General features: G+C 37.7%; 1 long non-coding RNA gene across 1 annotated transcript; it reads left to right on the top strand.

Annotated features, from left to right (window-relative positions):
• Nucleotides 1-20,430: 20,430 nt before the first annotated feature.
• LOC114029929 lies at nt 20,431-49,789 on the top strand. Its single transcript, XR_003567538.1, has 4 exons — nt 20,431-20,582; nt 45,091-45,145; nt 46,204-46,389; nt 49,614-49,789. It is a non-coding gene; the product is annotated as an uncharacterized LOC114029929 (long non-coding RNA).
• Nucleotides 49,790-72,089: the final 22,300 nt, after the last annotated feature.

The following is a 72,089-nucleotide window of genomic DNA, read 5'->3' as shown; positions in this document are numbered from 1 at the left end:
GATAGTTCTTTTTATTCCCAAAACACACACCTTTGAGAAGAAAAGGGGGAAACATCTAGCTAAGTGATTATACAGTAATATAATTGGAATGTCAAAAACATGGCAGCCATCAGAATGTTTAAAATAGTAAATTTGAAATAATATGCTGATGAATAAATACATACTGTTCAGACAATGGCATGTAGTTATATTAATAACCTATAGAGTTTGTCCATCAGTTGGCACAGACAGTGGACATAGACAATTACCAGGTCAAAAATTAAATGAGATAAATGATGGACTAGGAATTGCAGTTACTTTAATGATTCCAAAATTCTCCCAGACATAAGGGACCATCTTTTTAACATCCATATTCTTCTGACACTGATACATGGCTTCAAGTCACACAGCCTCCGAAGAACTGAATCATCCTAAGGACAATGGAGAGGTTCAAGATGGATGGAAGCAGGCTACTATACATTACAAATGCAGAATTACACAGAGGAGTGGTAGAAAGCAGTGGTGTCAAAATTTCAAAAAGAAATAGATCCCTGTGGGCCACGTATTGACTTAGAAAGCCACAAATTAGCATTATCTATGTTGCATTGTATTTTTATTTATTTTGTTAAACACTTCCCAATTACATTTTAATCTGGTTCAGGATCATTGCTGAATTTTGTAGGCCACATATTTGATGCTCATGGATTGTAAAAGATATCACCAGAGAAACCTATAACTTGAAAAAAAGATGAGACGGTCATGAAGTAAGAGTGAGGGACATACAATGAACAGCCTAGATGCTCCATTGCTACTCACACTGTGTCAGAACTTAGAGCAGATTGAGTAGACTAGACTCCTTGTGATTAACATCTGAGTAGATATGGGGAAAGGCTACACAGAATGGACAGTTATAAATTAATTAGGATCAGCATTGGTGGCAGGGATACCCATATTGGATCCAATAGAATGTGAATATTGGAACATAAACTGATGAATAAACTCAGTCCAAATTACCCAAGTGGGTAAATTCTAATTTGACAGAGGGGATGGTTCTGGATGAAAGGAGCCATTTTTTTTTTAAAGATAGCACCACACCATTGTATGGCCCCAAAGCATGCTGAGAATGTGGCAGGTAGGTGACCTCAGTGGATAGAGTACCAGGCATGGAGCCAGGAAGACTCATCTTCCTGAGTTCAAATTCAGCCTCAGACATTATTAGCTGTGTGATCCTGGGCAAGCCACTTTACCCTATTTGCTCCAATTTCCCCATCTGTAAAATTATCTGGAGAAGAAAACGACAAACAAGTCCAGTATCTCTGTTAAGAAAACCCCAAATGGGGTCATAAAGAGTCAGACATAACTGAAAATGACTAAAACAAAACAGGCTAAGAATGGAATTGCTGTAACAATGATGAAGGCAGGGCCACTGAGCTGTGAGAGCAGGAAAGCAAAGTCTTCCTGTAGGCAGCTTACAAAATTAGACATTGCTCAGAACTTTGGGTTTCTAATCCTCTAAATTGGGCCTCTAAATGTCTGTAGGTGTTAGTAGGCATTTATAGGTGTTACATTTATAGGTGTTAGTAAGAGTTACTAGCTGTTAGTAAGAAGGAACAGAACTAGGTGAGACCTTGTTACATAGCTTTGGAGAATCTAATCACCTGTGTAGCCTTCCTTATAAGCTTGTGTTTCTGTTCCTCCCTGTTTTGTGTATATAGAGGCAAATGGAGTCTTGGGCATAGAATAGGCCAAGGAGCTACATATTGATAACTCTGCATCTCAGGTTCAGCAGTTACATCCCAGACAGCCCTCAACCTCTCTTCTTCTCTAGGACTTACCCCCAGAAAAATTCTAGGTTCTTTTGAGGGCAGGAACTATTTTCATGTTTGCCTTTGTATACCCAGCACTGTCTAACACAGTGCCTGGAACTTAATGGATGGTTAACAAATGTTTCCTTAATTGAACTGAGTTTAGAGGACCCTGGCAGTGTATTGCAGAAGGATCCTGACAGAAATCATGCCATCTGAGGACCTGGTCACCTGAATGTCAGGCAGATAGATCAACTAACAATCTAAAAGTCACCCTTTGGGGTAAAATTATTTTATGTACAATTTCCATTAACTGTAAGCCTTTTCTTGACATTTTCTTATACTGCTCTTTTTCCTCAGAAATAAGTACTAGAAGAATTATTCTGCTATCCTAGAAAATATAGCAACAAATGTGAGAAGGGGAAGAGTGGGTACTTGGGTGGCAGCAGAAACAGCAGAAGGGATGGGGGACAGGGAGGAGAAGGGGTGAGAGAACAACAAAAGATAATTTTAAAAATATTATTTAGCAAACATTTGAATACAGAAAGCCAAGCAAACTCAGGAACCAAGAAGGTCAAAAAGCAAACTTGAGTTGGGGAATAGAGATCAGTGAAGGTTTAGAAATAAATGAAATTTAGGCCAAAGATAAGTTCACTACATCCAAGAAAGACCTGATGTCCCAGGAACCTGGAAAGGCAGGGTCTTTAGTTAAGGCCCAGAGAAGAATCTTTTTCAGACTATCAACCTGAAACATGGGCTAGAAGAGCATTACTGGGGTCTTAACTGGTCAAACTGAATTCAGCTACTTTTCTTTTTCATCTGAGTAGCCCTCATAGGTTAACTCCAGCATGACTGGGTAACATGTTTCACTCAAGGATCTGGACAAAATCCCTTCTTAGAGTATGCCAACCATCTTGCTAAACTCAGTAATGACCCTGAAGTAGCAATGCCAAATAATAATATAATAATCTAATTTTGGATTTATCCAGTACCTTTCTTCTTTTAACCTCAAAGGCTCTTTTCATTTCAGTTTCAAAAAAAAACAAGGTCTAGCCTTTTCAGGCTTCAGATGGATAGAAGCTGTCCTGATTGGGTTTCAGTTTGGGGGGATAGGAAGGGGAGTGGCAAAAGCAGCCACCTGGAACTCTGCAGATATAGAAGAAAAGATTTTAAGTTCCCAGTTTATCTTTCACTTACAAAGCACTTTTCCTGAAATTTTTCATTAGGTTTTACAAATGCTATTAAAAGATTTTGACAAAGTACACATGAAAGAATGCTTTGGCCAGCTTCTGAAATGCAGCCCCTCTGGGATGAATCACAGCAGGGACTTAATAGCCTACAGGTCTATGAACAAGGTTTTAGGTTAGAAAGTGAGGATAATTACATTCTATCTAAATTCCCTTTTACCTAATGGAAATGCCCAAAGAAAATGCTATACAAATGGTCTTTTAAAACCTGGATTGAAATGCATATTAGTATTCCCAGAAGACTAAGGTATAAAGAGTAGAGCCCTTGGTTTGTTTGGTTTTTTTTAATTTTTTTTTTTTGTTGGTTTTGTGTTTTGTTTTGTTTTGTTTTGTTTTTAGTATCAGACTTGCCTGAAGGTAGGATGACGGACCACTTTACCTCTTGAGGGATGCTTAGGTGCTTTGCTTCTAGGAGATAGTGTAATCCTGTAAGTACTAGCAGGAATCTCCTCATTGCTACTGTGGGATATTATTTCTTTTTCTTTTTTTTGTAAGGCAATCAGGGTTAAGTGACTTGCCCAGGGTCACACAGCTAGTAAGTGTCAAATGTCTGAGGTCACATTTGAACTCAGGTCCTCCTTACTCCAAGGCCAGAGCTCTGTCCACTGTGCCACCTACCTGCCCCATGGCATATTATTTCTTAAGAAATATCACAGAGGTGCTGAGTAAATGGTTTTGGTTCATTTTACGATGAACTGGTCTATCTCACACAAATTCAGAGATTGGCAAATGTTGGGATAATGACAAGAGAAGTGGGTCCTGTCCAGCTCTAACCTTCTTTGTCTCTGTGATAGGAAGCCTATCATTCAGTAATAAACAGGCCACCACATAATCTCCTACAGAGACAAGGTTCAGAGGTTCAACTTATATATTTCAACCTTATAAGCAAATATTTTATTAAAAGAGGACAAAAGGAAGTCGTTTCCAAATATTGCAACTAATTAGGCCTTTGATAGAGGCAGCATGGCCACTTCCTTTCAATAGTTCTACCTGATGCCAGAGAAGCTGCTGACCTTAAGAGGGAATAAGTGTAGTGCCTAAAGTCAGGCCCAAATTCCAGTCCTTCAAACAATGGGCCAAATTTAATAGCATTAGCTACTACAGTAACTCATCTTCTCAAGCAAGCCAACAAGGAGTATTTGATAGGAAACACTGTGAGAAGCAGGAATTCAGCAGTGGTTTGAATATCAGAAAACTCAAACAGATGAATACTCCAATAAAGATGATATTCAAATCATGCTGAAGGATCTTGACTCATATATTGTGGATAAAGTCTACCTTATAAGTATACTTTTATTTTAGCAAGAACTTTATTATACTACAGACTTCATAATGAAACCTATGACTCCACAGGTTACTTCTTGACCTTGACCACAGCAGTCCCCTCATCCTGGTGATACCTCCATCTCTCTAACTGTCTGCTGTTCCAGCTGGTGGGTTTGTTCCAGAATCTCCATTTGAGCAAGTGCCCACACTAGTCATGCTCACTTCAAATCCAGTTCATCCAATGACTCTCTTCTTGACCTCTGCTCAGCACCTTCTGCCCCTCCTCCAGCTTTTCAGCTCTCTTTCATGTCTTATCTACTCCATTAGAGTTTAAAACTCCTTGGGAGAAGGTACTGTTTTTCTTTTTGCTTGTATTTTTATCCACATGCTTAGAACAGTGCCTGGCATATAGTAAGTACTTAATAAATGCTTTCTCTCTCTCTTTCTCTCTCTCTCTCTCTCTCTCTCTGCCTTTCCTTCTCCATCTATCTACTCTATCTATCTATCTATCTACCTACTTACCTACTGATCTATCTATCTATCTTTCAGATAGATAGCCAATCTTGGAATCAAGAAGATATTTTAAGTCCCATCTCTGTGTCTCTGGAAATGGAGTTAAGTGACTTGTCCAGGATCACACAACTAGTAAGTGTCTGAAATCATATTTGAACTCAAGTCCTTATGACTCTATCCATTGGGCCACCTAGCTATGCTATCTAATATACTTATAATGTGATATTGTGACTTATTATAAATTTCATAACAATTACAGCTGTCCAAAAAGGAATGGGCTCCTTCAGGAGATAATGTTTCCCTTACTGGTGGAAAGCAATGGCTGGAAGACCACCAGTCAACTATGTTGTAAAAAAAGATCCTTGTTCAGTTTGAACTAGAAGGCCTCTTAATTCCCTTCCAATGCTGAGATTTTTTTGTTTCTGTGTTAGTATATTTACTTATTAAACAGTAAATTCTGTCAGAAAATATCATGTCTTCTCTGAACTTTATATCTACTTCAGTGCCTAGCATAGTATTCCGTACACAGTAGGTACCTAATATATATTTGTTACAGTTGTATTCGTTTTGTATGACCTAGATCTTTGAATTTATGAAATTAACTAATTAGAATAAATCATGTGTCAGATGGTAACAGCTACTAATGAAGGCTGATAGCCTGACATTGCACTCTAACTCTTTTGTTGTGGTTCAGTTGTCTCAGTCGTGCCCAAGTCTTTATGACTCCATTTTGGGTTTTCTTGGCAAAGATGCTAGAGTGATTTGTCATTTCTTTCTCCAACTCATTTTTACAACTGAGGCAAACAGGATTAAATTACTTGCCCAGGGTCACACAGCTAGTAAGTGGCTAAGGCCAGATTTTAACTCAGGAAGATGTCTTCCTAATTCCAAGCACAATGCCCCATCCACTGCCACACCTACTTGCCCACAGACTAATTCTACAAGACACTAAATGCCTAGACTAAAAAGGCCTTAAGTCCCAGAAAGTCCCAGAAAGGTGACATGACTTCATCAAGTCTTGCTGTTAAGTCCACACCTAGGCATGGACAGACATAGAATACAAGTTTCTTTCTGGAAGAGGATTTTAAGAGGGAAGAAGATGAGGAGAAAATAGGAGGCAAGGGGAGAAAAAAACTGAGGAGAGAAGAGGAAAAGAGAGTAAAGAAGAAAAGGATAAGGAGAAGAAGAAGAAAGAGAAAAAAGGGTAGAGGAGAGGAGGGAAAAGGAGTAGAGGGGAGGAGAAAAGGAAAACAAAGAATAAATCCAAAAGGAGAACATTTTTATGTTTTGTAATGTAATTCTGACATGCATATATGTGTGTATGTATGTACATATATGATACATCTATATTATATATAACTTATATAATAATGTATGTACATATATGTATGCATATATGTGTGTGTATATATACACATATATGTACATGCATACACATATATATACATATATATGAAGGTTAAATGACTATTAGGAATCTTATATCCTCAGAAAGATGAGTTATCTAATCTACAGATTATCTTTGAAAAATTTAAAACTCATCACTGGCATCTCTCATCCACCTGAAATATTCCTAAGATAATCTCTTATAATGTTTTTCATTCATTCATTTTTCTAGTCCAGGAGTTATTAACCTTTTTGTTGTTGTTGTTGTTCTTATAGACCTTTTGGTAGTCTAGTGATGCCTATGAACCTCTTCTCAGAATAATGTTTTGAAATACATAAAAGACATAGGCTTACAAAAGAAGCCAATTATATTGAAATAAACATGAAATAAACTGACTTTTTGTCCCATCCAAGTTCACAAACCCCCTGAAATCTAAGAACTCTGTTGTAGAGGAAAACAATAATTTCATTCATACAATTTTATATGTAGTTGAAAACTCTACCATAATCATTTCTACCTAAAATCATAGAACTAGAAGTGAAAGAGGCTTTAGAGACCATCTAGTCCAAACCCCTCATTTTACAATTGAGGACACTGATGCCCAGGGAAATTAATTAACCTGCCCAAGGTCTCATAGGTACTAAGTATCATCAGCAAGCCTTGAAACCCAGGTCCGATACCACCAGAGGTAGAGCTTTATCTCCTGTGCCATGCTGATTTCAATAGCTCAAACAGGTGTCATGTAATGTATTCTTAATATCTGGACACTCACCCAACTTTCATACTAGTCTGCACACCTTTAGCATTTGGTTCATCTCAAGAATCAGATTTATTGTGAAAGTTCTTATTATAGGGTCTCAAATACAGCAGTCATTACTTGTAGCCAGGTATAGCACCTCCCATCTCACAACCACTACCCTGCCCACCTTTTGTACACTCATGTTTCTAATCTGAACTGAAGGGTATATATTATCCTCATCAATGAAAGAGGGTAAAGATTTGGGTTTCTTCCCCAGACCAAAGAATGTACCCTAGCTGACTTGAATTACAGCCTGACTGAGTCCTGGAAAGATTATCAGTATTCCTAATTTAAATGAATTACTAGTTTCTAAGAAGAGTAGTTTTGTCTACTTACATAAAGCAGTGGAGATGTTTCCATTTTTTTTTATAGAAAAACAGTGATTGGAGTATATCAAGATGAGAGAAAATGTCACCCCATTTCTTTTTTCTTCTATCCATGAGCATTAAGGACTATTGATGGAAAGGAGAAGCAAAACATCACTAGGTTTTATGCATTCTTCAGTGTCCTTGATCCTAAAATGAGAGTTTTTTGTCTCTTTGAATAAGGTCATAGAATATCAAGCCCACGTGGGCACTCACAAAATACTTGTTGACTAGCCATTATTATGCCCAATCTCCTCTATACAAAATCACCCAACTATTATTTAAGCAGCTTCTAGAGATGCCTGAATAACAGCTCTGGCTTATTGAGTATTTCCCAAAGCACTTTCTTCACAGCAACTCTACGAAACAGGTAGTCTTATTATCATAATTTTACAAATGAGTAAACTGAGGCTAAAAAATCTTGCCCAATTACACCTAGCTAGGAAATGGATGTGGCAATCAAATGCGCTTACTTTTGGGGAACTTGGAGATTTCCATGAAAAAAAAAAGAAATCGGCCAATGATGATGCTAAAAACAATAGCCTTTATTTGGCACATTTTAACTTTTATGAGGAGGAAAATATTAAAGATACTGATGGTAGAAACTGTGTGTAGGAAGAGAGCAAAACTACATCAGGATCACAAAGAATGACAAAATATAACCCTCTTGAGGGTAGGGACTGTCATTTCTGTCTTTGTACCCCCAATACTTGGCACAGTGCCTAGCACACAGTTGCTGCTTAATGATTGCTTGTAGAATGATTGATGACAGGAACAAAAAAGATTACAAGATACAAACAGATCTCTGGAAAAGCAGGATACAGCTATGATCTAGTCAATGTGCAGGCAAGGCCTTGGGTGAGTTGATCTCAAAGCAATGGCAAGAGGAAGAAGGGAGTCAATGATCCTGTACCCAACAGCCAGGTAATGCCAGGTTCCCACAGTTCCTCCCAGTCTGGGGTCAGCATAAATGAGTTTCATTTCATATAGCATAGTAGCTCAGCCATGGGGAAGAGGGCTGGGTATTTTGTAAAGAGGGACAAGGGTCCCTCTCTGGCATGGGTCTAAGTGGTTTTCTACCCTCGCTATTTCAGTCAGTGAATGTCAATTAACTAGAAAATTAGAAGTTTCCAACAAGGAAAATTTTTAATATGAGAGGTTTCAGAGAAGGGCCAAGTCAACAGAGTGAAGAAGGAGGAGAGGTCACATCTCCTCAAAGCAAAGACACCCTGGGACACTAGGCTAGGTTTGAAAAACATCTTTGGACTAGCCTAGTAGCAAAGCTCAAAACTCAAACGCAAATACTCTGACTTCAAATCCATCACTCTTTCCACTGTTTATTATGGACATTTATTGTGACCTTTAATTCCATTCAGAATCAGACTGAAAAACTGTCATACTATAACTTGAATCACTCCCAGCTCTATCAGTGCCTTTTCTAATATATTCCCTGCATCAATCATTTCAAACTGTTCTTTTATTGAGCAGTTTATCGAAGGGGTGACTTTGAGGTAAAGGGTGCAGAAAAATCCAAAGGGTTTTGAGAAATGTCACTGATTGATGGGCTTTTATAAAACTGAATGGTTTTATTTACCATCATTCTTTAGATTTCTATTTAGAGAAGTGGTGCAGTTTAATGCATAGAATTCTGAGTTTTAAGTCAGTAAAAAAATGGGTTCAAATTCTGCTTCTGACAAATTTCCTAGCTATGTACCCCGTGGACAAATCACTTCATCTCTTTGAGACTCAAGAAAATTCCTTTTAAGAGTATGAGTTAGGAAAAAACTGGAAACAAAGAAAGGGTTCTATGCTTGGAGAAGGGTTAAGCAAATTATGTTACATGAATGGAATATTGTTATACTATAAGAAATGATGAATACAAAGAATTCAGAGAAACATGGGAAGAGTTATATGATCTGATGCAGTCAAGTAAACAGCCAAGAAAACAATTTAAATTATTCCCACAGGGTAAGTCTAATAAATGATAAAACAAAACTGAAAATTTCAGTGCTTACCATAGTTTCTGGCACATACTTGGCACTGAGTAAATGCAGGTAGCCTGACTAACTGACATTGTGTAATTATACTGTCCAAGCTTGGCTCCATAGAAGAGCTGATAAAATGTGCCTCCCTCCCTCCACTGTAGAATTGGAAGATTCTTGGTATGAATATTGTATATAATGTCAAAGAGAGTTGATGCAATTGTCTGATTTCACTGAACTGTTTTTTTTTTCTTTTTTTAATCTTTGTTACAAGTGAAGGGGAAGGTTATATTGGGAAGTGAATGTAATATAAAAATCAAAGGTATTGGGAAGGAGGGAAGGAAGAAAGAAGACTATAAATCACTGTAAGTGGTGATTTGGATTGGTAGAGAAGAGTTCCCTTATCAATGAAATCTTTAATCACAAATCTTTAATAGGAGCAACAATAATAGATAATATCTGACATCAGTGGAGAACTTAATTTTTACAAAATATTTGGCATATACAATTGAATTTGATCCTGACAATCATCCTGTAAGACAGATAGTGCAAGTGTGATTATCTGCATAATAGCCAATAGGAAGACTGAGAAGTGAACTGACTTTATATTTAAATGGAAAATCTGGAACTTAAACCCAGGTCTTTTGACTTTAAATGTAGTGTTCTTTCCACTATAACATATGCAAAAATAGATAAAAAGAGTATCAAACAAGAATGATTCATCATTGAAAAAGATACCCAGAGTTTAGGATATTAATGCACACTTCATTGAAAGGCAATTCTCAGAGAAATTATTGTTGTTGTTCTTGTTTCTCCTTTGTTTTAGAAGACGACCAATGACATCACAGGATGATGTCTTGGCTAATGTGTAAATTGGATTTAAGTGAGACAGAGTTACACAGTCATCAGCCTCAATATCTGTTCCAGAGTCATTGAAGTCCAATGGCAAGACAAAAGTCAGGATGACTGGCAGTGGCTTAGGATGCAGTGGATGACCCTGGCATCTTCAATGTCTACCCAAGCTCTAAGCACTCCACAGTACCAGCTTCAGCCACCTTCATGGCCATTGGAACAAATTGTTCTCATCCACCTATTCCTCTATCCACTACACCAGAGGTATCAAACACAGGGGCCTGTGCAGCCAGAACCAGATTAAAATGTAATCGAGAAATATTTAACAAAATAAATGGTCACTGAAGTATTAGTTTTAAAAAATAAAAAAAGAAAAACAGATTATTTTAAACCACACTACTCACCATTCTCTAAACACATTTTATGCTTCCTTTCCTTTTTGTGACTGCTCATACATACCCTAGATGGGGAAACTCCTTCACCCATGTTGTTGCTAATTAAAACCTAGTAGGTAGAATTTCAACAGAAGAGATATGAGTCAAATATTCAAGGAACATGAAATAATGTGACAAAAGTGGGAAAACTCAGGAATTGTTTGAGCAACAGTTGGTAGTGCCAGTAAATATATATAGGCCAGTGTGTATGCATACACACTTTAACTCAAAATAGTCATTAAATGACTTCAATTAACATTCCTTCTATTCTAGGCATTGCAAGGGAGAAAATATATAAAATAGTGTCTGACTTCAAGTATCTCATACACTCTTTTCCATGTAAAAATGACATATCTACATGTGTGTATTTCCATTCAGATGGTCTCAAAAATATGAGATTTGGAATACGTATCACTGAGTCACAGGATCACAGATTCAATTAGCACACTGGACAGTGGCCTCCAGCTTCCTCAGCTTGATCCATACCTCTAGAACTTAGGATCATAGATTTAGATTTAAGAACTAGAAGTCATCTAATTTAGACCTCACACTTGACAGATGAGGAAACTAAGTCCCCACAAGGTTGAGGGACTTGCTCAAGATCACACAGATAGAAAGTAACAGCCAGGATTTTGAATTCAGTTCCTTTGACTCCCAATCCAGTAATCTTTTCTTAGTACTACACTGTCTCAAAATGTTTTATGCCATAAATGAGAACTAATGTGGTTAGATGAAATGATCTTAAGCATCTCTACCAATTCCAAAATGCTACGTTACTAAATAAGTTAGCTTCTCTGGTTCTCAGTTTACTCATTTAAAATCGGGGTAAATAGGATCCTGCCATTGTGAAGTGATTACCACAGGCAGGACTGTAGCTATAGGGAGGAGCTCTCTCTTTGACTTTCTTCACTATCCTGAGACCACTCAACATCTTTACAAAAACTTGAGGGCAAGCTTTGAAACCCCAAGAAATCAGACCAGATCCCAAGCCTATGTTTCTTAAGAGCCATACCAATACTACATATCTGCTTTGTAGCCTTTTGTATTACTAAAATAAGATGCCTCTGGGTTGGACTTCTTTTTTTAATAAAGGCATTTTTCTTAGTTTTTCTAGCATGCTTTTACTTGCTAAGGTGAGTTTAATAAAGAAGATTCAACAGGGTAAGTACAACAGATCTTTAAACAAATATTTTTGAAGTGTAATTTAACCTCATCATTTCTTTCTGCCATGTTTGTGCATAATAGTATAATAAGATCATGATCTATATTACCTTCCCCTTAACGATAGAGCCAATGAGTTGATTCACTATTTAAAAAGCACTTTATGATTCACTATTTAAAAAGCAGCTTTGAGGCCAACCAATTAAAACTTGAATTTTAGAATAAACAGTAGTGCTTCAGTAGGGAGTTTCATTCACTTTCTCATTGAGTCAATTCTTTGAGTGGCCTTAGTTGACCGGGAAAATAACATAAAAAAGACCACTGACAAGGCTACAAAGGCAGATGGGAAGAGGAAGTGTGAGAGGCTACAACCTGTAAGGTCTTTAAGGGCAGACACTGTCCTAATGACCTTTGGATCACCTAAAGTTCTTTGTAAATAATAAAAACTCAAGGAAGGAAGAAAAGAAGGATGAAAACATTAATACGTTTATATTTCAAAGGTCCCTGCAGAACACCCTCTGGAATACCTTTCCTTTGTCTTATTCCTTGTTCTGAAACTTTCATTTGTAAAAATTATTGGTCTGTGAGATTACGGTTTTTCTAAATAGGAAGGTACAAGGTCTTGAGTTATCTTAACAAGAAAATAAAAGTATCTTATGGTCAACCTAATCAATTGTATCAGAAGTTATTAACCTAAATTTAGGTTTTGTTTTAGTTGATGCTGCTGTTATTTTGAGACTGGATTTCCCTATCTTTTCCAAGCTGGCAGTACATTTGACAGTCACAGGCCAATCCTACTGCCTCCAGGCCATAATCTCAGGGCCTCACCATACTGGTGACCTTTAGTGCCAACACCCAATTAGCTTTAGCCCCACTGCAAGTCAGAACTTCTAAAGTCAGATGATTCACCAGCCTTAACGTCTCCTAGAACAATTAACTGCATGTGCTGACACACCTAACATGACCTTGTTTAAATAAATATGTAGATATATAAATGCATACATACATGTAAGGATAGATAAATAGATAACATTTCAATGTAATTATTTTTTGTGGTGTGTGGGTGTGTGTCTGTGTGTGGGTGTGTGTGTGTATGTGTGTGTGTGTGTATGAATGAATGGATATAGATATATATTTAATTTTATGCATTTAAAACAATAATTCATGTGTTTCACCAAAATTCCCAAAAGGTCTATGACCACTAAAAAGTTTGGTTTTTTTGTTTTTAAACCTCAATTATAGAGTAGTCATTAAGTATGATTGAAAATGTGAAAGCAACAAAAAAAGATACATGAGTTTTCTGGAATTGTACACACATACACACACACTTCTACTAAAGTCCCTTTCCTATCTGAGTATGGAAGGGACCATGGGTTCTTGAAGGGAGTACTAGTGACATAAAAGTCCTGTCAGATTCTGACAAACTGGAAAGACTTCTATCATGTCTTGGCAATGAAATACATGGCTATTGTCAGAGGCTATTGTCAAGCCCAGTTAAGTTCAGAGAGACTCAAAGACAGAGCTGATCACCAAGTGAAGACGATTTTTTTTGACCACAGAAGGTGGCTTTTGATCTGTACTCATGAAGAAAGTAGAGTACCCACATCAGTGAAATCATAGATCTGGTGAATTATCTGGGGTAGTAACAATAGAAATACTAATCTCACACTTCCATAGTGTTTTATAAGAAGAGAGAACATGAACGAAATAAGAAAAGAGAAACCTACTTAGAAACACAAGAAATGTTCCCTTGCAGGAGAAGGAGTGTTTAAAATTTACATATAAGATCCTAAAGGCAAAGAATCTAATGCAATATCACAGGAAAGGAAAAGCAAATGGTAAATACCAAAGAAGTCATTACTATTGCTATTTAAATTCTAAGCTAAACAGAAATAATGTGAAGAGAATATGAATACACATAAATAAACCTGGGGGAAAATGATAACATCAAAGAATGCATTTGAAAATCCTTAGGACATTTGAATCTTAAAAATGTGAAATCACATTTGAGTTGAAGATGCAATAGAGTTTATCCTGGAATATTCAAGATTAAAACAAAAGACTCAATAATTATTTAATTTTCTAAAGAAAATATGCATTTTTTTCAGAAAAAAAAAGTTTTAGAGGATATTCAAAGACCATTATAGAAAAACTAAGCCAATAGTTCTATACAGAACAGTTAATCAGTCTAGTGATTAGGGTTTTTTTTCCCCTGGATCTAATTTTTTTTTCTTTTCTTTGTTTTTAACGTTGATTTTTTTTATTTTGACTTCCAAATCTTTCCTGCCCTTCCTCGATCCAATAAGGAGGAAAGCAATATGATGCAATTATACACACGAGGTTATGCAAAACATATTTATGTATTTGATATATAGAAAAAAGGAAAAAATTAAAAATATAATGAAAGTGAAAAAAGTATGCTTCCACCTGCATTCAGAGATCATCAGTTCTCTCTCTGAAGGTGGATAGCATTTTTCATCATAAATTCTTTGACATTGTCCTGAATCACTGTCTTGATCAGAGTAGCTAAGGCTTTGACGTTTGATCATTGTTATATTATTGCTATTAACTGTGTACAATGTTCTCCTGATTCTGCTCACTTCATTTACATCAGTTCAGAAAAGTCTTCCCAGGTTTTTCTGAAAGCATTTCACTCATTTTTTCTTATAGCATAATATTATTCCATCATAATGATATATCATAACTTGCTCAACAATTCCCTAATTGATGGGCATCCCCTCAATTTCCAATTCTCTGCCACCACAAAAAGAGCTGCTATAAGTAGTTTGTACATATAGGTCGTTTTCCCTTTTCTTTGAGCTGTTTGAGATACAGACCTAGTAGTAGTGGTCATCTTCCACAATACTTGAGTAGCTGATTTCTAGCTGCTTGTAATATTTTTGGGGGGGCTAGGCAATGGTGTTAAGCAACTTGCCCAGGGTCACACAGCTAGTAAGTGTTACGTGACTGAGGCCACATTTGAACTCAGGTCCCCCTGAATCCAGGGCCGGTGCTCTATCGACTGTGCCACCTAGCTGCCCCTGCTTGCAATGTTTTCTCCTTGACCTTGGGGCTCTGGAATTTGGCTACAATATTTTTGGAAGTTTTAACGTGGGGATCTCTTTCAGGAGATAATCAGTGAATTCTTTCCATTTCTATTTTATCCTCTGGTTCTAGGATCTCAGGGCAATTTTATAATGTCTAGGATCCTTTTTTGATCATGGCTTTCAGGTAGTCCAATAATTCATAAAATATCTCTCCTGGATCTATTTTCCAAGTTAGTTGTCTTTTCAATAAGAGATTTCACATTTTCTTCTATTTTTCATTCTTTTGATTTATTTTGTTGCTTCTTGATGTCTCATAAAGTCACTAGTTTCCGCTTGCCCAACTCCAAATTTTAAGAAATTGCTTTCTTCAATGAGTTGTCATAAAATTTTTCCAGTTGGTCAATTCTACTTTTTAAAGAGTTCTTATTTAATTTTTGTGCCTCTTTTGGTCAATTCTGTTTTTTAAAGTGTTATTTTCTTCAGAACTTTCTTATGCCTCTTTTACCAAGCTGTTGATTCTCTTTTCATAATTTTCTTGCATCTCTTGCATTTCTTTTCCCAATTTTTCTTCTATCTCACCTACTAGATTTTTTAAAATCCTTTTTGAGTTCTTCTATGAATTTTTGTTGGGCTTTTGTCCAATTCACATTTTTCTTTGAGGCTTTGCTTGTAGATATTGTGACAGCATTGTCTTCGGAATCTGTGTTCCCTGTCACCATAGTAACTTTTTATAATCAGGTTTCTTTTTTTTTTGGTTGTTGTAGTTTGCCCATTTTTCCAGTCTATTTCTTGACTTTGAACTTTATGTTAAATTTAGCCTTTGTTCCAAAGGTGGTGGGGGCACTGTCTCAAGTTTCACATTTTTCTTGTTGCTATTTTCAGAGCTGGTTCTGAGGGTTTATAGGTTTATGGTGCTTCCAAGGTGGTATGAGTTAAGGAAAGGTGTGGTCACTGCTCTCCTGGACTGTTCTCTGGTCTTACCCCAGAAAGGGACCTTGTTCCCCTGAAGCCATAAATTCTAGTACTCTTCTTAGCCTTGGAATGATGACTGGGTCCCCTGCTCTTCTGAAGCCACAATCACTAGTGCTCCTTTCTGCCTTGAAATTGAGACCATGGTTCCTACTCCCTTGTGAGTGATCATAAGCACTCTTCTCTCCCTGGGACCATGACAAGGGCTCCTATTTCCCTGTAGTTGCAAGCCCTTGTGCTCCTCTTTGCCCTGGGGCTGCAACCTGGAACTCTGAATGGACAATTCAACAGGGCCCTGAACCCAGTACCAGCAAAGGATCTCCTCTAATCTCTTTCTGATCAGTTGTTCAACCCCCTTGCCATCTGCAGGCTGAGAGCTCCCAAAAGCTGTTGCTGCCATAAATGTAGCTACCTCCAAGGCCTACTGCTAATGCTTCAACTTGGCCTATACTGCACTCCAGGCCAACCACCACCCTGGTGTGGCAGACATTTCTTGCTGATGTCCTAAGTTTTCTTGGGCTGGAAAACTGTTTCACCTAAACTTATGTTGGTTCCACTGCTCTAGAATTCATTTTGAGGCATTATTTTTAAATCATTTGGAGGGGAACTTGGAAGAGTTCATGTAAGGTGCTGCTCCTACTCTGCCATCTTGACTTCTTAATTGTCTTTTTATTATTTTCTTGCATCATTTCTTTTCCCAATTCTTCCTCTACCACTCTTATTTGATTCTGAAATTTATTTTTAGCTTTTCTGGAAATTTTTGCTGGGCTTGTGTCCAATTCACATTTTTCTTTGAGGCTTTGTTCATAGCTGTTTTATCATTGTCTTCTGAGTTTGTATCTTGCTCTTCCCTGTTATCATAGCTTTTCATGATTTTTTTTAATTGTTTGCTCATTTTTCCAGTCTATTTCTTGGCTTTGAACTTTATGTTAAAATTGGCCTCTGTTCCTGGAGGGGGTTGGGGGAGGAGGGAAGGAGGGCTTTGGAGAGGCAATGTCCTAAGCTTCAGGAATTTTTACACTGTTGTTTTCAGAGCTAGTTGTGGGGGGTTGGAATTTCTCAGTGCTTCCAAGGTGGTGTCATCTAGAGAGAAGTGTGGTTACTGCTCCCTTGCAACCAGGAGCAAAACTGCTCCCTGGGGCACTAGAGGCGATGGAGTTGCCAAAAAGCACCCTCTCCTGCACTCAGGGCTGACACTGCAGTCTCTTTCTGACCAGTTACCCAATCTCCTAACCATCTGTAGCTTAAGAGCTCCGGAAGCTGCTGCTGCTCCAGTTGCTACCTCCAACCCCACAGCTAGAGTTGTCATCATATGTGTCCTAGGTCAGCCCCCCTTGCAGTGTCACAGACTTCTTCCAACCTCCTAAGTTGTCTTGGGCTGAAAAAGTGTCTCACCCCAACCTTTTGCTGACTCTGCCACTCCAGAATTCAATTTGACGCGTTATTTTTAAATTCTTTGGAGAAGAATGTTGGGATAACTTGGCTATTTTCTCTATTCTGATATCTTGGCTCCACCCCAGGCCAGTGATTATTAAAAAGATTAGTTTCTATAAATTAAATCAAGGATTATTAACATTATCCTTATAATCATTTGCTTTTTTGTTTCTTCGTCTTCTAGAAGTAGTAGAAACTCTGGTATGTTGAAAGCTGAGAGGGACTTCTCTTGGAATCATAGAACAGGATGAAACTTCCACTACCTGTCTAGTTCAATTTCATGAAGGAATTTTTGTAATCCATCCCCCCACCTCCCACTCAAAAAAAAAAAGTCAATTAGCCATTTCTTCAAAAGGCCTTTAAAGAATGTTCCATAGTCCACCTTGAAAAGAATTCCAGTACTTCTTGACTTTGTAGGCTTAAGACTTAAAAATTATTTTAGCCCCTTCAAACCTTCAATCTAAAGGGACACAAAAAGCTACACCAGCTTGATATGGGCAAAATAATAACCCTGCAAATAGAAGGGTGGAAAAAAAAAACAACACCCTAATGTTTTAATGTGTTTTTTTGCTCATTTAACACCACATCATCATAACATATTCCTTCCCTAGTTAAGAAAAAACAGACTCTTAGCTATAGTATCTTCATCTCTAAAATGAGGACATTATACTTAATGCTATCCATGGTCCCTTTTATCTCCAAATATATGATCCTATGATCCTGTATTCCAAGTGATTAGGAACATCTCAAGATGGAAAACCCAAGGTAGTATCATGGACAAACTCTGTGTTGGGTCTGAGGGGTTGCAGCAGGGTGAAGTGGCTAAGATGTGTATTCAAATTCTGCCACAGACCCTTACTAGCTATGTGCCCCTGGACAAATGATTTAATATCTCTATGATTTAGTTTCCTCACCTGTAAAATGAGGAGGTTGGACTCTGGCTTCTAAATTTCCTTCCAGCTATGAAAGTATGATCCTATGAAACTTTAAAATGCGAAGAGGTGTGAACCACAAAGTCCAGGCAATGAGACAATGTTTCAGACCTAACAGCATTTAGCTCTTTCAACGGCTTAATGTCTCGGCCCCACCCATAGAAAAGGCAGCTAGACACCAGTTCAGCTGTTAGGCCTTAGTGGAAACTGAAAGGCTTCCTTATCAACCCAGCAGGCACTGAGTCTGAGAACTGAGAAGAAGGCAGAAGAGAAATCTTCTCCCTAAAGCCACAGACCTAACTGTGGCAGCTCACTGGCCCACCCCCTCCTCCCACAGCCCTCCCAGATGGCCTGGGAAAATGGTGAGGAAGTGGCTGCTTCTTTTATCTTACCACCACCTCTGCCTGTTTCATATGAACTTGGTTAGAAATACTCTCTTTAAGTCCTGTTCAAAAGCAAAATTCATTCAAGTGTGAATTTTCCCTTTGTCATAGTTTTTAGTGTTCCAGGAAAAGAAGCACCCAAAATCAAAAGGCATTCTAGTAGCGCTTTCTACCTCGGGGCAGGATGTTGCTGTTGTTGTTGTTATTGTTGTGTGTCCTTCTCAAAGAGGACCATGAAGTCAGGGAGGTGATGCCATGACATAAAAGTGAATTGGATTTAAGTGAAGCAGGGCTGTGCAAAGTCACCAGCCTCACTCTCTCCTCCAGAGTCATCTGGGTCTAGGGGCCAGATATGGATCAGGATGATTGGAGACGGCCCTGGGGGCAGGGCAAGACCTTGGCCTTTTTCAACTAAGGTCTTTAACAGGTCTCAGTTTGACTGAGGCAACAGGGCAGATTATGGAGTCTTCTTCGTGTACAGATATATGCTATCTACCTACTGCCATCAAAGTAAATGGCTAAATTAACTAAATTAATTAAACTAAATTAAATATAAAAGATGATAGATTCCAGTCCCCGTCTCTAACATGAACTGACTGTGTGACCCCAGTGAATCAGGCAACTCCCTAAGTCCCATATGCAGAGCCAGACACCACTGGTGAAGAAAGATCCTCCTCTGGGGGATGAGGACCCCAGTGAGATAACCAGAATGGGCAGAGAAAAGATAAATTCTTTACAAATGCCTCCTTCACTTTTTTTGGAACCACGCATGTTCTTGTATTAAATTCCTAATATTTCTCATGAACATCTGAAGTTTTTACCTATATGAAGCTTGGGGGGGAAAGATGTCTTTTTCTCCAGGTTTATTGACCTCAGAGAAGCTCAGAAACTTTGCTTTACAAAAAAATTCAGATCTCTTTCAAAGATTATTGACACTATTGTTGATCAACCTGGTTCTTGATGAGAGGTTTATTTGGCTACTGGAGAGGGGGCAACGAGCAGAAATTCCAGCATCTAGAGCCTTCACATTGATGAAAATATCACATAGCACAGTTTTTTATTGTAATTTGATTCTCATTTTACAGAGGGAAAAATTGAGGAACAGAGAGATGAGCAGCTGGTTCTTAGCTATATTTTAGACTAAACAAGATTATGCCTATTTCCATTTCTTCTCTTCCTCTTTATCTCCTGAAGATGATTGTGTTTCTCTAATTCTGTCTTCCATTATATAATCTGTTTGCATCCATAACATCTCTCTTTCTTTCCCCTCTTATGCTCTCCCTAATTGTTTCTTCCTGCTCAGTTCAACACAGTGTGTATTTCTCATACAATTTTTCTCGTTCCCCCCCACCACCACTTTGTTTCTTCCCCCACCCCACCTCCAGCCCTGCAACTTTTCATTCATCCTGCTGGCTAGCTACATTAGAACTGTTACAAGAACAAGCTGTTAATATATTTCAAAATTCAGCAACAATAGTTCATCTACTACTAATAGACTGTGAGTGTGTAAAAATAATGTTGTTCTTTCCTATATTTTAAGAGCCACTTCAGGACTGTCCAAAGAGACTTTAGACTTTCTTATGGTCCACACACACACACCCACCGTCATCTCTTACTCCTCTCCAACTAACAACATTAGCAAAATCTTTCCATATAAATGAATGTCAAATTTCAAAAGTGGTACCAATTCGTAGAGTCTCACATTTATTGACCAACAATATTGTTGGTGCCTTCCTGCCCTGCCCTGCCCCTACCCCCATAACAGGGTTCCCTAAAATCCAGCTGGTTCCACTTAGCAGCTTCTCTTTTTAAAGATTGTCATAGTTTAGCATGAAAGAAACTTGATATATTCCTTTGGCTATAGGCCAAAGTTGCTGCTTTCCTGCTTACTCATTGCCTTTGACACTCTGCTAACAGAAGTCATCCAATCTCAGCCTTCTACCAGGGTTTACACTCCTTTTATGTTTCTGACAAGTTTAACCTCTGCTTGGATACTTCCAGTGATGAAGAGCTCACCATTTCACAAGGTAAGCTATTCAAATTTTTGCACAGTTCTAATCATTAGAAAGTTCATTGTACTGAAATGAAATGTGCCTCTATAATTTCCTTCCATTCACTGGGATTACATCTTTTAGAGCAGCACTGAAAAAGTATATTCCCTCTTCCACATGATAGTACTCCAGATATTTAAAGCCTGAAATCATGCCTTCCCTAAGGCTTCTCTTCCTCAAGTTAACCTTGAGGTGTACTTGTTCCTTCAAACATTCCTCGTATGACAATCTCTGAAATCCTTGCTTTCCTGATAATCCTTCTCTTAATACTCTCTAGTGTTAAAGGGATAGGGACTGAACCATTGATATGGCACCTCCTCTGTAAACCTAGAGATTATAAATTGCTTAGCACAACTCTGTTTAGTGATCTGCCCAGAGTCACACAGCTAGAGTGCATCAAAGGTGACACTTGAGCTCATGTCTCCCTAGTCTGGCAACCAGCTCTCTATCCACTCTGTCGTGATGAATTGAAAGGAGATGTTAAACTTGAAGTTTTCAGAGAAATACATCCAATGTTAGGGAGATAAAAATCTAATTTCAAAAAAAGGGCAATGTGGCAAGTGGATAGAAAGCTGGCCTTAGAAGCAGGGAAGGCCTCAGCTTAGGGCCTCTCTCTTCTATGTGCTGTCTGTGTAACCCTATGTGACCTTAAATTCTCAGTACCCCAGTTACTCTGAAGCAACTCTTTAAGATGTCAGATCAGTAAGAATGTCAGAACAGTAGCCAATGAATGGTATGGAATTCTCACCTCATACCCCCCCCAAAAAAATGTGTGTGTGTCTGTGTGTCTGTGTCTGTGTGTGTGTGTGTGTGTGTGTGTGTGTGTCTGTGCGCTCAGTCATTTCTGAGTCTTCGTGACCCCTTTTGGGGTTTTCTTGGCAAAGATACTAGAGTGGTTTGCCATTTCCTTTTCCAGCTTATTTTACAGATGAGGAAACTGAAGCAAACAGGGTTAAGTGACTTGACCAAGATCACAAAGTTAATATGTGTGTGAAGCCAGATTTGAACTCAGGAAGATGAATCTTCCTGATTCCAGGTCCAGCACTCTTAACCACTATACCACCTATATCCACTGAGTATATGTGTGTCTATGTATGTATATGTATCTATGTGTGGATGTGTGGATGTAAGTATGTATGTCTGTGTATGTATGCGTATTATGTATGTATATGTGTATATGCACGTACACACACATACATATAGGTATACTGTATATGTATATACATATGCATACAAACATATAGGTATATGTGTACACATACACATGTGTGTATATATACCTATATGTATGTGTATATATACCTATATGTATATATAGCTATATAACTTAGATTTAATATTAAAAACTAAGATTAAAATTAAAATCTTTCCTCTCCCTTCCCCCAGTCTGTCTTTTAATGAGGAGAAAAGAAATGTGAAGAAAAGATTTATCCATTTTCATGCAAAATAGAAAACTTCTTGTGCATGTCATACTATTTTCCAACATTGTTTTGCAATTAATATGCTTCACCATTCCTGGAAAGGATTGCTTTGAGTCAGCTAGGACAAAGGAGCCCTGGAAATGGAAAGCTGGCAAGAGGCAGCATAGATGTGAGGAAGTATTTTCAAAATCCAGAAAGAAAGAATCCATGGAATTCACTGTATGAGACACTGGAGGGAAACTCAGGTGAATGTGGTTAAATAGTCAGAGCCAAAATTTCAAAAAATAACTTTCAAGGTTATGTTATAAAAATAAGAATTGAATCAGTACGTGCTAACAAAGAGTAAGCACTCCAAAAATAGTAAATACATTTATCAATTAATAAATGAATGACGCAGTAAAGCTCCATCAGCAACTGCCTCAAGTATACACCATTTTCACTAGATCTCTTTTTTATGGACCATACCTTAAACCCAAATCACTCTTGCTCTCATTGATTGGCCAAAATTTGGATTCTGATGGCTCAGAGTGAGTGTAAATAGCAATTGTTTCTCTTTTGGCTAGAAACCGTGGAGGTCTTCCCCTCCCAGATTGATTTTTTGCCTCTTTTACCTAACGTTAATCACTGAATGGGCATTGCCCCCAGACAAACTGAGACCTGAGAAAGCTCAAAAAGGCCAAAGCCTCCCGCTACATCGGGGCCATGCTCTTAATCTTTATCTTGCCACTGGACCCATATGGTTCCTGAGAAGAAAGTAAGGCTGGTAACTTTGCACAGCCCTCCCACACTTAAATCACTTCACTTGCAAATTGTGACATCTCCTTCCTGATGTCACAGACATCAGAATGAAGGACAAACCTAAACAAACAAACCTGTTATTGTTTGGTTTTTTGTTTTGTTTTGTTTTGCTTTGTTTTATGGAGCTCTGGGCCAAACTGTATAGGTAAACAGTGATTACTGGCCTTGCCAATGGGTCGATAGATTAGCTTAAGTTTTATGATACTGTTTTTCATCCCAGCCCTAAAAATCACATTAAAAAAAAAACATTTTCACTTAAAGATTAGGAAAAAAAAACCACTAATGTCATTTATCTTTTAACCTGTCATACATCAACAATATTTGATGAGTAGGCATTATGGTGAGTTGTATCAGATATTGTGGTCTCTGTCTCTAGCAATAAGTAACTTGCTATCTAATGAAAAGACGTGATCAATGCATCTGAAGATGAAAAAATGCAAATGAATATAGAAATTGGGCCTGTGACTCCACCACCACAGGGAGCTCCCAGGGAAGGAAATTCTGTCAGTGCAGCTCAGCACTTTCTATGCTATGTATAGTCTTACAGAGTTGCCTAGTGCACCAAGAGGTTATGAGAGTTGCATGATCCAGTCTTCCTGGATCCAAGACCATCCCTCTATCTAATAGGATATCAAAAATGATTTTTTAAAAAACATCCCCAGCTGTACAACAATGTATGTCTTCACACAAATACTATGCAGTAACTCTACTGAATAGAATACCCGCTGCACCCTGACCCAATGGGAGAAAATGAGCCAGGTCAGGATTTGTATGTGTGTTTGTATGTATGTAAACGTTTCATTATAGATACAGTTTATCAAGTAACAAAATGAATTTTTTTCTCTTTCCCCATTCCGTAAGAAGCCCCAGTTGGGGAGGAAGATTTTATCCCTGGATATTTTTGGCCTTGTTGTATTGCATTGTATTGTGTTTTCCACAGGATAACATCTGTCCAACACAGATATTCGAAAATGGAAAGGAAAACATTGAACAAAAAAGAAAAATACTACTTTGGGTTTGGGCACAGACCACATCAAAAACTCTCTTTCCTGAACCACAAATAAAAACAGATTAAAAAGGAGAAGAGAATCAAAGGTCGTCTCAGTCCCAGCATTCTGTTCTGAGAGTTCCTCTTTCTTCCTCTGCCACTATAGCCCAATCAATGTACAGGTTGTCTGTTCATCTTGCCTTTAAGAAAGCAGAAAAACCAAAAGGGTTGGGAGTTGTTGGGCTTTTCTGTTGTTGTTGCTGTTGTTTGTTTGTTTTTTTTGTTTTGTTTTGTTTTAACAAGCTTTGGGCCAACCTGTATAGCTTAATAGTGATTACTGGCCTTGGCAAAGGTTAGATAGATCAGCTTAAGTTTTATGATACTGTTTTTCATCCCAGTCCTTAAAATCACGACTGACTTTATGAATTTCCCTTCTGATTTTCTGTTCCTGCTGTACTTTTGACTTGCAATAAATTCCCATTACTGCTGCCAACATTTCTTACCATTTGTCCAAGTATGCCCAATTTATGTCACCTGAATTTCCTAGCATTAACACAAAAGTAAAACATGGGAAGAAATTATAAGAGTATTTAGGAATAATCTTCCTCAAAGACACAGTATTAACAAGTGAAAAAGGATGGAAGACTGAAAATCATTCTGGCTTTCTGATTAAAAAAAAAGAATTGTTCAATCAATGCACAAATATTTATTGAACACATATATGCCTAGCATTGTACTCAATTCTATGGGGGTTACTGCTGCTAATAATAACTAACATTTATATATCACTTACTGTGTGCCAGATACTTGCTAAGTGCTTTACAATTGTTATTGGATTTGATCCTCACAACAGCCTTGGGAGGTAGGTGCTTTTACTATACCCATTTTACTGATGAGGAAACTGAGGTAAACAGAGGTCAGATGACTTGCCCAAAATCACACAGCTAGTAAGTGTGTGAGGCTGAATTTGAACTCGGGTCCTCCTAAATCCAGTGCCCAGCACTCTATTCACTGTTCCACCAAACTGCCCCTAAAAAAGGAAGTGTGAGTATCCTACCCTCAGGGAACTGGAAATCTCACTGCCAAAACAAAATGAAAATACAACCAAGAAAAAATTATGCAAGCAACGAATTGCTAGACCATGTGGTGTTGCCTCTAAGCATGGAGAGAAGGGCAAGATTGGGCAAGCTGAAATAATCTGTAAAATCTTAATGGAGGAAGTGAATCTTAAGGTGAGCCTTGAGTGTGTTAATGGACATTTATTAAGTACCTACTATGTACCAGGTGCCATACTGGGTAGTGGGGATATGAAGACTAGGAATGAAATAACCTGTGTTCTCAAGGAGCTTGCTTTCTACATGGAGAGGCAGAAAGATATCTAAGTAGAAAATAAATACAAAAAATACAAAGCACTTAGATGCAGTCTTGTTTGTCCTTCATTCCAAAGAGGACCATGATATCAGGAAGATGATGCCAGACTTGCAAGTGAATTGGATTTAAGTGAGGGAGGGCTGTACAAAGTCCCCAACCTCACTTTCTCCTCCAGAACCATCTGGGTCCAGTGGCCAGATAGTGATCAGAATGACTGGAGATGACCCCCAATGCAGCAGGAGACCTTGGTCTTTTTAAATGCTAGCAAAATGTAGGCATTTGGTAGTTGACAAAAAACAGCCGATTACAGCCTCCTTTTCATGCCCCTGGCATCTCCACGTGACTGATTTTTAAAAGAGTAACCACTGCACTTACATGGGGTCTACATTGACAAAAGTTACTCAATATGGTATTAGTGTTAGAGTAACTTGAGGTTCACAAACTGGTAGCAATGAGGAGCTATGGTGGACCTTTGGAGATCCACACAAGACATCTTAACATTTGTAACAGGAGAAAATAAACATAGCATCTTCAGGGGAAAGTAAGTGGACCTACCCGATTTGAAAAGAGAGTGATTCTGTATGACAGAAAAGTGAAGGCTGCTTCAAACCTTTCTTCAGCATGAGTTTTTTTTTTTCTACTCCTTAGGTCATAATGTTAATGCTGTAAGTTCCTAAATAAAATCTAAAACATACGTGTGTATGTACATATTTGTGTAAGTGTGTGTGTGTTTATATATGCAGGATAGAACAGAAATTAAAAAGAAAATCTGTTACAAAATATGCAGTGATCAAAAGATTTGTGAGTATACCATCCATCACACATGGCCACTGAGCCTTAAGGGTCTACACTCTCCTTTTTAATTCTTTCATTCAAAAAGCATTTATTAAACACCTACTGTGAAGTGTGTCCTACTAAGCACTGGGTGAGATACAAAGAAAAATACATGTTCTCTACCCTCCTTCAATAAACTTTCAATCTAATAAAATTCTAAGATCAGCAACTATTCCCATTTCATCATAATATCATGCTTACCTTTAGAACACAACTACACAGCTGGAATTATTATCATTGCTTAGACCACTGACATCAGTAATAAACAACTTAGGAAGATAACAATTCAGACATGAATGGAAATATTTTCAGTGAAACAAACATGTAAATAAGGCTATATCAAACTATCCCTCTTATGGATGAGAAAAATAAAATAAAATAAAATGACCAAATGACACTCTTTTAAATGCTTCTTCTAAAGAAATATAGAGCTGTCTTTGGGATATTTTTTTTTACATTTTGCCTCATACTAACCTCTGTGATTCATAAGAGTACTCCAAGCCCAGATGTCTCAGAGATAAACTAGTTATGCCAGCTTTCATTTTAGTTAATTTTCCCCTAAATTTTATCTGACATTTTGCTATCTTTCTACATCATTAATCTAACTGGTGCACTTTATTCAAAAGGATGTTGAAGAGACCTTAGAGGTTACCTAGTCCAAATGTTTCATTTTACAAATGAGGAAACTGAGGCCTAAGAGATTTAAAGTGATTTGCCCAAGGGCATACAGCTAATAAACAGCAGAGGGCAGATTTGAACTCAGGTACTGTGGCTCAAAGTTCAGCACTCCTTCCATTCCATCATGTTGAAATATATATTCCTGACTCTGAATCAGAATGTGCCTTAGGATAAAAGTAAATCACTTGAAAAGAATTCTTCCTATAATTATTATAAAGTCAATTATACTTAGCACTTTCCAGAGGAATGATTCTATTATCTTTCTACAGTAAGACTTTCCTTGAATATAAATGGGCATTTCCCTTCTGTATGGGATTTCACCACAAAAGGACAGCTTTACTTCAAGAATTCATCTGTTATAATAATTACTCTTTAGATCTTCCAGGACTACTAGAAGAGTATATTGACTGGAACTTGTCATCAGTAGAAAACACTTCACTGCTTTCATCTATCTCAAATTTTTGCAGTGATATACTGGAGTCAGTATTGGAAGCCAAGTCTGGCTCATTTGGCAACTTATTTAGTAAGAATGGAGGAGTCAGAATATTGAATAATAAAGATCTAAAGAAAGAACGACACACAAAGCTAATCCTGCTTCAAAAAAAAGTATTAGTGTTACCTCATTAACATACCACCATTCTCCCTACTTCTTTCTTTGACTCTAGTAGATGAGGACACCTTTCTTAAATGCCAAGGACTCCTTTCCAGTCCACACGTAGAAGCCCCAGCCAGCTACCCCTCTTGCCCTTTCCTTTTTTTATGTTCCATTAATTAATCTTTTTTTTTTTAAAGGCAGTTGGGGTTAAGTGACTTGCCCAGGGCCACACATCTAGTAAGTGTCAAGTGTTTGGTCTGAGAACGGATTTGAACTCAGGTCCTCCTGACTTCAGGGCCAGTGCTCTATCCACTACGCCACCTAGCTGCCCCTCCATTAATCAATCTTTGGTTTACCATTTATAACTTTGTTCTTTCAAAGAAAGTCAGACTAAATGGCCTGTGTATAAAGAAAGTTATGGAGTTGCTTATTAACTTCCTAAAAGACAGCTGAAAAATCAAACAAACAAAAAAGAAATCACTCGAACCAATCTTTGAAATCATATAGCAATGTCTGTTTGGAGTAAGGTGGTAATTGCATTCAACTGAGTTTTAGCAAAACATAAATTTCCTGTGGTGCTTCAATGTAAATCTCTAATGTCTATGGACAATTCATTTTTCAGTCCTGTAGTTGCTAGGTTTTAAAATTCTCACATAAGTAACTTGGTTAGGAGGCTGCATGACAGGTACACCCCATTGCCTCAAAAAATTATTTGGACAAATTCTCATTTCCAGAGTTACTTCGTTGCTGGCTAAAATCTCCCTAAGATAAACTACTATTTGGAGTGACATAATGCAAGCTAAAATCCACACACATACCCCAATTCCCAGGGCAGAGGACTAGGGGGTCCATGTTAGCAGAAACAGTAAATCATAAGTTATAACTATTAGGCCACAAGTAAGTACACCAGCCTGACTATGCATGCCTAACTGATTTATTTATAGAATTCATTTTCCACTCATCTCTAGAATTAATGTAGATTCAGATTCAGACCTTGGGGATCTTTTCTTTTCTTTTTAAAATAAATTTTGTTGATATCTTTTATTTCCCCCATATAACTCTTCCTCCCTCCTCCCAGAGCTATCCCTTATGATAAGTATTTTTTCAAGAAAAAGAAATCAGGAAAAAAAAAATAGTTAATAAATCTTCCAATGCAGTGCTCCACAGTCATAGACCTCCCATCTCTGATAAGGGGCTACAGAGACAGAGAAGGGTTTTTATATCTTTTCTTTGGAGCCAGACCGGTTCTTTATAATTTTACAATATTTATTTCTTATTATTTTGTGGTGGTTGTTTTTTTTTTCCATTGACACTATTGTCATCATTGGGTGTATTGTTTTCTTGGCTCTTCTTTCTTCATTTTGCATCAGTACATGTAAGTCTTTCTATGCTTTTCTGTATTCTTCAAATTCCTCTTTTGTTTCAATATTAGATTCACGTACCACCATTTGTTTAGCCATTCCCCTTGGGAGGATTTTTGTTGATATTTTACCTCATCTGGCCTATTGGTCCCCATGAAGTTTAAAACTGGACACCCTAGATATTCAGCTGTCAAGGTACTAGCAGGGACCCAGGCAAAAGACAAGGGCAAATGAGGAAAACATTTAATCCAAATATAAACAATGTATTCCAGCAATATGACAAGAAAACAACCTCAGACACATCCAAGTGAAGGCAATCTCACCACCCTTTTTTCACCCTTGAGAAGTGAAAAACAAGTTCCTCTGTGATTCATGCTCTGAATATCTATGGGGAGGGATAAAAGTCTTCAGCAGAGTTAGCCTTTCCATCACTGATTAAAAGTTACTACTTTTACTCTACTACTTTTACTTTTAAAAGTTACTCACTCTCTCAGGCTTTGTCTCCACATAGTTCTCAGTAAGCATTGTTTGTTGCCCTAGTCATGGTCAGCTCCATGCTGCCCTGGACATTCTTTTGTCCTCAAGGTCACAAATTTCTGTCACCATCATTCTTCCTCCCCTACATGGCATCTTTGTGATACAATCACCCAGTGCCAAAAGCATGCAGTCTTGTGAGAATCTGAAGTATCTCGAGAAATGTAGCTTGCACTCACAGAATCAGTTAAACTTATTGTTGGAGTATTCAGAGGTATATCTAATTTTCTTGCCCTAGGCTGTCATACTTGTAAACTATAACTGAGTAACTTGTTTATTTTCTAGTGTAAAAGAGTCTACTGCCAAGAGAGCAATAGGTCACTCCAGGAAATTCTGAGCAGAATTAGCCAAGATCAGGATGAGATTCATGGCAGCTACCTTTCCTGAAATGTATGTGTATCATCTTTGCACCTTTTGTGCTTATTTTTGAAAAGTTGTAGTAATGCAAATCTCTGAATGAGTAGCATCTCTCCCTTGATGTTGTAATTAAATTATAACACCACAGCATTTACAAAAATCAAACAAATTGATTAAATTAAAATCTTTAAAAACTGAAGGAAAAAACTTCCTAACATGAAGAATTTATAAGAATAAATATGATTCAAGGGCAGCTAGGTGGTGCAGTAGATAGAGCACTAGCCCTGGAGTCAGGAGGACCTGAGTTCAAATGCAATCTCAGACCAGACACTTGACACTTACTAGCTGTGTGACCCTAGGCAAGTCACTTAACCCCAATTGCCTCACCAAAATAATAATAATAATAAATATGATTCAAGGTAACTTAGAATTTAAGTAATAATAAGGATTCAAGGAAGACAAAATCAAAGTCCCCCATAGCAACCAGGGTATATGAAATGAGCTCTACTGCTACTACTAGAGATGAGTGAATCTACCATACAGACACTGACACATACTGGTAAACAAATAAGTCAACAAGCATTTGTTAGGTGTTTATTATGTGCCAGACACTGTGCTAAGTACTGGGGATGAAAAGAAAGAAAAAAAAATAGTCCCTGCAGTCAAGGAGCTCACTTTCTAATAGTGACTGAATGAGAGTATGTTTACACTACTCAGGTTTCCCTTTGAACTTGGTTGTCCTCCCATTATCTCTCTGTAGGCACAATTAAGCTTGTGAGCCAGCTCAGTTAAGGCCCATAGCTCTAGGTCCAAGTATGATCTGGAGATCTCAAGACTACTAGGGTCCTATAGAAGAAGGAGCCTTTGGAATGAATGAATGAAAACTATTCACTATCACTTTGATAAGCTTTGGAGATACAACAAAAGCAAAGACAGTCCCTGTCCTCAAGGCACTTACGTCCTGAAACAAGACCACATATATAGTAAAGTAGGAGCCAGGAAAGGCAAAAGTTACACAGAGGGTGAGTGGACCCACAGAGGATAGACTCAAGTACTCCTTCCAGGGCCACAGGCAAAGTTGATTTATTCAGGATTCCAGAACCAGAAATTCAAGTCAAGTCCATAAGCATTTATTAAATGTCAACTATGTACCTAGCACTATGTTTAAGAGTAGGCTTAGAAGAACCTGGAACTTTAAGTATTTGAAGGGTTACTTTGTAGAAGAGAGATTGGCCCCAGAGGGAAGAGGTAGAGGCAATAGGTAATAGAATTAGAGTCCAAGAGTTACAAAGAGAGGCAAAAAAACAGAGCCTGCTCTCTAGGAGTTCAAAGTCTAATAGGAGGGAGTGGGGGGAGTGGGGGGAGTGGAGGGAGCAGCACAGAGCATCATTCAGGCCACAAGGCAGCTAATGAAAAGATGACTGGGAAGTAGGGAGTAAAATAAAGCTTGGCGGAGGCCCACCTGAAATAATGGGACAGATGAAACACTTACCAAATAGGACATCAGGAGCTCAGGGTGAGAGTTCTGGAAATGAAAGGGTTAAACCCCATAGTCCTTTCAGGCAGGAGACTGGGGGTGCTGCTATGTGGTGAAGAGGAGAGATCAAATCTAGCCTCAGATACTTACTAGCTGTGTGATCCTGGGCAAGTCAGTTAACCCTGTTTGCCTCAATTTCCTCATCTGTAAACTGAGCTGGAGAAACAAATGCAAACCACTCCAGTATCTTTGGCAAGAAAACCCTAAATGGGGTCACAAAGAGTTAGACTCCACCGAAAAAAAAAATGACTGAACAGCTACGTGACCTCAGGCAAGTCACTTAATCTCTCTAAGCCTCAAGTTATCTCTAAAACAGTAATAATAGTGACTTTTACCTCACAAGGTTGTTGTGAAAATTAAATGAAATAAGAGGGAAAGAACTTTTTACTGCATAAATGTCAGTTATTATTAGCGTTATTATTACTACCACCTGCTCCAACATTTCCCAAAAGAGTTCCAAATAGATCTAGGAAGATCCTTCATAATTCAAAAAAGTTCTAGGGAGCAGGATCATTGTAAGTATCTCAGAGATAATTGGAATCCTGTTGACAGATTGCAAACACTAAAAACTGTCCCAGATTCAAGAAGGATCCAAGACTGATACGAAGACAGAGACGGCATGCTAATCAAATCAACAAGCACTTATTCTAAAATTATTTATTATTGTCAAATAAAATATTCATACGACACAAAGCCAAGAGTAATACATTGAATGACCAGGAATTCAAAAGGTCTCAACTAGAAGGGTCAAGCCAGATATAATGAGATGAAATTTAATAAGATTGTTTCTGAACTCCTACATTTGAGTTTAAAAAGTCAACTGCATCAAAACACGAAGATTAGATAGAAATTGGCAATGAAAAGGACTTTACATGGTCCATTATATCGTGAGCTACTTAAAGACAAGAACTATCTTTTACATCTTTTTGTATTTCCAGTGCTTAGCACAGTCAGTACCTGGCACTTAGTAGGCCCTTAATAATTGTTGATTGATTGACTAACTGCCAACTCAATATTTATTATGGAAGTTTAAAAAAAAGAAAAAGATAAGGTTATCTTTAACTACATTAATAAAAGCACAGAGTCCAGAGTGAAGGAGGTGATACTCCCATGGAGTATTTGTTCAATTCTAGGTCCCATATTTTAAAAACAGCTCCTCCAGAGGAAAGTGGCCAGAATAATACAGAGACATAAAGATCATCAGGAAGATCTGGGGATGTTTAGTATAGACAAGAAGACTTAGGAGAACCATGATAGTTAACCTTAAGCATTCAAAGGGTTGTCATGTAGAGGAGGCATGCTCCTTGGTCCCAGAGGCAAGAACTAGAGGCAATGGGGAGAAGGTGCAGAAGCAAATTTAGACTTGACATAAGGAAAAACTTAATGAGAGCTATCCAAAAGCAGAGTAAGTTGCCCTAAGAGACACTGGATACTTCAAACTGGGTATCTTCAAACAGGTGGGATGATCACTGGTCAAGGATGTTATAGAGAGGAAGCCTTTTCAGGAACAAGTTGCATGAAAAGCCTCTGAGCAAAACTGTAACTAGGGTGTTGTACCTGGAGGCCCCATCTCTCTCTTAGAACCCATCTTCTATTAGTATGGTCCTGCCTCTGTCTCACTCTCATCGCCTTGGGCCCTGACTCCCTCTTGTAATACCCGGAATGATTGTACCCAACTAACATCTGCCTCTTACTTCCTACTTGAAGACTTTCACTCAAAGGTTACCCAGAAAAATCCTCCTCCTCTCTTTTAACGTTACCCTAGAGTTTCCCAATGTAATTGCACCATAAAAATTGTATCACTTTCCTATGCCACAGCTCAGATTCCTTGTCTCCTACCTCTCCACTTTCTGCCGAGTATTATCTGCAAGACTGTACTAAAAAGGGCAAATTATCTTCTTGGGTACCTTTCTTCCAACTTCTTCCTCCAGTGTTGTAATGAGTGTTGTAATGAGGGGCAGCTAGGTCGAGCAGTAGAGAGAGCACCGACCCTGGAGTCAGGAGGACCTGAGTTCAAATTCAGCCTCGGACACATAACACTAGTTGTGTGACCCTGGGCAAGTCATTTAACCCCATTGCCTAATAAAAGCAAAAAAAAAGTTATAATGTGTGACTGTACTGCATTTCTATCTACCACTAGGGGCTACTCCCTTCTCAACTGAATACCATGGACCATGCCTACCACCACCTTTGCCCTCTCCCTGTGGCTTGCCTAGTATAAATGAACCATGAAGGGCCTGCTTCCCTCCTGCCCTACCCCATTGCCTTCTAGGGATGTACCAGGAAGGGTATGTTCCTCTCTGCCCCCACTTCACCCTTCATCTGTTCACCATGGTTGTCTTGTACAGCTATCCTCTGCACATGCACATTACCCAACTTTTCCCTGGGGTTATAATTCCTAGTCATAATTCTGCCTTTGAAGTCCCTTCCAACCAAGAGATTCTGTGAGCAAGTGGACTCAATGACTCCAAAAGAATCCTCAATGGCACCCTAGGAGCTCCAAAACATTCCTAATCTTCTAGGTACTTGAGGAAGGGAACCTTGCAGGATTACAGTAACCTATTCCCCATCACCATGCATCTATCTGTCCACTGCCTTAGACAAAAGAATGGACCTGAATGAGTCACAAAGAGGTCAAAGCATCCTTGGTGTAGCAATAAATATAATCTTTACGCTTTTGTTTAGATTATACTTCCCCTCACCATATAAGAAATTTCTGACTATTTCTTTACAGATCGCTTAGGACCCCCGAGTAGAAAAGATGCTAGATTTGCCTCCTTGCCACTTGAACATCGATGTGCTTTGATAAGGCATTTTTAGCATTTCAAATTTCACGCATTCCAGGAAGTGTGTTCATTTCATCTATATGTATGGGTAGTGTTAGAATCAGAAATAAAGCCTTTCCCCCCTACTGTTTTTGCTTGCAGAGATAACAGCAGTCAGGAAATGAAGACATAAGATGATGCGTTACAGGCTCAGATATGCAGAAAAATCGGTGACTGAATCCACCCAGAGTCTAGGCCAGGAGGCAAAGAACACCTAAAACAAAAGCAAGAGGATAAATATAGTGAAGGCTCACTTCCCCATAGCTTGCCTTATTTGTACATAATATGGCGTTGCAAACATTTTGGGGGACTGGGTGTGCTGTTAGGATGAACAATGTCATTCAGCTGATACATGTATAGCTGACCTACCACAAGGGATTCCATTTTCCAAATACTTATTCATGCTCAAGCAAGACAACTGCAGACAACTGTATCTTCTTTAAAATGATTTATTGCTGATCCCAGCAGCATTGTAGAAATTAAATTAGTTCCTCTATTCTTAGTTGATAGATTATTCATATAGGAATGGACAGCTCCAGACAGGGGCCCTGAATTAAATAGGGAAGTGGCCACCATTTCTGTTTCATGCTGGTCTGTTACCACCCATTAAAAGGAAGCTCAGCAGCATGAATAAGCTGATTTTCTCAGTATCATTATCATCCCTGAGGATTCACATTAACTGTCCTATCAATGGTATAACTAAGTGACGACCTGAACAAGAAGCCAGCATAGCAGCCTGTGCCCACCCAGTGTACTCCCACTTCAAGGTAACCCCAGATCCCAAACAAATACACTGCCTGGCCAGTGCTGCCTCAGACCTAGCAGCAGAATTGCAGATTTGGGCTGAGCATGGGCTGATTGCACAACAGGAAAAAGAAGTGGCCAAAAAAGAGCTCTGAAACAGGAAAGTAGATTTTTTTGAAATCTGTCATTTGTTTCCTTAAATTCATCCACCCCTAACCGTTGGAGATTTTTATGCTTCTTTTAGGACAGCAGCAAGGCAAAGTGGATGGTTCCTTTGTGGTCTTCATTCAGGGCAAGGGAGTAGAAGGGAAAATGCACACATGGACACTTTTAGAGAGTTCCCCTTGAATAAATAAAATGTTGAAGTTTTTCCTGCACAAGAAAGGGAATTTTCTTTTTTTTTTTTTAGTGAGGCAATTGGGGTTAAGTGACTTGCCCAAGGTCAAGCAGCTAGTACGTGTCAAGTGTTTGGTCTGAGGCCAGATTTGAACTCAGGTCCTCCTGACTTCAGGGCCGGTGCTCTATCCACTGTACCACTTAGCTGCCCCAAGAAAGGGAATTTTCAATGTTTGTGTTGCAGTCCTGGATAAAGAAGTCCAATAAGGTATGCTGTGCTTTCTCATGGGTGGAATGTTTGGGGGGAAGGGAAGAAGCTTTCTTTCCTCTTGCCACATGGTAAGATGGTCTTGAACTTTACATGCCAAGGTCATCTCAGTAGCACAAAAAGGAATCCTCATTCATGATCTCTATTGTATCTCATAGCATCAGTGACTATGCAATGGGCTTGCAAACATGACCAGAGGAAGTCCCCTTTTAGTTTAATAAAAAGCAAAGTAGACCCATACCACAAGGCTAAATGAGTTTAAGTTGCCCTCTCTAGCTCAGAACACACATAAAAGTAAGTACCTTTCTGAGTTAGAAAGGAAGGAGAAAAAAGCAAGCCTCCTCCTACCACTTTGGAAGAAGAAGCTTATGGTCACTTGTCTCATTAGTCAGGCTCTTGGCTATACAATGGTTGGGGGCAGGGAAGAAGCTAAAATGATAAGGCAAAAAGGAAACTTTCTAAAGAGCTCTATGGTAGGTCTAGGAGCATAGTCTCCAGCTAGTTTCCTTTTGCCTCCTTCACTTCCTATCTTTCATCTACACTCTCATATAAAGCAATCTGGCCATACACAGACCTGAAGTGTCTGAATGTAAAGCAGGAGAGATATTCCCTAAGCACATCTCCCTCTCCTAAGGGCATATACCCATGTGTTTAACTATACCCTTCAATGGTAATCAATGACATTAAATGACCGGAAAATAAAAGGATGTCTGAGGATGAATTTGCTGCACCAGAAACATGATTTTAAAAGTTTCTTAGAAGCAAAATGTGGAAGGAGGGTAACTCCTCCATTAAAATGAGAGATCCTAAAGTTCAGGGACTGTTTTGGCCTTTCTTTGTCACCCTCTCTTTTAGCACAGTGCCTAGCACATAGTAAGTGCTTAACAAATGTTGGTTGATTGACTTAATAGAGTCTCAGCAAGCAAATTTTGCATGGTGGTAGAGAAAAGGGAGAGGAGGACATATACAGAATAATTATGTGTTGGTGAGGCACAGAATCCAAGAATTTTAGAATTTAAAGGAATGTTCCTTCAACATTATCAATGATGTTACTCTCATTTTATAGATTTGACCCAGAGAAGATAAGTAAAATAGGCAAGGTCACCATCAAGTTAGTGGGAGAAAGAATTATTACCCACACCTACTGATTCCCATTAAATTACTCTTTCCACTCACTTTCCACTTTCGACTTACAATATTGCCAAGTTTTTTTCAGTTGTGTGTACAAGTTAGGGGTAGAGGAAAATAGAGATACAAAGAGGTGGCAGATGTCTCTAACATGCCAACTCAGCAATCATCCTTTTCTTTAAGTGACTAGCCAACTTGCACAGGAAATTTACCTTATCTTTCCCCTTCCCCTCCCTTCATTTCTTCTTTCCTTGTTCTTCCCCTCACTAGGGGAAGCTTTACTCAAAATCATCATCATCATCATCATCATCATCATCATCATCATCATCATCATCATCATCACAATAATTCTGCCCAGAACCAGAATGAGCTTACCAACTGTAGCTGCAGCAACAGCAAGACTTCACCAATGAACACAAGGGATTCCTTGAATCAGACCTAGAAGAAGCTTCTTGCTAGTTTGTTTCTCCTCTTCTCTCCAATTTCCTTACCCCATCCACCACTCTTGCCCTAACTCATTAGAAACCTACCTTCTCCTTACTCCCACATTAACTTTCTCCCAAATTTCCCTCAGCTCTAGTAATAGAAAAATGTTCAAAACAAGGTAATTAGCAAAACTAACTATATTGGGGTATAAGCAACTCAATTACTGTCTCTTAATTCCTGCAAAAGGGGAAAATAAATACTTCTATTTTCTTCTGACTTCCCACATTATCTCCTCTTCCCTTTCTTCTTTCTCCTTCCTCAGCCCACAGTCTCAGATTTCTCTTAGATATGGAAAATTAGCCTCAAAAGCTAAAATCTAAACTTTTGGAGCAGCGAGCGATGTTGGGCCTTTCAGGAGTCATAGACATTCTCTCAGGGATTCTTACAAAGAGGTGAAAGTTTGAATCCAATAGGACCATTGAATATTAATTAGAACAAAAAAAATGGCAACAGAACAGATATATATAAGAAGCCAAGATCTTTCAGATGCCTTTGCATTAAAAAAAAATGCTTCAACTATAAAGGAGTAAATGGGTATGAAGGGAGGGGTGGAATAGGAACTGAAATAAATTATTACTCTCAGTCTAAAAGCCTCTCACTTATTCATGCAGCCCATGTTTATAATAAGACTTTGTAATACTCTAAAATAGAGATCAGCCAAGTTCTAGGAGTGATTAAAATAGGTCCCCAGAGAAAGCTAGGTCAAATGTAAATGTGAATATCATCTAGCCCATGAGTGGTACCATCCAAACTTTTCAATATCATTGGAAAGAAAACCTGAATCCCACCCTACTCCTTTAGGAAGCATTAAATTAGAATATTCTCTACCACTGAGAGTTAGGGAAATAGAATAGAAAAGTCAGGGGCCAAAAACTTAATCAATTGTAGCATTAAAGTATATTAACATTACATAAGTGCTTTGACTTTGGGTGTCAATCTCAACACAAAAAGAAAATTGCCTAATCCCAGAGGCTGCCAAGGGATATATTCCTATCTCATTATCAAGGATTATTTTTTAGACAGAACTTATGCCTGTTTATAAGTTTATAGGTTATATATTTATTTTATTATATTATGTATCATATATTATTAACTATTCATATTCTATTCTATTTGTGTTTGTAAGTACACAATTTATTCCAAATCAGAAGGCTTTGCAGGTTCTGGATAAGAAATTAACATTTTTAAAAGGTACAAAGTGGAAACTTAGACCTCTTCAGTCCCTTCCAATTTTGAGATGTCATCCTGTGAAAAAACTAGCCATGTCAGTGTGGAGAGTTTGCTTCAAATGGAGCTGTGTGGCCATGATGGTACAGGAGTATGGTGCTATGCAAACACAGGGCTGAATTAGACAAAACTTTTACGTTCTCTCATCTCACCTTCACTCTGTAAGCATGAAGGCACTTCATGCTAATTTCTCACCAAAAAAAAAAAACCTGCCTTAATCAATCCTTTCTTGAGAGGAGGACCTCCCCTCCCACTAAGTAATGCTTGCCTGAGGATGGGCAGTTTTCTTGGCTTATGCAGTCCTGTATTTACCATCCAAAGTCCTCCTGGTCCCAAAATTCCATGCAAAGTTCATTTAGGTTTAGAAGGAACATCGAAGGATTAGACTAATTCAGATTAAAACTATCTTTTTTTTATTTCCAATGCTTAGTACAATACCTGGAACATAATAGGTGCTTAATAAATATTTATTGATTATTGATTTCTCTGATTTTACATTTGATGTTGTTCAGGTGTTCTCTGTCAGAGTCTTTGTGATCTCAGCTTAAAACAAGAGAAAGATTGCACAAACCACTCCAGGGCAACCTTCAGTCCAAGGGACACATTTTGTTTAAATGTAAATAAGAGCTCTTACAATTGGGGACTTTTGAGTATAAATCTGCAACCTTCATGTTGTACTATTTTGGAAACATGAGCTCCCATTCCTTGTTAAAGAGAAAAGAAGAGGGGAAAACAACAGAGGCATAAACAAACATAACTCCCTGTACAACCTGCTGTAGAATAACTTAGTTGCCAACTCTTTAAAGATGGAGATGTAAAAAAAAAAAAATGCTGCTAGACTTCATAGTAGCACTCTATCAGTCATTTTGCATTTGTTTCCAGCTCTTCATGACCCCATTTAGGGTTTTCTTGACAAAGATACTGGAGTAGCTTGCTATTTCCTTCTCCAGATCATTTTACAGATGAGGAAACTAAGGCAAACAGGGTTAAGTGACTTGCCCAGGGTCATACAGCTAGTAAGTTTCTGAGGCTAGAAGAACTCGGGAAGATGAGTCTTCCTGACTCTAGGCCCAGCACTCTATTCACTGTGCCACCTAGCTGTCCCTGATTTCATAATTAGATGCTTAATTCTCTCTAATCAAAATAATTTCAAACATTTTGGGAAATATTTTGGGGGGAGTCGGAGGGTGAGACCTTCAAATCCACATATTTAGGCTGGTATTTTCATCTACAGTTAAAGGTACTGGATACTACACCCTTTCTCTGGGTGAGGAAGGAGACATTCATCCCTATAAACCTGTATGCACTCCCCTACTTTTCCCTCATTTCCTGTTAGTTTTCTGCCTGATTAGAATGGAGAATTCAATAATACTTTTGATTCATGTAGCTTCATTCTTCCTGAAATGGTCAGTCTGCCACCAAAATTCCCAATGCTATACATAAAGAGACTATTGCATTTCAAATGAAAAATTTTAGGAAACTGCAAATAGGCCTTGTTCTCAGGAATAGTCAGCTTGTAGCAAGAGAGAGATTGCACAAACCACTCCCAGCCAACCTTCAGTCCAAGGAGCACATTTTGTTTAAATGTAAATAAGAGCTCTTATAATTGGGGACCTTTGAGTATAAATCAGCAACCCTCATGTTGTACTATTTTGGAAACATGAGCTCCCATTCCTTATTAAAGAAAATGAAGAGGGGAAAACAACAGAGACATAAACAGAGCTCCCTGTACAACCTGCCATAGAATATTTTAGTTGCCAACTCTTTAAAGATGAGATGTAAAAAAAAAAAAATGCTGCTAGACGTCATAGTAGCACTATATCTCAAAGCAGTTGCCTGACTTTTTCCTATCTTATTTGAATGAAATTCAAAGAAACTTCTTTCTGCACTCTGACTTTTTAACTCACTAATCTTCACCAATAAAAAAAAAGTCTAGTCCTTTAAAACTGCCAGCCAAATAAGAATTTTAAAATTTCTTTAACCATTGGTTTTTTGGTTTTTGGTTTTTTGGGTTTTTTTTTTGTTCACTCTGCGTGGGGAGAAAGGTCTTAAACTTATTTATGGAAAGGAAACATATTTTCCTCCTCTATAAATTTAAAAATAACTGGATGTATTTTTTCTCATTTTCCATAGTGGTTCACTGCTCATTCCATGACAGGTTTTGAGATTTCAGCCAAAAGGATAATTACTCAGAAAATTACGAGAAAAATCAGAGAAACGCTTAGATATTAATCATCTACATGGTGAGAGACAATCAGGTCTCTGTCAAGATGGGATAAGCCTGTATATCAGATACTTTTCCCCCTTTTCTGAAGATATGAGAAGGGCCAGCCTAGGATGAGATAAGGGAAATGAAGCTGGCATCTTGGGCTGTTGATTAATATTTCAATAACACCCTAAATCTATCTTACTGCTTCCACCCTCTCACCACTCTGTTCTAATTCTCCTACCTCTAAGTATTAATTTCTCCTGTGAAGATCTGATTACTTCCCTTCTCAGAACTTTCCAATAGCTCCCCATTGCTTAGCAAATAAAACACATACTCCTTAACCTGGTTTTCAAGGACCTCTGTAATTGAATGCTGCTCTACCTTTCCAATCTTATTGCAAATGCTTCCCTCCCTAAACTCTATGGTTCAATCATCCTGGATTGATTGTTATCCTTCAAAATGCCCTGTGCTCCATTGTTTCCTTGTCTTTGCAGTTCTCTATGCTTTCCCCAACCATCCAGTTCCACATTTCTACCATTTAGCATCTTCAAAACCCAGCTCAAATGTTGGCTTCTCCATGAAGCTTTCTGTGATGCCCATCAGTCAATAATAATCATCACCCATATGCCATTCCCAATTGTGCTTTTCATAATGTGGACCTTCATACTTCCTTTTGCACTTATCATATGCTATTTTGTATTATACCTATTTGTGTATGTATCATATCTCCTAACAGACTGTAATCTCCCTGTGTATTTTACTTCATCTCTGTATCTCTCCTAGTGAGTTGCAGCATGGCTTAGCAGATAGAGAACTGGCTGGCCTCTGAGCCAGAAAGACCTAAGTTCAAGTCCTGTATCTAATACATGTGAGCTGTGTAACACTAGGCAAGTCACTTATTCTCTCCATGTTCCAGGCAACTATGAAAGACTCTTAAGTTGAAGAGAAGGTGCCAAACTGCACTGGTAGAAGAAGTTTGCTCAACCAGGAGTTTTTTATACCAATGCAATCAAAGATCCAGTTCCACATACCATTACCCCTCCTAGCATGTGCACACAATAAGCATTTAGTTAATATTAGTTGATATTGAATTAATTTCTTCTATCTAGAATGTGATTGAAAAAATAGTAATTTTTGAGCTCAGGTCTCTTTCTTTCCAAATATCTGACCTTAAGTAAGAAATAATAGTCACTATTACTAAGACTATTCACAATTTAAACTCCATTATGCAACTTCTGCTCAGCCTAGTTTTAACTCCATTGAACAAGAGTCCCTCCCAGGTGAGGCTCATCACCTCTAAACTCATCACCAAGGGTCTAACTCAAGCTTTGATTGACAACACCTCCTTACCCTCCTCTCCGCTCTAATTGGAGGGCTGGAGAGTGGACTTTGTAGAGGACAGAAACTGGACTTTTGGTTCACTATACTTTGCATCTGCGGCTCTACCTGGTTTCAACTCCACAGAACAAGATTCTCCCACCCACCCCAACTGCATATACCATGTTGTGTCCCACCCCATTTTCTTGCCTCCTTTTATCTTCTTCCATTAGATTGTAAACTCCTTGAGGACAGGGACCATCTTTTTATCACTTGTACCCCAAGAGTTAGGACAGTGATTGGCACATAGCAGGTGCTTAATAAATGCTTACTGAATTATATTGGATTGGAATTTGGGACTCTGGCACTCTGCCTCACTATGAAAGGGTATTTTTCTTTCAACTGAATAATAACTGACTACCTGTGTCTATGTGCCAGCACTGTGCTTAACACTGAGGATACAAAGAAAGGTGAAAGCATAGGAGCTCACATTCTAATGGAGTAAGCAACATGCAAAAAAGAAAATTGCACATCCAAGAAATGTACAGTCTCTTTCCTAGCTCTCCCTGGTAAGGTTCTAATGGCTTAAATTGTGCTTTCATGTCCTTGGCTCTTGCCTTCTGCACCCATGTGTATGACTAGCCTACTTCAGCTCACCAACACCAATTGTTTTGACATCGTGTTATGACACATCCTACTTGTACATGCAGATAAGTGAGGCCACATTCTAATAAGAGTGGTATCCTTGCAAACAAGCCTCTTGACTTATAGCTGCTGATTAAGTTAAGTAATTATAGCTGTCCTGAGACCCACAATAGCCATATACACACTATTGGGCAGGACTGGATGAGTCTAGATTATAAAAAAAAATAATAGATTTGAAACTTCTTCCTCACCCTAGTCGATCAACTTGGTGTCAGGAGGAACTCTCTGAGGTCAGTGTTCGTTAAGGTTTAGCACATAGAACCAAAGACTTCACTGGGTTCCATTACCACATACTATAACAGCTGCTAGAGAAGTGAGTATTTGTTATCAAGGACACAAGGCTGGGAGAATGTGGACAGAGCAGCACAAACTACTACATTACTGCTGAGGGGGAAAAAGACTTGAAAGCCTTTCCAAGGTGAAGAGAGAGTAGTAGCATCATTTTCTAGCAAGATTGGCACATAAAATGGCAATTATCAAAATTTTATTCAATGTCTTAACAAACCAAGGTGTAGAAAACCCAGGGGTCTCAGGTGATCTCATTAAAAAATTTCCTGTATGGGGCAGCCCAGCAACCACCACTGACTCCCTCTGAGGAGAGGTAATGTGTTACAATGGAAAAAGAAACTGAACTTGGAAACAGAAGACCTGAATTTCAATCATGATTCTCCTAGGGACAGCTAGTAACATCATGGCTAGAGTCGTCTGGGCTTGGAGTCAGGACTACCTAGTTCAAATTTGACTTCAGACACTTACTAACTGGGTGATCCTAGGCATGTTATTTAACCTCTGTTTATCTCAGTTAACTCAACTGTAAAATGGGGATAATAATAGCACCTACTTTCCAGGACTATGAAGATCAACTGAGATAATATTTGTTTAAAAAAAAAAAACATTTGGCACATAATAAGTACTACATAGATTTTTATTCCCTTCCCTTTCCTACCTATTTACTACTATTTGACTTCAGGCAAAGTCACTTTACACCGTTTGGATCTTAGTTTCTTCATCTGTAATTTAAGAGGGTTAGCCTAAATGACCTCTGAGGTCCATTGCAGCCCTAAGTCTTTCAGCCTGTGATTCTGTAAATAATAGGAAGGCACAGTCATGGAGGGTTTGCAAGAGATGCTATCAACACTGGCCTGGCATACCAGTTCACAGAAGTTGCACAAGGTAGCTGCTAGATGTTCTAAAGTCTGCCCTGTTAAATGAAGGAGGGCAGGTAGGATCTCAGGGAATTCTGGAAGAGTTACAGCAAAAAATATATCATATTTTTACATATAATTTTTATGTATAGTCAAACAAGGGGTAGGCTTGATCAAGATAGTTGTTATTAGTGCCCCAACCCATTTGTTGAAATTATAGGATGGGGGTGGCGAGGTAGATAGAGCACCAGCCCTGGATTCAGGAGGACTTGAGTTCAAATCCAGCCTCAGACACATAACACTTACTAGCTGTGTGACCCTGGGCAAGTCACTTAATCCCATTGCCTAGCCAAAAGAAAAAGAAAAAAAATGAAATTATAGGATTATAATTATAATAATATAAAATATATAATAAATATAAAATATAGTTATAATAATATAAAATTATAATTACTTAACAGCAATAAACAGATAATGGGAAGTAAAGTTTGCCCCTTGTATACTATATCTTCATCAAGGAGGTTGGAGGACTTAATTGATCATCAGACTCCTGAGCAAACTCACCCCACTCCTATCTCAGGGGTAGAGATAGATAGATAGATAGATAGATAGATAGATAGATAGATAGATAGATAGATAGATAGATGGATGGATAGAGTTACATATATAACTACATATAGGCAATATATGCATGCATATGTATGACTCTTTGTGTGTGTGCATAGACATTGAAAAGGATGGTATAACAAGTAGGCAGATGCAAGTAGATGGTACCTGATAGTCTAATCAGTGGTGAAAGGAGAGGAGATATAAGAAGAGGCAGCTGGAAACGGTTTCTTCAGAAGCTCTCACAGGTAACAACTGAGAGTAGTTGTTAACTGGTTTGTATTAGGGGATAGACAGGAATCTACTCATTGAAGCTCAAACACAGTTGAGCAAATAGTGCCTGGAAGAAAGAAAAGGATGTCATTTACTTCAAGTCACTTCAACAAACATTTTTTTAGGCACCTGCTACACATAAGGTCCTGACCTAGGCATTTGGAACACAAAATCAGTTCTTGTCCTCAAGAAGCTTGCTTACAATCTCAGGAAAGCTTAGGAAAGGAGAGGAAGTTTAGCTCAAAACTGTTGCCCCAGAAACAGAACCTGACATACAGCAGATTTGGCAACCATACCTTCTGTCAAAGCAGCAAGCATCCAGGGATAACGGCAAAAAAAGCAAGATAGAACTGAGGATCTTAGGTTTAGCAAGTATGAAAGACAAGGACTACATGTTAGGATATCAAGTGATGTTAGAGATCTGGAAAGGACAGATTTCAGACGGTATGGAGAACATTTTACATAGCTTCCCAAGACTTCCAAGTCTACAGGAAAGCTGACTTAAGTGGTATCAGGTACTCTCAAGAATGAAATTCTTGTAACACATAGGATTATGACAAAGAAGACAAGGCGGGAGCAGTTTAAAAAGACTTCAAATATCGAGGAAAGGTATTCAGTCAACTTAGATTTTTCAAAGATACATGAGGAGGAGAGGGCAAGGAAATAGCTTCAGAGTCAATAAGGTCTGAATTCAAGACCTGCTCCTGACACATTGACTGACCTAGGCATTTCACTTCTCAGGGACTTTGGCAACTTCTAAGACTGTAATTTTCAGCAGCAGCTCTCATCTGCTTTGGTAAGTGAACTTTCTTCACAGGGAACTCCCTATACTGATGAAATCACACATTCAGCATAAATATACAGACAGGGAATCAAGAATAAGCAACTGTGTATGAATATAAAAATGGCATGGCCCTTTTAAAATGATATGGGGAATTGAAGGAGCAAAATGAGCTAGGGATTGTGAAACTATGTAGTGCAGGTAAACACCCCGACTACGCCATTCTTAGGTAGGAGACACAGGAGGGCTTCTAGCACCTCTCTCACTAGCAGGTTCGCTTTTGATCTAGTCAGAAAGAAAGATAGGAATGGAGTCATAATAAGGGGTTAAATAAGCTTCCTTTATTCTAGTCTAGTCTACTCAAAAGGGGTTTGCTGATAATGGGAGAACCAACTCCTACAGCATTCCCTAATAACCCTTCTCTTGCAGGCACCAGCGTGAAGGGAGGCAACTATCATCGTCTCGATGGGGTCAATAAAGACAAGCATAACTTGTGCACTCACTTAAGTCCCCTCAAGCCCCAATGGGGCTGGTTGAGGCAAACACACAGATTCCCCCTCCCAAGCCTTGATGGGAGTCGATCAAAGCATGCACAGCATTTCAGTTTGTGCATTCACCCCTAAGGGGGTCCCTACTCACTGACTAGTGCCCACTTGCTTTTTAGGGCAACAAAGAAGGCATATTGCCAGCAATAGCCTCATAATTTTATATTACTTCATCCCTGTATCTACTGCGACTGTACAGTAGAAACTGTTTTCAGTCATGTTCGTAAGAACTCATATCTAACACCTGGGAAGTAAGCATTGTTATGGCTATGGATCCTGGGAAGAAAACTCCAAGAAAGAATAACAAAAATCCACCTTACACACACTAAAATTCACCTTACTTACACTATTGAAGACAAAAAATGGCTTTTTAAGGCTATGTTGTGGGAAAGAGAACAGTCAAAAAAGATTAGATAAGAACACTGCTTAGTGTGGATGGGACAGTAACAAAAAGCAAAAGAGTAAAAGCAGCTACTTACATGTTTGTTTGTTTTTTCCCTGTTTTCTCTTCCAATGTGGGTTATCTAGAGACCAAGCATGATAAAACAAAAACTGGCACAGGGAATTGGATTCCAAGAAGAGTGAAAAAGTGTATAAGCATTGAACTGCCCTAATGAATTCAGGTCACCAGGCCCAGAATGATGACATTCCAAGATATTTGCACAAATGATTACTGACCACTATCATCTTTGAAAAAATCATGGGAAAAAAAGGGTAAGGTGACAAAGGATAAGAGAGGGATAAATGCCCCAATTTTCAAAAAAAGAAAAGATTGACTCTTCAAACTATATACTTATAACCTTTAAATTCAGCCCATAGTAAAATTCTAGAATGTATTACTAAAGGGAGGATTGGTGAGAAAAGAGAAAGCAAATTGCTTAGCACTGAGAACCAGAATTTATGTATAGTCAAGCAGGAGGTGGGGTTGATTAGGAGACCCCTGATTGAATGTCCCAACCCATTTGACGAAATTATAGGACGTAAGAGGCAGTTAACAATGAGATGTAAAGGTTTGTCCTTTATATCCTGTAATTTCATCAAGTGGATTAGGGCATGTAAATGGTCAGCAGTCTCCTAATCAACCTCATCCCACTACTACCCCAGATACATATACACATGCATGCATGCATACACACACATATACACACATGTGTGTGTTTAAGATGAGGTGGTTATCCTAACTGGCCATCTAAAATCCATTTCAGCTCAATTTTCTCTATGTTAATAATAATACCCAGATATAATAATTAATAATTGTTAATAATATTAATTAATAAGCCCAGAGCATCTGGGTTTCTTAGACAAGGGAGCTTTCTACATTATGTCACTAAACTTGAGTGACTAAAGGACAAATGTAGCATTGGAATAGCTGAAACATCACTGACTTCTCCTCAAAATTCTGAGAAAGCACAGGCTAGTACCTAGGTCACTGAGCTGCGTGGAACTCCCAAGCTGAGCTGTCCTGTCACACCTTGACTGAGTCAAGAAGTTCAGATTAAAAGAGAGCCAAGTGGTTTACCTGCTTTCTAATTATGAGTCAGATGCAGCCTCACAAGGATTAGGCAGATCAATCATTTAGCTTTCATTGATATATCTTGTTTTCCTTTTCCTGAGCCTATGGTCCAGAGTTGTTTATTGTTCAGTCATTTTTCAGACATGTCCAACTTTTCATGACCCCATTTGGGGTTTTCTTGGCAAAGATAATGGAGTGGTTTGCTATTTCCTTCTCCAGATCATTTTACAGATGAGGAAACTGAGGCAAACAGAGTTCAAGGACTTGCCCAAAGTTGCACAGCTAGTATGTGTCTGAGGCAAGATTTGAACTCAGAAAAATAAGTCTTCCTGACTCTAGGCCCAGCACTCTATCCACTGTACCATCCAGGTGCCCATAAAGATGAATGGCTTAATTTGGATTCTTTGTTATTAGCAATCTTACCTAGACCTTACCTTTTGCATTTATTTCACTTTCCCTTACATCATAATTATTTATGTACATGTTTTTCCACATACCCCTTGGGAAGGGGTGGGAGGGAGACAATCCTTTAACATCATAATCTTTATTATAAAAGTCCTAGTATCTCCAACTCCTTGCACTGTACCTTATATGTAGTAGGTCCATAACAAATATTTAACATATTAGATTGAATAGATGCCAAGAAACAATGAACAAGCAATCCTGGTTGCCATTATGTATTCTGATTATCTTTGGTAAGATGGAAACCCAGGTGGTGTTCATCTATATTGGAAATACTTGATTTATTCCTAATCTCTTAAGCAACTGTCCCTGGCATCAATATCTCTGCCTAATGTGCTCTTTTTATTGCTTTAGTGATATCTACACCCATTAAGGGCACAGCATGACAGATACTTGAATAAATAATGTTGGATTTATTTTTACTGTGTTTTCTCCTTTCTATCAGTGTGTGCAGGTTTTGCCCAGCTCTTGCAAACAAATACCTTTTCAGTAACTATAAGGGCAGTATAAAAAAGAAAAATATAAACAATTGTATAGAATAAAATAATTCCTATTTATACAGTGCTTTCAAGTTTTCCAAGTGCATTCCCAGTATCAATCCGTGAGGTAAGCAGTACAAATATTATTCTCTCCATTTTAAAGATAAGAAACCTGAGCTTCAGGATAATAATTGTTGGAGCCAGGATTCAAATCCATTGATCCTTACTCTGTGCCCAAGAGACTCCCTACTATACCAAGTAATCTACCATGGCCTTATTATCCTCACAACAAACCTATAAGATAGGTACTAGAAGATTAACTACTCATTTTATGGGTAAGGAATCAGAGGTTCAGAGAAATAAAGCAACATCCCCTGGTCTCCTAAGCTAGTAAGTGGCAAAACTATGATTTAACCCTGGTCTTCTGAATCCTCATCTAGTGTTCTTTCTAAGCCAATGTGGACCAAACCAAGAAAAGAAGATAAAAAATAAAAAAATAGAAACTTAATAAAAAGACCTAAAGAACTTAAATGTCAAGGCCAAAGGCTTTCGGAGTTTAGGAAATGAATTTAGGTAACTACTACAGATAGATGATTCCAGGAAAAAATGGACTAAAAGGCCAACTAAAAGATTCAATGGTTAGAAAATGACAAATAGGCAAACACTAAGAGCCCAAAATGACACAGTAAATTTAACTGTGTGGCTATATTTTTGATGATTCATTATTAAGTCACAGTAGTGATTCAAACCAAATTTTAAAAATCTGAGCTCTTATACTGTGTTTGCCTATTAAGGAAAACGGTGATACGATGTCAGATTATCTCAATGTGTTGATTGGTTTTACTTCATCTTTATCTTCATTTTTGAAAACAATTTTTTGTTATAAGGGATGGCTGTCTAGGAAGGTAGAAATGTAAGCAATGTGAAAACAGAAGATATCCATTAAAATATTTTTAACAAGATGTGAAATTCTAGGTTTTATGCTGGCGAAATGAGACCTAGGAACCATATAAGCTCTGCACAGACATAGCCACCAATAAATAGAATGATGGTGTGACTAAGGGACCATACCAAAGTTTCATTTTTAGCTAAATTAAGGATTGCTATCCATCTACATTTGGTTCAATTTAAGGAAGCAAAATCCTGTACATATTTAAATTTGTTAACATATAGTAAACTGATTAATATTAGGTCTTGATATTGTCTTCATGAGCACGGGTGTATGCATGCACATATGTGAACATGTATGTGTGTATGTGCACATGCCATTGCTTTCAGTGGAATTACTGCCCAAAGAATTAGAACACAATGAAACAAAGGGCTATGGCTTGTCCACACCAGAGGAAAGGATTAAGATTTGAATGGGGGTAAAGGGGAATAAGCAGTCAGAAAAGTTTTAGAGAGGAAAGCATGGCAATTTTCTTGTGATTGAGGGCCAGAAACAGTCCCATTTCCTCATTTCTGTATATATTTTTGTATTTTAGGACCTCGAATTTTGGGGAAGGACCCTAAGTCTCTGTCTTCTTCACCTATTCTCCTAGTGATGCTCACTGTATAGCTGGTAGACCGCAAAATAACAAGTATTTCAAAACAGCATTCTAACAACCCCACCCTGCTTCACATTTTTGGCATTACTAAGTGGCAAAGTGAATAGAGTGCCCAGTCTGGAGTCAGGAAGACTCATTTTCCTAGGTCAAATCCAGCCTCAGACACTTACTAGCTGGAAGTGGGCAAGTCACTTAACCCTCTTTGCCTCAGTTTTCCCTTCTGTAAAATGAGCTGGAGAATTAAATGGCAAACAACTCCAGTATCTTTGCCAAGAAAACTCCAAAAGGGGTCACAAAGAATTGGACGTGACTGAAGAGACTGAACAACAACTACAATAATCAACACCCCATCTCCCATTTTTGGCACTCCCCATCATCACTTGTTCTAACTTCCTTCTGTGTTCCTACGTGGAATAGTTTCTCACCTCGTTAAGAGACAATGCAATGTGGCAGAAAGAACTGCACTGGATTTTGAGTCAGAGGACCAAGATTCCAATTCCAGGTCTCCTGCTTGCTACTTTCATGATCTTGAGTAACTTCCCTTCTCCCAACCTTAGTTCCTTCTTCCATAAGAATGAAAAGATTAGATTGGACTGGATGATTCCCTCTCAGAATCAATACTCTGATTCTATGTCCATATTAAAGAATTAGAAAGGAAGCACTGCATACTGGATAGAGAGAGATGGCCAACCTGAAAGCTAGACGGATTTAGGTTCTAGTCCAAAATCTGATGCATACTAACTAAATAACCCTGGGCAAGTTACTGAACCCCTCAATGCTCTAGTTAACTCTCTTAAGACAGTAAGAAGCAATGACCTACGATTTTAGAGACTTTTCTCACCTAGGAGTGCCTCATACTAATGAAATCACAGGTTCAGGACCTTTTTTTTAAGCCTGTTAAATAAAAATGATTTAAAAGGGCTTCTTCAGGATGGTCCAAAAATCTGACTACTCTATGTAACATGTGTTTCTAAAAACCATGTGTTCTGAGTTCCAGATGACTGAATCACATCTTAACTTTTAGAATACAACCTACTTATATATTGGGGACAGTTAATGCATTCAGGTTGTCTTTGTTATATATGATTAAAAAAACAACAACAGATAAAAATCATTCCAATGACTCAGTGATTTGACAAAAACTACTGGGAAAGTTGCAAAGTTAGGCTTAGAGACCAATTTATACCATATGTCACAATATGCTCCAAATGGATACCTAGCCTAGATATAAAAGGTCAAAACAGACTAACAGAGAAGGTCGTACCTTTCATGACTATGGATAAGGGAAAAGCTTTTGACCAAAGGACAGAGATCTAAGGAGATAAAATGGACAATCTAGGTTATATAAAATTGAAAAGGTTTTGAACAAACAAAAGCAATATATTTGGAAGGGAAACAGTTACAATAACTGAGAGAAAGAAGGAAACTTGAAACAAGTTTCTCTGGTAAGTCTTGTGTGCAGATATGTAAGGAATACAAATAAAGTAGAGTAAGAGTAATTCCCCAAGAGATAAACGGTCAAAGAACATACAGTTCTACAAAGAAGGACTTCAAATACCAAAAACCATATGAAAATGTTCCAAATCAACAATAATTGAAGATACAAATTAAAACAACTCTGAAACTCTACCTCACACCTATAACACTGGTAATGATGACTAAAAAGAAAAATGTTGGTCATTGGAGGGGCAATGGAGCACATAAATATTTTGTTGCTAGCACTATGAACTGATCTAACCATTCTGACAAACAATTTGAAATCCCAAAAGTTATTAAGCTGTAAATACCTTTTGACCCAGCAATACCAATGATAGGCATATATCCCCTAAAAATTCAAAAAATGAGAGAAAGGACCAATATATACAAAAATATTCATACCAGCATTTTTTTTGTTGTTGTTAAGAACTGGAAAAATAACAAAGAGGAGAGATTCAGAGAAACCTGGAAGGACTTACATGAACTGATGCAGAGTGAAGTGAGCAGAACTATGAAAACAATTTAAATGATGGTTATAATATTATAAAGGAAAACTGATAGATGCATCATGCTTCCCACCTCTCTTTGGAGAGGTAATAGATAAGAGATGGAGAATGAGACATATATTTTCAGACATGGCTAATACATGCTTGTTTTGCCTAAATATGCTTACTTATTTACATGACAGGCATATTGGGAGGGGGAGGAATGAAAAGATATATGGGGCAATTGAGGGGGGATTACAGTGATGATTAAAAAAAAAGGAGAATCAATGAAATTTTTTTAAAAATACACAGAAGAAAGTTGAAGGAATTTCAGAAGGAGATACAGACAAGCAAGGAAGTATTGAGACTACTGTATTTTGCTTTCTGTGATCCTCTCTATCTCTTGTTTGGTCATGAACTCTCCCCTTAACTAAAGATCTGACAGCTACATTTTTTCATGCTTTCCTAATTTACTTTTGATATTACCCTTTATGTCTAAGTTATGTATCCATTTTGATCTTATCTTTGTTTATAGTGTGAGATGTTGGTCTATGCCTAGTTTCTTTCAAACTGCTTTCCAGTTTTCCCAACAATTTTCATCAGTGAGTTCTTGTCCTAAAAGCTTGGCTCTTTGGGTTTGTCAGACAATAGATTATTTATAGTTATTTGCTGCTGTGTATTACGTACCTAATGTATTCCACTCATCCATTGCTGTACCTCTTTTTCCAGTTAGTCAATTTCGTTTTTAAGATGTTATTTTCTTCAGTATTTTTGTGCCTCTTTTTAACAAGCTACTAAATGTCTTTTCATAATTTTCTTCCTTTGCTTTCCTTTGTTTTTATTTATTGATTTATTATGTTTTTCTATTTCTTAGCTGGTGCCAGATTGTTTTGATGGTCACTGCTTTGTAATATAATTTGAAATCTGGAACTGCCAGGCCATCTTCCTTCACATTTTTTTCATTGATTCCCTTGATATTCTTGACCCATACATTTTAGTGTATTGTTTCATTATTGTCATTCTCTTTAATGAAATTATTGGTTGTTTCTATGATTTATTCTTTGACCCACTCATTCTTTGGGATTAGATTATTCAGTTTCCAACTGATTTTTAATCTATACTTCTATAGCCCTTTATTTAATGTAATTTTTATTGCATTATGGTCTGAAAAGGATGCCTTTAATATTTCTGCTTTGCTGCATTTGGTTGTGAGATTTTTAATGCCTGGCCTAATACATGGTCAGTTTTGGTAAAGGTGCCATGTGCAGCTCAGAAAAAGTTATACTCCTTTCTTTTCCTGTTCAGTTTTCTCCAGAGGTCTATTATATCTAACTTTTCTAAGATTCTATTCATCCCCTTAACATCTTTCTAATTTGTTTTATGATTAGATTTATCTAGCACTGAGAAGGAAAAGTTGAAGTCCCCTACTAGTAAAGTTTTACTGTCTATTTCCCTCTGTAATTCTTCAGGAATTTGGATGCTATGCTATGCTATTTGGTGTGTGTGTGTGTGTGTGTATATATATATATATGTATATATGTATGTATATTTAGAATTTATATTACTTCATTGTCTATAGTTGCTTTTAGCAAAATATAGTTTCTCTGCTTATTCATTTTGATTAGGTGTATTTTTGGTTTTGCTTTGTATGAGATAATGACTGCTACCCTCTGTCTTTTTTGCTTTGGCTGAAGCATGATAGATTCTCCTCCAGGCCTTTATCTTAACTATGTGTGTCTCTGTCTTTTCCAAGAGTGTTTCTTTTAAATAACCTATGATTGTATTCTGGTTTCTAATCCATTTTGCTGTCTGATTCCATTTTATGAGCGAATTAATCTCATTCACATTCACAGTTCTGATTACTAATTGTGCATTTCCCTCTATCCTATTTCTCTCTCTCTCTCTCCTCTCTCTGTCCTGTCTCTCCTTTAAAGTCTGTTTTACTTCTAATTCCTGTCTTCTTTTATTTACTTATATCTTCTTTTATCTCCTGTCCCCCTTTTATCACTTTTCCTTTGGATAGGATAGATTTCTATTACCAGTTAAGCATATTATATATATATATTTACATATACCCACATACACATATATGTGCATATATTTTCCCTCTTTGAATCAATTTATATATGGGTGAGGTTCAAGTATTGCCCCCCATTTTCTCCTCCCTGTAAAAACTCTTCCTTGTACCTCTTTTATATGAGATAATTTTCTCTATTCTTCTTCTCCCTTTCCCCTTCTTCCAGGACATCCTTCTTTCTTGCCTATTTTTTTAAATAATCCCAACAAAATTGACTCACTCCCACAACCTCTTTTTATGTAGAATCCTTCTAACTGCCCTAAAAATCATAAAGTTCTTAGAAATTACATGTGTAGAAAGGTAAGCAGTTTAACTTTATTGAATCCCTTATGATTTCATGATTTCTCTTTCATGTTTATCAATTTTTTCTTCTCTTGAGTTTTGTATTTGAAAGTCAAATTTTCTATTCACCTGTGATCTTTTCACCAGGAATGCTTAAAAGTGCTCTATTTTATTAAATATCCATTTTCCCTTCCAAGATTATACTTAGTTTTGCTGGGTAGATTATTCTTGGTTGTAATACCAGCTCTTTTGACTTCTGGAATATCCTAGTCCAAGCCCTCTGCTCCTTTAATGTGATAGCTGCTAAACCTTCTGTGATCCTAAGTGTTGCTCCACAATGTTTTAAATGTTTCTTTCTGACTGCTTGAAGTATTTTCTCTTTGACTTTAGAGCTCTGCAATTTAACTATAATATTCCTTGGGGTTTTCATTTTGGAATCTATTTCAGGTGGTGATTGGTGGATCCTTTCAATTTCTATTTTACCCTCTGGCCTTAGATATCAGGACACTTTTCCTTGATAATATCTGGCAATATGATGTCTATTCTTTTATCATGGCTTTCAAGGTAGTCTAGTAATTCTTAAATTGTCTCTCTTTGATCTATTTTCCAGGCCAGTTGTTTTTCCAATGAGATAGTTCACATTTTCTTCTTTTTTTTCATTCTTTTGACTTTGTTTAATTGTTTCTTGGTGTCTCATGGAGTCATTAGCTTCCACTTGCCCAATTTTAATTTTTAAGGAATTATTTTCTTTAGTGAGTTTCTGTACCTCTTTTTCCATTTGGCTAATTCTGGTCTTTTAAGATATTATTTTCTTCAGTATTTTTGTGCCTCTTTTTACCAAGATAATAATTGTCTTTTTATAATTTTCTTCCTTTGCTTTCATTTCCATTTTTTCTAAATCTGAACTTAAGAAATAAAATAAGCATTTCCATAACATAGAATAAGAAAAAAAAGATGATTGTACATGAAACTGCAAATCTATTACGTACAATTTGCTATTTCTTTTATATATATGACAAAGTTATCTGTAACTTTCTTTTTTTTCCTTTTCTTTCCTCTCTGCCCCCCTGCCCTAAAGATGGCTATCATTAAACCATTCTGTACATATTTCTATTTATCAGTTCTTTCTCTGGATGCAGGTAGCATCTTCCTTCATAGGTCCTTTGTAGTTAAAATCAATATTTATAACAGTCAAAATGGCTTAGTCACTCAAAGTTGTTCTTAAAACAATATTGCTGCTACTGAATACAGCATTCTCTTGGTTCTGCTTATTTAGCTCTTCATTATTTCATGCAAGTCTATTCATGTTTTTCCCAGATTATTGAGCTCATCATTTCTTACAGCACAGTAGTATTCCATTATGATCATATACCACAACTTGTTTAGCCATTCTCCAATTGATGGGCATCCCTCCAATTTCCAGTTCTTTGCTACCACAAAGAGAGCTACTATAAATATTTTTGAACATATAGGTTATTTTCATTTTTCCCTAATCATCTTGAGAAACAGACCTACCAATGGTATTGCTGGGTCAAATGATATAGGCAATTTAATAACTCTTTGGGCATAATTCCAGATTGCTCTCCAAAATAGTTGAGTTAGTTCACAGTTCTACCATGAATTAGTGTCCCAATTTTTCCACATCCACTCCAATATTTGACACTTCCCCCTTCGATCATTTTAGCCAATCCAACAAGTGAAAAATGATATCTCAAGGTTGTTCCAACTTGTGTTTCTCCAATCAACAATGATCCAAAGCACCTCTTTACATGACCATAAATTGTTCTGACTTCTTCATTGAAAAACTTCCCATTCACATCCCCTAACCATTAATCAATCAAGGAATGACTCATACTTTTACAGATTTGACAAAGTTCTCCATACACCCAACACATGAGAGCTTTATTTGAGAAACTGTCCACTAGAAGTTTTCCCCAATTTTCTGCCATCCCTCTGATCTTGGCTACATTTGTTCCATCTTTACAAAAACATTTCAATTCAGTGTAATCTAAATCATGCATTCTACATCTCACACTGCTCTCCTTATTCATAAATAATTCACCTATCCATAAATCTGACTGGTAATATGTTCCATGCTCCTCAGACCCTCTTGAATCATCTCCTTCTACATCTATGCCACTCATCCTTCCCAACCCCATCTTGGCAAATGGGGTATTGGTCCATGGCCAGCCTCTGCTAGATTGCCCCCCAGTCCCCCCAACAATCTTTATCAAGCAATGAATTCCCATCCTCAAAATGCAAGTATCTACATTTGTCAAAGACAGGGTTACCACAGTCATTTGCTGTGTAATGTAAGTTGTATGTCCACTCTCTTCCACTGATCCACCCCTGTAACTCTCAACCCGTACCAGAGAGCTTTGATGACAATTGCCCTACAATATAGTTTAGGGTCTGGTTTTGCTAAACCTCCCTCCCCCACTTTCTTCTTCATTAGTTCCCCTGCCACTTCTGACCCTCCCTTACAATGAACTCCATAACCATTTTTTTCCAACTCAGCAAAACATTCCCAACTGGGATGGCATTGAACATATAAGCCACTATAAGCGAAATTGTCATTTCCTTCACACTGGCCCCACCTACCCATGAACAACCAACACCTCTCCAATCATTCAAATCTGACTCCACCTGAGCAAAAAGTTCCCTACAATTATGTTAATATAGTTCCTGGGCCTGCCCCAGTAGGTGCACTCTCAGGCACTCCATACTCCCCAGAGTTATCCCAAATGAGGTATCTCTTACTATCTCTTCTTGCAAGGTTTTGTTGGTGATATATAGGAATGCTGATGATTTATGTGGATTTGCTTTATATCCTGCTACTTTACTAAAATTATTGTTTGAACTAACTTTTTAGTTGAGTCTTTGGGATTTCAAGTATATCATCATCTTATCTGCAAAAAGAGATAGTTTTATCATCTCATTTCCCATTCTGATTTTTTTTTCTATTTGTTTTTTCTTCTCTTATTGTTTATTGCTAGGATTTCCAATACAATATTGGATAACATTGATGATAGTGGGCATCCCTATTTCACACCTGATCTTACTGGGAAGGTTTCTAGCTTACCCTCAATACAAATAATGCTTACTGATAATTTTAGACAAAAGCTTTTTCTCAATTTAAGGAAAAATCTATTTATGCCTATACTTTCAAGTGTTTTTAATAGAAATGAGTGTTGTACTTTACCAAAAGCCTTAAAAAAAGGTAAGTGAATTATAGGTGGAAATAGATAGTAGTACTGTAATACTGGGGGACTTTAATCTTCCCCTCTCAGAACTACATACATCTAACCAAAAAATAAATAAATAAGAAAGAACTCTAGGAAGTGAATAGAATTACAGATAAACTAGATATGATAGATATCTGGAGAGAGCTGAAGGAGAATAGTACAGAAAACACCTTTTATTCAGTGGTTCATGGTACCTTTACAAAGACTGACCATATATTAGGGCACAAAAATTTTATAGTTAAAAGCAGAAAAGCTGAAATATTGGTAGATGCTTTCATTGCTTTGCCTTATTTTTCCTCTACCATTCTTAATTGATTTTAGAAATCATTTTTTAGCTCTTCCAGGGATTCTTGTTGGTTTGTGTCCAATTAACATTTCTCTTTGGGACTTTGCTTGTAGTTGTTTTAGCTTCACTGTCTTCTGAGTTGTATTAATCTTTCCTTTCACCATAGTAGCTTTTTGTTGTTGTTGTTGTTGTTGTTTGCTCATTCACCACCTTATTTTTTTTATTTTGAATTTTATGTTGAGCTGTATTGCCAGCAGGGTGAGGGGAAGGGACATTGCCTCAAGCTTCAGGTTTTTTTTTTTCCACACTGCTATTTTCAGAGCTAATTCAGGGGTTTGGAAGTTTCTTTGTGCTGTCAAGGTACTGTGACCTGGGGAGAGGTGTGGTCCCTGATCACCTGGTCTACCCTGTTATCCTTACCAGGAGGGGCCCCCGATTCTTGGGGTTTACAATTGATACTGTTTCTCAGGGTCCCTGATCTCTTGGGACTGGAAGTGATACTGTTCCTCAGAGTCCCTTATCCCTTGTGACCAAAAGTGATACTTCCCTTCAAGACTTTGACTCCCTCTTGACTGAAAGTGCTCCTCTCCACCCTTAAATAATGACCCAGAAGTGGGTATAAGCAATGAAGTTGCAAAATAGTATTGGTTCCTGCTTCCAATGCTAACATAGAAGTCGCTTATAATCTCTTTCTGCCTAGTTGCCAAGTCCCCTTACCATATTTGACTTCAGAGTTCCCAAAGCTGTTGCTGCTACTACTGTCACCACCACCTAGTCCTGCCACTGGTGTTTCATCCATGTAGACTATAAACCAGTCTCCACTCCCATGTCACAGACCTCTCTTTCTAATCTCCTAATTTGTCTTGGGCTGAAAAATGTCTCATTCTGACATTTTGTTGGCTCTACCACTCCAGAATTCAATTTGAGGAATTATTTTAAAGTTGTTTGAAGGAGAATGTTGAATGAGCTGAGATGAGTGCTTTCTCTACTCTGCCATCTTGGGTCCACCCCCAGAAGCTGTTTTTTTTCCTTTTTAATAAGGAATACCTATCTATAACTATAGTGGTGTAATACTAAGTTAAATCCTAGAATATTTGACTAAGACTCTCTTCTTTAGAAGAGAGGATGATGACTGACACTGAGTGACTATATGAGGGGAAAAACTGTCAGGAAAGCTTGAAAGAGAAGTGACATTCTTCCTGCTTTGAGAGAGGATGCACATGGTTCCAGACCCTCTTTGAGGAGAAACCAGAATGAAAGAGAACAAACTTTAGAAGCTAGACACATAGGGGAAAGCTGACTCCTCAACATTTACCTGATTTCCTGCCTGTCTACTTAGAAACTTCAGGGAATATCCCCTTGAGTGAAATCAGGTGTATGCCTGCCAGTCTCCATCTCTCTCAGATATCCCACTTGTGATTGAAGAGTTTCTTTACTGAATTGTCTGAGATATACTAAGTTGCTTGACTTCTCTGATTTCTATTTGATGTCTGCTTGGATAAATGTATTTACTCTATTCATTATTTGCATTAGTCTTTTGTGTAACTAGTATTTAGGGGGAAGAATTCAAGCCTTTGTTTATTATGTTTGGGGTACCCCTTCCTCTTTAAGCGATAGTTACCAGGAAATCAGCTTGAACCTAAGAAAATAATCATTTCCCTTTAACTAAAATTATTTAGGGAAGCAGAAAGATATAATTATAGTCAAGTAATCCCTGTCAGTGGAGAGTGGCCTTGTGGCCTATTCTCCTGCTTCCCTAGATTAAGGAATAAAAGTCTCCCTTGAAGAAGCCAAGATTACCAATTTATCTATCAAAGTTTCCTTGGGATCTGAAATTAGACAAATACATAACTTACATGAGCAACACAAGTCTTACAATGGTAACTGTCCCTCCTAGCCCACTATTTATAGAATGTCCTAGCCATGCTTCACTTCAGACCTTAGCCATTATACCATTTCCAGACCACTCTCCTATGCTTCATTCTCCAGTACTGGCACCTTGATCAAACCAACTCTAACATTGTTCCTGGAAGGAGTATAGCAATCTCTCTCCGTGCATCAATACTACCTTTCTGATAACTTCCAGGACTAAAATGTCCTCTTTAGGGAATTATGTTGATTCTCTCTATTAAATTATAAGTCACTTGAGGGCAGGGATTATGTTTGCTTTTATATTTGTAAGACCAGTACTTAGGAGAATGCTTGGCACATATTTAAATGATCTTTCATTCATTCATTCATTTTGAAATTATGTGACCTTTTGGAAGATTCATATTTTCATAAGATTATTTTTTTCTTAAAAGAATGGGATTTCTTCTTAGCATCTACTATTTAAAGACTAATTCCTTGAAAATCATTCTAACCTTCATCCCGAATGTTACTTCAAATTATGAAATTCTGTAGCATACAGCCTTTAATATTAGATTTCTACTTTTTTAAAAAAGTAATAACCCTGAATTATTTTTTAAGTACATAAAGTAATAAATAATCTGTTCTGGGTCACCAAATTACATATTTGCTTGCTTTTTTGTTGTTGTTTTTTGTTTTGTTTTGTTTTGTTTTACATTGTTCTCTATCCAAGAAGCAGCCTGCAAAATTCACCTGGGCTTTGCAGATAACATTAGTGCCAAGGTACCAAGCAATTGTGGGCATATAAAGGAATGCTATGCAATTCTTTTGCATTGAAGCTACAAAGTATGCATATTTTTGCCTGCCAAGCATTCAAACCATTGAAAAGCTCTCCATGTGTCACAGTGTGACTTCTGCGGTGACCGAGGCATTTCACTACACAAACAAACAGTTAGCTAGGGCAAAAGATTAGCAGATCCTGCAGAACCCAGAGAAGAACTAAAGCCATAGAAATCAAAAATTGGCCCCCTGAACACTCCCAGGGTCTCTCTCTACAGGCTAATTAAACAGTACACTCAGGTACTGGCAAACCTCCTTATTCTCAGAATCACAGGCCCAATTATAGCCTACAAACAGCAACATTCTCTAGCTAAAAATGATTTACAGCCAATGTTTTCATTGCACAGTGCCCGTTTCTCTTTGTTAAACAAAAGTTCACAAAGAAGTACTGCTACCAAGGAAGGAAAAACAGAACATTCATGCAAAGAGACTGAACTCACAAAGCCAAATGCAAATTTAGGAAAAAACTTTGCTCCCTATTCTTTCCCTTTCACTGACAAGTGTTTATTTAGAATCATTCTTAAATATCAGGGAAACTAAGAATTCCTTTTTTATATTTTGTGGTTTTCACATATTTTTGCTCAAAAGCAAATTTGATTCAGTCATTAAGACAACAGAAATAATCAACAATACATTTTTCTTAGTGACCAAATCAGATGAGCCACTAAAGAGGCCAACCATTGTTTGACCCTCAACCATTAATGTGTTGGTGAAAGAAACAGATTTCAAAGAAATGAGCCCAGCAAGTCACAGAACATGACCTAAATCTCAAGCAAAGTTTCAAGACAAAAATGTGGGAAAAAGGTGATTGCCACTACAGTAATACATTTTATGTGGAATAGATAAGTACTAATGATATAATAGGGAGGAGGCTAAGAAAACTTAATGCCTCAACTCTCAAATTCCTTCCACAGGCCTGGTTTCTGATACCTGAAATTCTATCATTAAGATTATTATTCCTTGAGGTATAAAATTATTTATGAAAAGTTAAGTTCCCCTAGAAATTATCCTATTAGTCAATTGTACTTTTATGTGAATTAGTTTGTCAGATCTATCTCACCTGTCTAGCTAACTCTCTGAGTACCTATAAGGAGAAAGGGCACAAGACTTTGTGTAGGTGTATGGAACAAGGACACGATACAAGAAGTGAGAGGAACTCTCAAAAAGAAAATGCTGAAGAAAAAGGGTGACATCTTCACATTTCTCAATAGGATTAGTACATGCTAGAGATTCTTACCAGTAATAGATTCAATTCTCACATTCCAGTTTTGCAAGGTCAAACAGCTTTATCTTCCTTTTTTATCAGGAGGAAAACTCTATATTAGTTAAGCTTTCTACTGTCTTCCATAAGTTATCTAAAAACCTTCCTTCCACCTATTTACTTCTCTCTTCCAACTTTGCCTTCCCTTTGTCCTTGACTCCCAATCCCAGGCCTACCAAGATCCCATGGAGTGGCTACTTGGTGGAAAAGGTAACATGATTGCTGACACTGCTTAGATGTATTGGGAGTCACTTGGATGACTTGAAAAGCCCTATGGTTTCTGCCCTGACTTTATGCTTTCCAGACCACCAAGCTTTGTTATGTGATTTATTGATAGATCGTAAGGACCCCTGAGCCTTGCCATATACCCTGACATCAAACCTGTAGGAAATGAAAGCTTTTCATCCACCCTGAAACTGAACTCTGTTTTATGTGTTGTCTCTCTCAATTAGAATGTGGATTCCTTGAGAGCAGGGACTGTCTCACTTTTCCCATTTGTATCTTTAGAACTTAGAACAGTGATTGGCACCATAGTAAGCACGTAAGAAATGCTTTATTCATTTAATCTCCAGGCTGGAGAACTGGTATCCACCATCTTAATACTATTTTCTGTCTAAAGCACTCATTCCAATGCATCCAAAATTTTTATGTATGGTATCTAATTTGCCCATAAAACCTTCCTATGATGTAGAGATGGGCAGGCACTGCTATCCCGTTATGCAGAGTGGTTCAGCTGGAAAATCAATACTGGAATCTAGTCATCTAAATTCCCAGTCAAGGCTTTTATCCAGTCACATGTATCATGTCCCCCACCTGAATGATCTAGTTTTTCAAAAAGAAGGGCTGGTAGTAAGGAAAGATGATAAGCACTCATGAAATAGTTATTAACTACCCTGAACAAAGGAACATAGAATTCCTGTGGGAAAACTCCTCTGTGGGTCAGAAAGAACATCTTCAGGCTCTCACTGGGAATGTAAACTTAATAATTTTGAATACCAGTCCCCCTTTCTTTTTCTTTCTCCCCACATCCTATGCATATGAAACCACTGGCAGGGGTGGGTAACCTGCACTAGTTTATACTTTCTACTTGGAAGTCTCTTTACCTTCTTTCCCAATGAATAGCTGGAGTGTGTTAAAAGCTATGTAAATACCTTTCTTTTCTGCCAGCACAGAAGTTGAAGCAAACTGTCATGGGATTTTTAGTTGCTTACTTAGAAATTGGTCTGAACTAAGGACAATTCAATGTTTTCTAAGATGGGTTAATAAAGGTCTGAAATGCAGTGTCACTGTTGAAGAAATAAGGATGTTTCCATAATAAAGTTAACACTTTGTTGTGTTCTACAAAACTTTCCTTGATTTTTTTTCTAAACCACATTGACTTGAGAATAGATTCAAATGCTGTGAAGCAGGCAAAAGGTAATGAGATTTTTATTCTCCAGGTCACATCTCCTTTAAAGAAGACGAGAGGGGAATTAGTCAGCAAAATAAAAACAGATGTGAATTTGATATAATTATACCATCCATTCCAATATGAGCTTCACTTTCAAATTCATATTTTCTTGGAATCAGCTGCACTACTCAGTTTCTTTCTCTTTTTTTCTCTTCTTCATATGACTAGAACATCAATCTAACACTTGCCCAGAAAGATTTGCACAACAACCCTACCATGGTTTCGGGGAAATCATTTGCATTTGAATGATGCAAATTGTAATTTTAGGAGAATAATGTCTGTATGACAGAGAAAGACAAACAGGGATGACCTGACTGCCAGTGTAACTATCATCCTGTACAGTATGCCACTGCTTCTAATCCCAAAATGCCAATTTACTAATATAATCTATTTCTTCAGAGAAATTCACAATTTAAAAAAAAAGTTAGATATCCCTAGTCCAGCCAATGACCATTTCAAACCTCACAGCCCCAAGAGCTACAAGGATCCAGCAATGTTAGTCATTCTGCTTACTAGGCTACTTAAAACATGAACCTTTTAAGTAGGACTAGTTGAAGTGATTGTCATATAGCCCTTGGTAGAAAACAAGGTACAGACCTTAATCAGAGCCTGAAGCACCTGGAACCCAGCAAATTCAACTGGTTAGGGTAGGGAGGGAGGAAAGGAACCCTGAGCCCCTCCCAAGGGGATTGTAGGAGAAGGCTAGTGGGTAATAGGAAAGAGTCCAGTCTAGCAAGGTCCTTCTCCACTCCCCCTGATCTACACCTGGTCCCAGTCCCTCAAATTCTCTTAAACTGACATTCTTTCTCATCCCTTATGGGGTATAGGTCAGAGAAGGATCATGAGACTAGAGGCACAAGGGAGTCTGGACTGAAAGAAGCAAAAAACATACTGCCCCACTCAGATATCAGTTGCTAAGGTTCAATTACTCTTGTAGGCAGGGTTTATATGGACTTCCTCTAAAATTATTTCCCAATACCTCATAATGTCATGAAGGGGAGCTTGGGATTGCAAAACTATTCACAAACCCTTACAGGTCATACCAAGCTGGAAAGGATTCAAGTATGAGTCTATTGATGACCTATATATCAGTTGCCTGAAAACCAATGTAAGTAAGTTTATGGAAGACACTGTGCTGGAAGACAGTCATAGAGTGTCAACATTTTAAACTATTCCAACTGACAGAGGGAAGCCTTAATAAATACGAAGAGATAGAAGGGTCAAAACCCATGTCACTGGAAGGTGTACTCACCCTAATAAAATTCACAAGTTCCTAAATGATCTTGTGGAAGCACTAAGGAAAAAAAGTACCTTAAAACAAGGCCAATAGCAAGAGTAAACATATTTCCATGAAAACCAAGTTCAAAGAGAAGAATATTAACTTACTGTTATTGAAAAACATTCTGTTCCATAGATTTTTTTTCATAATCTTTGAGCCTGGTTGAGATATCTTCATAATTTTCCCTTCCCACTTTAATTGATGAAGTTTAGGTCATAATGGCCCTAGAACAAATCATTATCCTGCTTTACTTTCATTTGTATTTAATGTTTGGCACTCTGTTGAACAAGTCAAGGCAATAAATGCTTTTTTTTTAGTTGAGCAAAAATGTTGGAATTAAGTTCATTTTTTTGTAGGCTCACTGACAGGAGATGGGACAATTTTAGTAATTGATAGGAAAAAAGGGATGATGTGTTCATCTTCTTCCCACACGGTTTTGAATTCTTCGATTTGGTCTCCATTTTTCTGAGAACTTTTCATTCTACATAGTTTAGAGGTTATAAATATTCAATAAATCGACCTCCATTAAGAATGTTCTTAATTTTTTTTTACAGGTCAATGTTTTGTCCAGGTAATTGAGGGCATCAGTATGGTCTGTTATGTTGCTCCAGTTCCAGGTTGAGTTCTCAAGATTATTTTGGCATCTATATTTGTCATACGGGTGTTTACTGTCTCTTGGTTTATGAAGAACGGCAAACTTCTAAAGTGTAACTCTTCTACCTAATTATAATTTTCTAGGTATCACAAATACTAGATGTTCTTGTTCCATATCTACAATTTCCTTGAAATATTTACATTGGTCAATACTTCTGGGCTCCTCAAGGATGACTTTTCTGTAATTTCTGGTGGTAATGATCCAGTGTTATGATGCTAACATCAGCCTCTCCTTTTATGGAAACATTTCAGTTACACAGGCATTTGTTGGCTACTTCTATCTTAATATATTGGTGTTTGAGTTCATGTGGCTACCTCCCATGGAGGATCTCATGGTGCCACTCTTGGATCTTAGCTTGGAACTTAGCTTAGTTTTATAGACTACAGCTGGAGATAAACAACTATTTACTGGTCCACATTTTTCTATCTTGCCCACAGGAAATTGAGAAATTTTGTTTGATGTTTTGTTAAAATCATGATACACAACACTGTATTTATGACATTATCCTTATTCTATCAAGGTTGTTTAGTCATGTCTGACTTCCTGTGATCTCATTCGGGATTTTCTTGACAAAGATACTGGAATGGTTTGCCATTTCCTTCTCCAGCTTATTTTTACAGATAAGGAACTGAGGCAAACAGGGTTAAATGCCTTGCCCAGGGTCACACAGTTAATAAGCGTCTGAGGTCAGACTTTAACTCAGAAAGATGAGTCATCCTGATTCCAAGCCCAGTGCTCTATCCACTGCCCCTTCTAGCTGCCTATCCTTACTCCTATTAAGAAAGTAATCCTATTAAGAAAGAAAATGATGTGTGGAAAGACTTACTCGTAATGAATCCATGCTAGCTTCTTTTCTAAGTGCATATAAACTACAGTAGCTACCTGATAATTGTTTCTAGAATTTTTCAGAGGATGAATATTAAATCTACTGGTCTATGGTTTCCAGAATCTGCCTTTTCCCCTTTTATGAAAATTGAGATAAATGGCTATTTAACATTTTGCAAGCTCCTTTACTACTCCGGGATTAGAGATTCGAATTTATTCCAAATAGGGGTTGTAATGGAAGCCTTTTTTTTTTAGCCCCCAGAATTGCCTATTGATCCATTTCATAGATGGCAACACCCTCTAAATTCAAGAAGTCCTAGTTTAGTGCTAGTTTTGATAGCTTAAAACTATACTGAGACTTTTGGGATATCACTCTATATATGACCATTGAATAAAGGACCTGAGTAAAGATAAATATACCCATATGCCACAAGTTCAAATTTGGAGACTGACTCAGAAAAATTCAGTATGAAATTAAGAATTTAGGTCATGTAAAGACCTAATTGCATCTTTGAAATGGGGGGGAGGGTTGTTTTGTTTTGTTATTTGCCACTTTTACATTCCTATAATATATGATACATGCAGAGAGGTGGATCCGTTAATTCTAGGAATGCAGAGATAAGGTAGTCTCATAGATCCCAGCCCAAGACCATGAGAACAGAACCCCATTTCTATTCAGTGAGGTCATTCATAGGATGAACCGGATGCCCCCTCAGATCTTTTTATTTTTCCTTTATCCTATCCCTTTAATCAACTATAATGCTCAAGAATTTCAAAACAGATTTAGGAATGGACACAACAAATAACATACTGTCTCTATACAATTAAAATGCAGGAAAGTCCAAAGCAGGATTATGAAGGCAGGGAAAGTGTTAAAATATGTAATAGCTCATTTGAGGAGCAGAGTTACTTAATTCCAGAAGAATTCTCCTGTGCAAGAAAATTCCAGAATCTCCCATTTCTTTGTGGGCTTGCATCCCAGCCGCTGGAACCAGTAATGCATCTGAAGCCAGAGACTCCCACAAATCCAGTGGCACATTTCCCCAATTGAAGGATCTAGAGTATCATTTTAGAAAAGTCTTGTTTCTACACCTTTCTATGAGACCAAAGGCCAAAAACTTCATCCCAATAATTTTGGTAAGATACATATAAATTATGTGCATGGGTTATCTTTCATTTTTCTGGTATGGCCATTTCCACAAAAATTCCTTCTTTAGAAAGTCTTTGCTGCTAAAATGATAAAGGAAATAGACAGAAAACCCTAATCCCCTTTCTAAATGCACCTGTTTTCTCACTATCTTCCTTTCTAAAATAATCTTCAACTCCTTCCAGATGTTTATTATATTCTCCCTAGATTTCATTTTCCTTAGTAGAGAAATCAGAAGCAAAATATGAGCTGAAAAATCTGCCTCTTCTATGTTATCTGTTAATATTATGACATCTTCCTTAAATGATTGTTCTTTCCCTTCCTTAAGTATCTCCTTACCTCAAACATATCTAAAAGGAACCTCTTGTGCTACATTTAGCACCCTTTCTCCCAAGCTGCAGTTCAATTTGAGCCTGTTACTATCCTTCCAAGGTTTTTTTTAATATTTTTGGTAATATTCATCTTTAGTCATGTGCCCATTCCTTCATCTTCTATATATGTCCCTTCTGAATCAAACTCATTTGAAAATTCCTTGTGCAACCTCATCTGTTCCTTTAAATGTCGCTTTTGTATCTTCCATCCATGGAAATGAATCTACCTTTTCCTGAAATTTTTGAAATCTGATTCCCAAAGTCTAGGGTGCATGTCTTTTCATCATTCAATTACTTGACTATCTCAAAGTTAAGAGGACATGATCATTTTTTTCCAGTTTTCATGTCTTCTCTATTAACAATCAGTTTTCAATTCCCTTCATTAGTTCCTTTTCTTTTAGATGGATAAAATTATTGATGAGGAAAATAAAAAAAAATCATAAATTGCCTGTTTCAGCAGAATTGGACCTCCATTCAAATGTGAAGCATCATTGTATCAAATATATCAAAAAGAATACTCCACTTGCAGTCAGGGAACCCAACTTCAAATCCTTGCTCTGCCATTTACTACCTGTGTGATCTTGGCCAAGTCTGTCCAATTCTCTAGGCCTCAGTCTCTTTATTTGTAAAATTAGGCAGTGAGACCAGATGAGCATTTATGTACCTTTCCTATCTAGATGTACAGTCTTATGTCCAATTGGCTGAATTCCCTCATCATGACTACATCTTGCTTCTGCATTAGTTTTGCACTTTATACTAGAAATATATTATTCATATCCTCCATATGGCAATCCTAACACTTCTGTTTCTCTCTCCTTTTATCTTTATTTGGTTTCCACCCTCATTCAGTTTAATGAACTTCCATACAGATTTTTACTTTCTTATTACAGTTGCTACAATGCCTCTAATTAAAATGGTCTCTTTTGAAGAAGATAGATCCTTCCATTTGCATATTTCAGTCACAGATACCATCAATGTCTCAATGATATTCATCACATTCTTTCTTGGATCAGTCATTTCTATATATGTCTTATCTCTCATAGTAACTTTTAAGTCAGTTCTTTCAGAACCATTCCTTCTTCATCTTTCTGCTTACCCCAATTCATAGAAAACTGCCTTAAATATAGCTGATGATCAGTTAAAAATTAAATTTTAAATTAAATGAATAATTGAGATATTAACACTCACAGTAAATTTTAAGTTCACTCATGTTATCACCCACAGTCTGAACACTGACATATAGATATCTCAGGTAACATATTCTTGGGTTCCCTTCCCAACTGTAACTGCCTAAAAAGGCAAGCTCCTTTATTACATGTTTTCTTCCCTAATGTCACACCTGTGGCCCATTTTTTTTTTACTACAGATATAGGATTTCATCAATATAACAAACCCTCTCAACCACAACCCATCTGCTACTTATGGTCTTAGAGAGTTACCTGGGACATTGAGAGGTTAAGTAATTTCTCCATGATCATACAGCTAATATGGGTCAGAGGCAAGACTTAAAACCATTTCTTTATAGCATTATAAATTTAGGACTAGAAGGTGCCCAAAAGGTCATTTTAGTCCAAACTCCTCATTTCACAGATTAGAAAACTAAAGCCAGAGAAGCTAAATGTCTTAGTCAACAATACACAAATGGTAGAGCCAAAATTTGAGTCCTTCTGGGGCAGGTAGGTGGCATAGTGGATAGAGCACCAGCCCTGGAGTCAGGAGGACCTGAATTCAAATCCGGCCTCAGACACTTGATGCTTACTACATAGTAAGAGCCTACTATGTGCTAGGCACTATAAAATGATTGAATATAGTGAAGGATGCTTGTGTGCCTCTGACAGCTCAGTCAGTCAGTAAATAAACATTTAGTAAGAGCCTACTATGTGCTAGACACTATAAAAGAACTGCATGTAGTGAAGGATGCTTATGTACCTCTGATGAGTCAGTCAGTCAGTAAATAAGCATTTAGGAAGAGCCTACTATGTGCCAGGCACTATGAAAGAATTGTATATAGTGAAGGATGCTTGTGTACTTCTATTGAGAGTCAGTCAGTAAATAAGCACTTAAGTGCCTACTATGTGCCAAACAGTGTGCTAAATCCTGGGGATACAAAAAGAGGCAAGAGACAGTCCCTACCCTCAAGGAGCTCACAATCTAAAGAGAGTACACTCTATTATGCCAAGGTCACATTACTAGTAGTCACTGAAATATATTCAGTTCATAGAGGAGACAAGATTGACCAGAGGTGGAAGGTCTAGAGTCTATTTCTGATTGAGTAAATTCACAAATCCGTGCTGCCCCACAGAGACAGACAGAGCTGAGGAATAAAAGGTTGCTCATTCTCCAAGAACCGTAGAGAAATTGGGATTTTCTCAATACTCATGCCCAGAAGGTTATGTGTACGTAGCTTCCAGAGTGAACATGGCATAAACCAATCACCAAAACTTTTTTTTTGTTGAATAGGAGCAAGTTGGGGGTTGACACTGCCACTGTGTAGTTAACCCTCAAAGAAGTAGTTAAACTACATAAGGCTTTCCAAGTTGGCTGCTGGCCCAGGTTCCCCCACTACCCTTTCAGTCATAATGTATCAGAACTTTACTAAACATATTTGGACTTCCACTGATGCCCCAACTACACTCAGGTTTATAGGGGATCTGCATAGGAATGGGTTTGATGGGACACATTGTTTACAAAATCAAAAGCTCTGAAAGGTTCAGGTTCTTCTCATGAGCATTATTAACTGATTTTACTTTGGGTTATACATGAGATGAAACATTGGGCTGGCTATAAATATTGGCACTGAACAACAGAAAAATACAAGGTTTTGCCATGTTAACTTTTTAACATTTATTCATACCATGGAATAAAGTGGAATGTGAAAGATGATCATTATATGTTCCACTTTAATTGAAATATCACCCTCTCTTTCTTGTTTTTATCAGGTTCTCACAACTTTGATCTATGCATGTGTGGCATATTTAACAATTACTTTATAATGTGTCTGGTGGAATAATTGTAATTACCTCTAATATAATGTGATTAACATATATGGAACTGTTAAAAGAAAAACCTACACAGAATAAATTTGAAAATGTAAGGGACCTCAGAGGTCATTTAGCCCACCCTTCTCCTACTCAGCATTCACCCCATACATTCTGCAATTGCTGCGCTTGTAACATTCAAGTAGTCAATTTGACTTAAGGGAAATCTCATCCATGTATTTTCTCTATTCTGCTGAGACTATAACCAGGAGCTCATTCAGCTGACTGACCAACATTGCCCTAATAAAAGTATTTCACAATGATGGCATGAGCTATATCCCCAAAATGGGTAAAGTGCAAGATTCAAAAAGACCAATTGGATATTTTCAGAGTTTCCAAAAGGACTGTAAGAACTCCCCAATGGTGCTGATAATCCTTCTAGGAAGACCTGAGTTCAAATCCCAATTCTGACACTTAATAGCTGTGTGACCTTGGGTTAGTTCATCTCTCTGAATCTCAGGCAACTCCCTAAACTACTAATTATTAGCAGGTTGTAATCTGGAAGGAGAAAATGTTTCATTATTGAGAGGTAGTAGATAGAGCACCACACTTGGAGTCAGAAGACCTTAGTTCAAATCCTGCCTCTGATATCTACTAACTATATAGCACTGGGAAAGTCACAACCTCTCCATGCCTCAGTTGCTTCATCTGCAAAATGAAGTGGTAGGACTCAATGATCTACAATTTTCCTTCCACTCTAAATCTATGATCCTGTGATCCTATGGGACTGTAAGGAAATCAAAGCATCCTTGACATCTTGACATATTTAAGTACTCATTATGTCTATCACTGAAGTCCAGACCCTGTGAATTTCTTTGGTGTGGGATATTGATGGGTATATGTATGTATGCATCATGTGTGTATATGTGTATATGTATATGAGAGGCCACTAAGAGTAGTGGATAGAAAGTTGCCCTTCAAGGACAGAAGGACCCAGATTTAAGTGTGACCTATAACACACTACTAACTGTATGACTTTGGACAATTTACTTAACCTCCTAATGTTCTATGCAACTCTTTCATACTAAAAGTGGCAGAAAAATGTGTCAACTTACACTGGAAGAATGTTTCATAATCTGAGAGACAGTCAAAAGTCAATAAACATTTATTAAGCACCTACTATGTGCCAGGTATTATGCTAAGAGCTGGGGATACAAATAAAAAGAAAGACAGTCCCTGACCTCATAATCTCAAAAATAAACTGAAAAGGAGTGGAGGGGAATTACCAGGGAACATAATATTCATGGAGTCAAAACCAAGCAGAGCACCTAGTGGAAATGAAGAGGAGATCCCAGATGATTAAATCACAGGTCCAGCCCGTATCCCAGTTGTGTGCACACGTATGTGTGTGTGTGTGTGTGTGTGTGTGTATGTGTGTGTGTGTGTATTTGTGTAACATCCCTTCTAGGTTGTATCTTATTTCTCAACTTGCACTGGTAGAACAAATCTCCAAAGAACAGTTGACAACCTCTACCCTCAGGGTTCTAGGGGTAACCCCGAAGTGTTGGGGTGGTTTTTAGTAACATTGTCCATGAGTCTCTGCTGGTATGCTCCCCATTTAATATCAATTAGCTATATGAGGGGGCAGCTAGGTGGCACAGTGGATAGAACACCGGCCCTGAAGTCAGGAGGACCTGAGTTCAAATCCAGCCTCGGACCAAACACTTGACACTTACTAGCTGTGTGACCCTGGGTAAGTCACTTAACCCCAATTGCCTAAAAAAAAAATAAAAAAATAGCTATATGAGTTAGTTCAATATAAGAAAGACTATAAGCAGAATTGACCACGTGAACAACAACAAAAATGATTCAACAGATGCAAAAAAAAAAAAAGCATTTGACAAAATA

This window comes from Vombatus ursinus, unplaced genomic scaffold (assembly GCF_900497805.2).
Source record: "Vombatus ursinus unplaced genomic scaffold, bare-nosed wombat genome assembly UNPS02014942.1, whole genome shotgun sequence".
Taxonomy (NCBI): domain Eukaryota; kingdom Metazoa; phylum Chordata; class Mammalia; order Diprotodontia; family Vombatidae; genus Vombatus; species Vombatus ursinus.
The sequence above is the reverse complement of the archived record's forward strand: the minus strand, read 5'-3'. Positions and strand labels throughout refer to the sequence as shown.